Raw genomic sequence first — 72,089 nt, 5'->3', positions numbered from 1 at the left:
TCCAGCAGGGCCAACGCCACAAAGAAATACATTTGCACCAGGCACCCAGTGTGGGAGATGGTGTGGTGCTGTGTCTGGGTGTTCACCAGCACCTTGGGGACAATGGTGCAGGAGACGCAGGTATCAATGAAGGACAGGTTGGCCAGGAAGAAGTACATAGGGGTGTGGAGGTGAAGGTCAGAGCCAATGGCCAGGATGATGAGCAGGTTCCCCACCACGGTGACCAGGTACATGCCCAGAAAGAGCCCAAACAGAAGATGCTGCTGCTCCCAATGTTCAGAGAAGCCCAAGAGCAGGAAGTCAGAGAGGATGGTTTGGTTTCTAATCTCCTTCTAAGGTAGAGAAATTAGAGCAGGTTTATTCTTAAATAAGGATTGGCTCTAAATATTACAGAGTCCAAGGACTTTGGTCTGTTTTTCTTTATTCCTTGAAGAGATCCCTGAGATTCATTAGTAGCTGTAATGTCAAATGAGTACATATATACAAATATGAGGACTGCGGCCTACAATAATTAGGCATCATAATGGGGTTTAGTTTGGTTTCTAGATTCCTGCCCCATATCTGCCTGGATGACTGAACTGGTTTTCACCTGAAATGAATATCTCCAAGTTTTAATTCATTTTTACACTTTAGAACACTTGTTCAATCTTATTGCCTTATTATGGAGTCCTTTGACGTCAGGCATACACTAGGATTTAGTTGGCAATACAAGGTTCTGTGTGTGTGCGTGTTTATTGAGAAAAATGGAAGAATCAGTCTCTAGGTGTGCTAGGAGTCTCTGCCTCATTCTGTTTGAAGACTATTCCAATGAATTAATGTGAATATAAAAACTTTGTTAACTGAAAAGTACTTTGTCAATAAAAGGCATGTTGTTTTCATTATCATCATCAACTTCACCATGAGCAGCATCAGTTTTAAGATCACAGTCTTTGGAGTCTAGAGACTGGTTGGGAATCCTTTCTCTGCCCATTCTCTGGAGTGAGTTCTTAGGCAAGTTACTTAAGCTCCCCAAGTCTCTGTTTTCTATCTTGTACAATGTGTACTTACTTCATAAAGTCTTTGAAGTTGTTACAAAGGTAACAATAATGGAGCGCAGGCTATAATTAGTGGAGTGATTCTTCCTATCATTGTTAGTAGAAGTTGTTGGAATGTGAGCCTGGGACCCACGATGCAGTGTTTAGCATCTGACAACATGCTTTATAGCTCTACTTCTCACATGCGTTTTTTCACTTTTGTAAATGCCCCCTTTGAGTTTGCTTTCTTTGTGTTTAGATGCAGATAATAACACTACCTGATAGGTTTGTTGAGGAGACAAATGCTGGATCAATGGAAGTTTCTTCATGAACCATGATGTGCAATCAAAATGAGAAATTCCAATGTTCCTGTTTGATGATGTGGAGGGATAAATGCAACGGACAGTCAGAGGCAGCATGTGTTAATGTCACAGTTGTTTAGTGTGTGATTAAAAATATAATATCCCCTCTGGAATCTGATTGAATTTCCCCACTTTTTATTCTCTGTGTGACTTTGAGAAAGTCACTTTACCTTTCTGGTCTTCATTTTTCACGTCTGTTTAAATGAGTGATAATAAAGTTTACTGTATAGATGGTCATGGGGATTAAATTAGAAAATGATTATAAAATATTTAGACCAAGGCTGGCACATAGTAAGTAGTCAATAAATATCAGCCATTGTTGTTATTGTTGTTAATATATGAGGGTGCTTCATCCCGTGGTGTTCGTCCCAGTCACTGCCTGAGAGGAGATTGGACTTGTGAATTGTGAGGTGTGAGATGAAGAGCCATCATCATCATCACCATCACTATCCTTGGGTGGTTATGACTCTACTCAGAACTATCAATGACAGAGCATCTGCTTTGGCATCTGAAAACCAAGTGTAAACTTGGTCAAATAACTTAATCACACAAAGTCCAGATGTCATTAACTGTACACTGGGAATAAATAAATCTATTTTAAATAGTTATTCACTGACTCTAATTTAAAAAAAAAGGACATCAACAGGTTTGTTAAATTGTAAATGGTGGTAGTGGAGTATAGTGCCGGTAATGGCCTAGGGTGGCAGCTAAGAGTGATTCTGGGAAGCATGCCTGCCCAAGCGGATGTGGTCTTACAACTGATGCTGTGATGATGAGGTTGATGATGAAAATGAAATGACGTGCCCTTTATTAATAAAGTGCTCTTCTGTTTACAAAGTTCTCATATCCACAGGTTTTGTTATTGCACAGGTGCTATGTCCTGTCACTGATGGGGCTTGAGGAAGGGAATTCTGAGACTCTGTCTCCATAATGACCTCAGCCTGGACCATCAGGAACCTGATGAACACCTCAGTTAGGTATCCCTCATCGACAGCAGAGGAGCTGGGAAATGATTGGCAGAGAGAGAGAGAGAGAGAGAGAGAGAGGTAGAAAACAAAAGAGAAAAAGGAAAAGGGGAGAAGCTCTAATGGACTATGTGTGTGTGTATGTAAGTGTGTGTGCCTGTGTGCACGTACGCCTTTGGTATCCTGTGGTCTCCCTCCCCATCCCTATGCCTTAGCGCTTACCTGGAGATGCCTGCCAACCTCAGTCCCTGCCACTATCACCAAGGAGGTTGGGGTCCCTTCTCCTTTGCCTCCCCAGGAAGACATGATTGGAGCCACAGAGCCCTTCCTTCTCTGCTGCAGCAGCACAGACTGAAGACTCAGGAGGAACTGCTAACTATTCACTCTCTCCTGGGCCCCAATCCCAGACTTGCTAGTTAGAGAGAAGATGAGGCAATTTTTGACTATGGCCCCCTGAGTCCCAGCAGGGGACTGTAATGTCCCTTTCAAGAGACTAGGGCTAGGATCCATGGGGGCACTGCTCTGATATTTTTCCCTTAGGTGAAGTGCAGGCTGGATTTGTCATCTTGTTACCAAATTCACCTCACTCCGGGACTGCAACTCACATTCAGAGGAGCTCTGAGGAGGGGCCCACGAGTGGGCCTCGTACCCACAATCTGTCCCCTCCCTGGAAGGTTCTTTTCTGTTCACAGTGTCGCAGATTTCAAATGAAACCGAAGCTTAGAGTGCAACAGCACAAGCTTTTATTCAATGGCCAAAGAATGGAGAAGTGGGAACTATGTTCAGAAATCAACTTCTCAGCTCTTGGGGCAAGTAAGCAGCTGTTATACAGGGTCCAGGTAATGAAGGGGAGGAAAATTCATAGTTTTCAGAGAATTGGTGAGACTTTTCTGGGGATCAAGTGTGCCACCTCTTTCTTTTCTTATTTAGTCATATCCTGCCATTGCCATGGCAAATGTAAACTGTCAGGGCCCTGGTGGGTGTGTTATGTAGCATAGTAATGCACTACAATGAGCATGTAATGAGCTGCAGGGTCTATGTCAGGTCAAGTCGGACTGCCATGTTGCCTTCAACTGGTCTTAAGTGGTTTTGACTATATGTCTCAGGCATTTCCTCCTTCCTGTCACTGTGGTTTCCTGTAAGCTCAAGAGAACACATCAGGCTTGGTCTGAGCAGGGCTGCAGTTAATGACTTACGGGGTCGGTGGGCCGGGTAAGAATCTTCCACCTATGCCTGTCATGGAGTATACACTTTCTAATTAGAGCCCAGTTGTCGTGGATGAAATATTGTATGTTCTAGAAAAAAGTAAAGAGAAAAAAAAATAGACTGGAGGTCACAATTGTTGCCTTCAAATGTCATGTTGAAGAGGGAACATTTGTGTTCTCTATGGCCCCATGGAGCTGACATATGATCAATATGTAGAATCTATAGTATTCATCTTTTTGTGACTGGCTTATTTCACTTAGTATAGTGTCCTTAAGTTTCATCCATATTGCAGCATGTGACAGGATTTCCTTCCTTTTAAGGCTGAATAATGGTCCATTGTACGTATGTGCCCCATTTTGTTTACCCAGTCATCCGTGATGGACATTGGGTTTGTCCGTGTTTCTTGGTATACTAGTGTACTCTTTTCTGTTGGATATTTACTCATGAGTGGAATTGCTGGGTTCTAGGATGTTCATATCTTCAATTTTAGTTTGTAATGCCAAACTGACTCTGCATGGGTTGTACCCAATTACACTTCTGCCAGCAGTGTATGAAAGTTCCAGTTGCATCACATCCTCTGTGACCTTAGCTCTGTTCATCTTTTTCATTTTAGCAGCTCTGTGGAGGTGTGCAATGCTATCTCCTGATAGTTTGAATTTACGTTTCAGTGATTAATAAGTCTGGGCAGCTTTTATATGCTTTTTAAAAAATTAAGCATTTTTATTTTGAGATAATAGTAGATTTACATGCAGTCGTAAGACATATTACAGAGAGATACTGTATACTTTACTTTAATCCTGCTCCTTTTCCCCCCCCATGATAAGAGCACTTAACATGATGTACACCCACTTAACAAATTTTAAGTGTTAATTTTACACTGTTGTTAAGTATAGGCACCATGTTGCAGAGATCTCTAGAACGTATTCATCTTGCGTAACTGAAACTTTATACCTATTGAATAACAACTCCCTATTTCCTCTTGCCCCCAGCCCCTGGCAACCACCATTCTACTTTCTGTTTCTAAGGATTTGACTACTTTAGATTTCTCATATAAGTGGAATCACGTAGTATTTGTCCTTCTATGACTGGCTTGTTTCACTTAGCATAATGTTCTCCAGGTTCATTCATGTTGTCGCATATGGCAGGGCTTCTTTCCTTCTTAATACTGAATAATATTCCATTGTACATGTATACCACATTTTCTTTAACCATTCATCTGTCGATGGACATTTAGGTTGTTTCCATATCTTGGCTATTGTGAATAATGCTGCAATGAACATGGGAGTGCAGATATCTCTTAGAGATCCTGATTTCAATTATTTTGGATATGTATCCAGACGTATATTTTTTTTAGTTATTTTTTATTTTCTACTTTTGAAAGTGCCTACTTATTTTTTCTAGTTTTCTATTTGCTTATTCTTCTTGATTTAACTCTTCAAATATTCTGTATACAAGTCTCTTGTTGATTATATGATAAAATATTTTTTCCAGACTGTCCTTTTACTCGTTATTTTTCTTTTTTTTCGTGAGGAAGATCAGCCCTGAGCTAACATCCGTGCTAATCCTCCTCTTTTTGCTGAGGAAGACCGGCTCTGAGCTAACATCTATTGCCAATCCTCCTCCTTTTTTTTTTTTTTCCCCCGAAGCCCCAGTGGATAGTTGTATGTCATAGCTGCACATCCCTCTAGTTTCTGTATGTGGGCTGCTGCCTCAGCATGGGCGGAGAAGCGGTGTGTAGGTGAGCGCCCGGATCCCAACCCGGGCCGCCAGTAGCCCAGCGCTCGCACTTAACAGCTAAGCCACGGGGTCGGCCCCCTTTTATTCGTTTTTAAATCGCAGTTTTTGAGTAACGTCTTTCATTTTAATTTGATTGAATTCAGCAATATTTTCCTTTTTGATTAGTGATTATTTTGTTTCTAGTTTAAAAAAGGCTTTCTATCATTGGTCAGGAAGATCTTTGCCAGTATTCTCGCTTGAAAGCTTTCTAATTTTGCCTTTCAGGGCTTTTAATTCAACTGGAAGTGATTTTATGTCATTGCAAAGTAACAGCCCAGTTTCTTTTTCTTTTTTTTTTTTACATCAAGACACCCGATTTTCCTAGCATCCTTTACTGACAAGTCCATTCTTTCTCCATTGCCGTGGAGGGCCAATTCTGTCAATATTGTGCCATATATGTGTGGGTTCTTTTCTGGGCTTTCTCTTCTCCATTTCCCAATTCCACACTGTCTTATAAACTATGGCTTATAAGAATATAAATATATAAATGTACCTTTATATCTGACAGAAAAAAATCTTCCCATTTTGTTCTTCCTCAAAAATTTCTTGGATATTTCTTTTTTCATTTCCTTCTGTATTTTTATTTTATTTATTTATTTATTTTATTTTAAAATATTTATTTATTTATTTATTTTGTGTGTGTGTGTGTGTGTGTGTGTGTGTGTGAGAGGAAGATCAGCCCTGAGCTAACATTCATGCCAATCCTCCTCTTTTGGCTGAGGAAAACTGGCCCTGAGCTAACATCCGTGCCCATCTTCCTCCACTTTATATGGGATGCCACCACAGCATGGCCTGACAAACGGTGTGTCAGTGTGCACCCGGGATCCGGGCCGGGCTGCCAGCAGTGGAGCACGCGCACTTAACCCCTATGCCACAGGGCCAGCCCCTCCTTCTGTATTTTTAAATGTGCATGTCTCTTTCCAAACAAATATACACACAGACAGATACATACACAGACACACACATACACAGACACACACATACACAGACACACATATACTTGTTGAAGTTTTAAATGGAATCGAACAGTTTCAGACAATTCAAATAGATGGCTCTCATAGTTGTAGAGACTTCCACCTCATGACCATTATATATCAATTTATGAAGATCATTAATACATGTCAATAAAGTTTTTTTAACTAGTGATCTTGTACATATTTTGTTGGATTAATTTCTGGGTACTTGATATTTTTAAATGCTATTTTAGGCATGATCTTTATAAATATTTCATTTCTTTTTGTTCTTAGTGCATAGATGTACTTAATTAAGGATTCATTTTGTGTTTAGCAATTTTGCTAGAATTTTTAATAAATTATAATATTTTATTTGTAGATTTTTTGTTTGTTAAGGTGGGCTTGTATCGCTATGAGTTTCCCTCTCAGGACCGCTTTTGCTGCATCCCATATGGTTTGATATGGCATATTATCATTTTCGTTTGTTTCCAGATAGTTTTTGATTTCTCCTTTAATTTCATCAATGATCCATTGGTTGTTCAGTAGCATGTTGTTTAATCTCCACATTTTTGTCACTTTCCCAGTTTTTTTTTCATGGTTCATTTCCAGTTTCATAGCCTTATGGTCTGAAAAGATGCTTGTTATGATTTCAATCTTCTTAAATTTATTGAGGCTTGCTTTGTTTCCCAACATATGGTCTATCCTAGAGAATGTTCCATGAGCGCTTGAGAAGAATGTGTAGTCAGCTGTTTTTGGATGGAGTGCTCTGTATATGTCTACTAGGTCCATCTCTTCCAGTTTTTCATTTAAGTCTACTATTTCTTTATTGACTTTTTGTCTGGATGATCTATCCATTGCTGTAAGTGGGGTGTTAAGATCCCCTACTATTATTGTGTTGTTGTTGATTTCTCCTTTTAGGTTTGTTAATAGTTGCTTTATGTACATTGGTGCTCCTATGTTGGGTGCATATATATTTATAAGTGATATGTCTTCTTGATGGAGTGTCCCTTTTATCATTATATATTTCCCTTCTTTTTCTTTCTTAACCTGTTTTATCTTGAAATCTGCTTTGTCTGATATGAGTATGGCAACACCTGCTTTCTTTTGTTTGCCATTAGCTTGGAGTATTGTCTTCCATCCTTTCACTCTGAGCCTGTGCTTGTCTTTAGTGCTAAGATGTGTTTCCTGAAGGCAGCATATCGTTGGGTCTTGCTTTTTAATCCATCCTGCCACTCTGTATCTTTTGATTGGAGAGTTCAACCCATTTACATTTAGGGTAATTATTGATATATAAGGGCTTAATGTTGCTGTTTTGTCACTTATTTTCTGGTTCTTTTGCATTTCTTTTGTTTCTTGTCCCATTTGTTTTGGACTGCCAATTCAGTTTGGTTGTTCTGTCTTCTGACTCTTCTAGTTTTCTCTTTGTTTATCATATGTGGTTTTGTTTTGATTATTTGTTTAGTGGTTATCTTGAGGTTTGGGCAAAAAATCTTGTGTATGAGATAGTCCATTATATTTGTAGATTTTTTGGAATTTTGATTATACAATCATACCATCTATAAATAAAATGAAATTTTGTTTCTTCCTTTACAATATTTTATGTTTTATTGATTATACTTCCTTTTCTGCACTGGTTGCGATTTTCAGCACAATGTTAAATAGCAGTGCTGAGAGCTGCTCTTCTTATGTTGTTCACAAGAATATTTAAAAAGCAAAAGTTTAAGTATTTCCTTCTATCTCCATTTAGCTAAGAGAGCTCATTTTGATTGAATATTTCATTATATCAAATACTTTTTCTTCCCTCTGTTGAGATAATCAGATGATTTTTGTCCTTTGTTTTATAAATATGGGGAATTACTTTGATTGATTTTTAAAAGCATTTTGATTTTTTTATCAGGCAAAAATGTATTACTATTTTAAAAATTTTGCTTTCTGACTCTGCTTGTACTGCCAACACTTTGTAATGATTTTTTGCTCCTCAGTAAGTACTATGGACCAAATTATGTTCCCCCAAATTCATATGTTGAAGTCCTAACCTCAAATATGACTGTACCTGGAGATAGGGTCTTTAGGAGGTAGTTAAGGTTAAATGAGATTTTAAGGGTGGGTGTCCTAATCCGATAGGACCACAACCTTATAAGAAGAGGAAAGGAGAGACATCTTGCTCTCTCTGCCGTGTGAGAACACAGAAAGAAGGTGGCAAGCCAGGGTGGCAAGTTCTCACCAGAATCTGACCATGCTGGCACCCTGATCTTGGGCTTCCAGCCTCCAGGATTGTGAGAAAATAAATTTCTGTTGTTTAAACCACCTAGTCTGTGGTATCTTGTTATGGCAGCCTGAGCTGACTAAGACAATCAGGATAGCAGGCTTGATCCTGAAACGGACAATTTAGCACATATGGAAACACCATAGATTCTGCTGACACGTTTGTGTGTGTGTGTGTGTGTGTGTGTGTGTGTGTGTGAGATTGTTTTAGACAGCCTTATAAGAACTTTAGGTGTCATAGAACAAACCTCTTAAAATTGGCCTGGCCACATGCCACATGTAGATGTTGCTTATTTCCCAACCTTCTTGCCTATATAAAATAGGCAAACCTATTATCAGGGGTTTGGGACAATCTAGTTTTGTTAGAGGCTCTGCTGTAGGATAACCTATCATGGCACTCCAAATGCTGAACCATTTTGAATACCTCTAGACATAATCTCTGCAAGAGGAAAAAGTCTTTGATTAATTTTTGAAGTTGAACCAATCTTGTATTACTGGGAAAATCCAATGTGGTCATGAAAAGTTATCTTTTCTTATGCATTGCTGGATTTGTTTTGCTAGTATTTCGTTTGGAATTTTTGAGTTTATATTCCTTAATGAAATCTGATTGTTATTGTTCTTTTGTGTAATGACTTTGTTAGCTTTTGATATCAGGGTTTGCTCATCTCGTAAAGGGGTCTCGTGAATGTCTCTTTTATTATCTGGAAGAGTTCTTGTAAGATAGGAATTAATTCTTTCTTGAAAACATTTTTACATATGAATCTCCTGTTTTAGCCAGCTGGGCCCGGAATTTTCTTTGAAGGAAGATTTTGAGTACTGATTTAATTTTCTTTTTAAAAAAAATTATTTATTTATTTATTTATTTTTCCCCCAAAGCCCCAGCAGATAGTTGTATGTCACAGTTGCACATCCCTCCAGTCGCTGTATGTGGGACGTGGCCCCAGCATGGCCGGAGAAGCGGTGCGTCTGTGCGAGCCTGGGATCCGAACCTGGGCCGCCAGCATCGGAGTGCACGCACTTAACTGCCAAGCCACGGGGCCGGCCCTGATTTAATTTTCTTAATGCTTATAGATCTATTCAGATTTTAAATTTCTTCTTATACCAGTTTTAATAAGTTTATATTTTTATAGGAGTTTGTCTATTTTATCAAAAATTTCAAATTTATTGGCATAACATTATTCATAACATCTTCTTATTTTATTTTAATATCTGAAGAGATCTCTTTATTTTTTTCTTATAATTGGTTATTAGTTATTGACCACTTTCATCAGAGGAATATAAATTGTATTGATATTTTCAAAGAATAATCTTTTAGCTTCTTTGACCCTCTCTATTGTATTGTCTTTCTATTTCAGTATTTTTTTCTTTTTCTTTTACTCCCCTTGCACTGATTTTGCTGTTTTTTTTTTGTATTCATAATAGATGCTTACTTTATATTTTGCAGCTTTCCCTCTTTTTTTAACTTTTGTATGTATGGCTATAAATTTCCCCTAAATAATGTTTTATATGCAGCATGTTGGTTTTCATTCACATAAAATATATTTTAATATTCACTATTTTAAAAATTTGACTCCTAGATAATTTCTTTGTGTGTTCCTTAATTCCTAATTATATGGGCAGTTTTGAAGTTATCTTTTATTATTGATGTTTAGCTTAGTTGCCTTGCGGTCTGTATGATTTCAATCCTTTGAAATTTGTTGAGATTTGCTTTATGGCTCAGTATATGGTCAAGTTTTTAACATGTTCTTGTGTGCTTGGAAAGAATGTGTTCTCCACAAGTGTTGGAGGCAAATTTATATATGTGCATTAGGTTAATACTGTTTATTGTGTTTTTCACACCTTTTACATATTTACTGTTTTTTTTGGCCTACTTGTTCTATCAATTACTAAGAGAAGTATATTAAAATCTTCCACTTAGAGTGTGTTTTTCTCTAGTTCTTTTTGTTGTTATATCAATTTAAAATGTCTATTTATGGCAATTCTTTTTTTTTTTTAAGATTTTATTTATTTATTTTTTCCCCCCAAAGCCCCAGTAGATAGTCGTATGTCATAGCTGCACATCCTTCTAGTTGCTGTATGTGGGACACGGCCTCAGCATGGCTGGAGAAGCGGTGTGTCGGTGCGCGCCCGGGATCCGAACCCGGGCCGCCAGCAGCGGAGCTCGCGCACTTAACCGCTAAGCCACGGGGCCGGCCCCTATGGCAATTCTTTTAGTCAAATATTTTAGAACTTATATCTTCCTGAAGAATGAAAGATTTCATGCTTATAACATGAGCCTTTATATCTGTAATAATACTCTTTGTCTTAAAGTCTAGTTGTTTGATAATGATATAGCTATGCCTATATTTTTATAGTATATGGTTTTTCAACTTTCTGTTTTCAATCTTTATGCATTGAAAGTTTTCAAGTAAATGTTTAATCGAGGAATTATTGAGGTATACAGACAAGTACACAACATAATAAATGTATGGGTTTGGTAAATTTTTTCATCTTGAATGCATCTACTTACCCCGCACCCAGGTCATGAAACAGAACATGGACAACAGCCCAGATACCCTCTTTGGGTCTCCTTTAGATTACCAGACTTCTCCCTCCTCCCCAAACAACCCAACTTTTAATTCCATTGATTAGTTTTGCCTGTTTTTGAACTTTACACATATCATATATTCTAGTACACACTTTTTTGTGTGTCAGACTATATCCAATAATATGTGAGATATTTCCATTTAATAGTAGTTTATTTGTTTTTGCTGTTATATAGGATTGCATTGATGAATAACCTAGAATTTATTTGTCAATTTTACTGTTGATGGACATATGAGTTATTTCCCACTTTTGGCTATAACAAATAGCACTGCTGTGAACATTTTTATTCCTGTCTTTTGGATTCCTCTTGGATATATCCTTATGAATGGAGTTTCTGGATCATAGGATAATGCACATATCAGCTTTAGTAGATACTGTGAAATAATTCTACTGTTGTACACATTTATACTCTGACCAACAGTGTCTGAAAGGTACTGCTGCTTTGTATCCTGCCATTACTTCTTATTTTGTCTGTCTTTTTAATTGTAATCATTCTGGCAGGTGTTTGCTGGTATTGCATTGTGGCTTTAGTGTGCATTTCCCAGGTGACTGATAATGGTTGAGAATAGTTTAATGTTTATTGACACTTTATACATTTTTTGGTGACATATCTATTCTAGTCTTTTTCCCATTTCTCTACAAGCTATCCTTATTATGTATGTAGATTTGGAGAGTTGGGAGGCAGCACAGGTAGCAAAATCAGGGTGAGCTTTGAGTTAGAAAGACCTATTTGCAACACTTTGTGTTCAGGTAAGGTTTCTTGTGCCTGGAGTTGTCTGTGAAGTTGGCACCTCGCCTTGGTTGGCTGTGTAGTTACCATCCTTAGAGTGACTGCACTGCTCTTTTTTTGTAATCCCATTTGAAATTAGAGAACTACTCGGAGTGGAGCTCTGAATACATTCCATGATGGATTCTGCATTTCTTTCCAAGGTGCTTCTGCTTCTATATTTGCTGTCCTTAGTGACCAGGAATCAGAATATTCACCAGTGACCTAGCTTTTGCCACAGTATCTGAGATATCTGGATGCTTCAAACTCTGTTATTCAATTCAGGAAGGACTGAACATTGAAATTAATCTATGAAAGAGAGTTCCCAAGTGTTCCTGCCTGCATTTTTTTTCTGTTTGAATAAGTCTCTATAGCTTCAACACACGTTAATAAAGAGAGGCAAATTAAAGGAGAGATCCCTTCTAGCTGATCTCTGTGAGCAGCGGGACTAGATAGAAGCGGTAGACTTATTTCACTTTGCATTATACCTTCAATGTCCATCCATGTTGTCACAAATGGCTGGATTTCATCGTTTCTTATGGCTGAGTAGTATTCCATTGTGTATATATACCACAGCTTCTTTATCCATTCGTCCCTTGAGGTATAATGCAAAGTGAAATAAGTCAGAGGGAGAAGGTCAAATACCATATGATTTCCTTCATTAAGTAGTAGATAATAACAACAATAAACAAACACATAGGGACAGAGATTGGATTGGTGGTTACCAGAGGGGAAGGGGGGAGGGAGGAGGGTGAAAGGGATAATTCGGCACATGTGTGTGGTGATGGGTTGTAATTAGTATTTTGGTGGTGAACATGATGTAATCTATGCAGAAATAGAAGTACAATGATGTACACCTGAAATTTATACAATGTTATAAACCAATGTTACTGCAATAAACAAAAAATTAAAAAAAAAAAAAAGAAGTGGTAGAGGAGGGAGTCTTAGTTGGCCTAGAGAAGGAGAAGTTACCGTGGAGAGGAAAAACTGTGAGTAGAGACTCTGAAGTGGAAAGCAGCTGGTGTATATGAGAGAATGACAGCTCAGAGACACTCTGTATTGCTATCTGTTAATAATTGTTGAAACAAAGCAAAACAAAAAAAAAGAGAAAATTCTTGCAGAAAGTGAGAGGAATGTGTTGGGTAGAACCCCTTGAACAATTTTATTTCCTTCTGAAATAATATGTTTTATTCAAAAGTAATGCACAAAGAGAAAATGAAAAAAAGTTGACTATTCATATGAACTCTGCATACTGAAGATTTTTCTCATTGTCACAAGCAGAAGAGGCCACAAAGAAGGAAGCTTCTTGATATGATAATGTACAAATTGAAAACTTAACATAATAAAAATCACAATGTTACAAGGTGCAGAATTAAGTGGGAATGTCAGAAAAATAAAGTAGACGAGGATATAATATTTTTGATGCACAAAAATCGGATGGGATTCAATGTAAAGCACTATTGACACTGTTTGATTCCTCTAAGAAGCACTTGCTGCTCTCTGTCCCCTGCCCCAGCCATCCTAAGTGCCATCCTTCAGTGAGTGGCACCTTCTCTCCCAGGGAAACCTGCCTGTCTGTGCTCCCTTCTTCTGGGGCTGAGGGCTTTGATGGAGGATGAGGGGCGCATATCCACTTCTGTTCTCCACCCTGCTTTCTCTTCACCATCCACTTATACCACATCTGTTTTTCCTGGTTCTTTACCTTCCTTCCAAAATAAGTTTCCTTTCCTCAGAGTTTTTCTCAGGAAAAGAGCAGTTATGTTGTACAATGTCCCCTCAATATTGTTATACAAAAAGGAAGATATACAGAAGTCAAAGCGAGACAACTCACGCTATAGATTAAGTAAAAAAGTTTATACACAATTGTACTTACAGCATTTTCTCATCAAAGCAAAAACAAGCACATTTAGAAAAAGACAGAAAGGTAATGATATAAAATATTGACAGCGATTATCTTTAAATGGAGGGATGGTGGGTGATTTCTTCCTTTTTCCTAGTTCTTTATGTTTTATATTCTTATTATCATGCACAAAAATTGTTTCACAGTGGAGAGAAACAAAAGAAACTGAAAATTAAAACCAAAGAATCAAGGACTTGTCTCAATAACTAATAATCACTCACTGTCAGAGTCTTAGATCAAATCCCAGTTGAGTGATTTTGGGCCAGGCCTCTGATCTCTCTGTGCTTAGTTTCCTCTCCTGGATTTATTCTTGCTCGCTTAGTCCCAGAAAATAGTATATCTTCTTGGTTAAGCTTTCTTCGTGTGTAGATTAATCCCTATGAATGAATTGCTTCCAAAGCTGAGCTTGGAAATGGTCCCTGAAACTCTGAGCAGTTGACCCTTTCAGGTCTTGTCAGCATTTCTTATAGCTGGGTGGGACCTGTTAGTCATAGTCTGAGCTGCTAACTGCTTCCTCCTAGAACCTGAGTTCTGTCTGATGTCATTCTTTTGGTGGTTCCCACTCTCTGGTTTCAGTCTGCTTGTACACTATACCCATTAATGATGTCATCCTTGACCAAGACTGCCTTAACATTTCCCTTAGCTTGACTCAACTTTCGATAGGCTTCTTACTGTCTTTAGGCCCTTAATGTCTGTTTTCTTAGAACATTTACTTTAGAAAACTTGTAATTATAAATTCTTTCTCTACTTTTTTTGAGACGTAAATCTTTTAAAAACCTTTTTGCCAGTTTTACAACTCAGAAGTGTTCCATTTCAACAGATGGGGGCCATCGATTTGAAGTGTAATGAACAAGGAAGGTAGCCCCCATCTCCCAGTCTTTGTGGCAGGTTAGAAGCCTAACTCTGGTGTATGACGTTTTGTTCCAAGTTGCAAAACTACCTCCTGTCATAAAGATATGAGAAGTTTATTTATTGCTTGGGTAAAGCCAGTTAGCGAATACAGATGGCTTGTCTTTTCCCACTCACCTAGCCCTTCAAAATCTTCTACCTTTTGTTTCAGTGAGTAAACTGAAACTTCAGTTTAGACTGAGTTCTGCTGTCTCCCTTTATTGCAACAGTCTTGGATAAAGTCTTCCTTGCCTGTTTAACTTTGTCTGGTGCAATTTTTTGCTTAGACACTTGGTAGGGATTGCTGGCTACTCCCTCTCTCTAGGCTACAGTGCTGTCTTTGGCCAGCTGGTCCTATTCCAATCCTGCCAAGTCAGGCATCCTTTGTTTGTTAAACCTGCTTGTGATGCTGAGAATCCATCCTGCCTTAAATTGGAGCTTTTCAAATTGTAAGTGAGAAGTCCAGTGAGGAAGGCATTTCCAAGCCTGGTCTTCTACTGTGGGGGAGGACTCTTTACGGGGTGAAATACCTTCCCCAGCCAAGGAGTCTCCACAAAGCCCCTTTCATATCCCTGTTCCTCAGGCTGTAGATAAAGGGATTCAGCATGGGGGTGACCATTGTGTATAACACAGATGCCACCGTTCCAATATCTGCTGAGTAGGAGGATGAGGGCTGGAAATAGACCAGAAAGAGTGTCCCATAGAAGAGAGTGACCACTGTCAGGTGAGAGCCACAGGTAGAGAAGACTTTGTGCTTCCCCCCCACAGAGGGGACCCTGAGGATGGTGTGGATGATGTGGGCATAAGAGATCAGGACACAGGTGAGAGGGACCACACCAGAGACGGCTGCATTAGCAAGCATCATGCTCTGAAAGAGATGGGTGTCTGAACAGGCAAGTTTGAGGAGCGGGAGAAGATCACAGAAGAAGTGTGGAATGGAATGGGAGGCACAGAAGGAGAATTGAGACATCAGGAGAGTGAGTGAGAAGGCCAGGAGGTGAGAGCAGAACCAGGATGTGGCGACCAGCAGCAGGCAGTGTTGGGGACACATGATTGTTGTATAGTGTAGAGGAAGGCAGATAGCCACATAGCTGTCATACGCCATCACAGCCAGCAGGAAGTCATCCAGCAGGGTCAATGCCATAAAGAAGTACATTTGTGGGAGGCAACCAGTGTAGGAGATGGCACGGTGCTGTGTCTGGAAGTTCACCAGCACCTTGGGGACAATGGTGCAGGAGAAGCAGGTATCGATGAAGGATGGGTTGATCACGAAGAAGTACATGGGGGTGTGGAGGTGAGGATCAGAGCCAATGGCCAGGATGATGAGCAGGTTCCCCACCAGGGTGACGAGGTACATGCCCAGAAAGATCCCAAACAGGAGAGGCTGCTGCTGTGGGTGTTCAGAGAAGCCCAGGAACACGAAGTCAGAGATGCTGGTTTGGTTTCTAATTTCCTTCTAAGGCAGAGAAATTAGAGGGGAATCTTGCTTAAATAATGATAGGCTCTAAATATTAGAGTCTAAGGACTTAGTGTGTTTTTCTCTATTCAGGTCACTGAGATTCACAAGTATCTATAACTGCTGGTTTGCAAATATGAACAAATATGAGGACTGTGGACTCTGATAATGAGGCATCAGGGTGGAGATGTAGTTTGGATTCTAGATTCCTGTAACGTGACAAGATTTCTCCATGGATTGTCTGAATGAGACTGAACTGGGATTCACCTGAAAGAATCTCTTCATATTTAATTCCCTTACAAAAAAACCTTTAGAACAACAGTTTTAATTTCATTACCTTCTGGACAATGGATTTTGGGGTCATGTATATACTAGGATTTTGTGGGCAATACAGGGTGCTCTGTGTGTATGTGTGTGAGTCTGTGAGTACATATTGAGGATGGAAGAAGTAATAGTTTCTTCAGAGAGAAGGGAGCTGAGACTTTGGGATCTCTAGGTGTGCTGGAAGTGCTCTTCAGTGAGTTCGTGTGGATATCAACACACTGCAAAGTAAAGAGCACTTTATCATTCAAGGCACATCATTTTCATTTTAATCATCAACCTCACCATCAACATCTTTCGTTTTCACTTCTGGGCTTTGGCATTCTGGAGACGGGATGGGAATCCTTTCTCTCTTCCTTATTTTCAGCCTGACCTTGGTCAATTACTTAACTCTGAATCTCTGTTTCCTAGTTTGTACCATGTGTAAGTACTTCAGAGAGTCATTGGAGTTATTATTGAGATAACATATATGCAGAGCATATTACTAGTAAGGGTAGTGATGTTATTGTCCTTGTTAGTAGTAGCTGATGCAGTGTGAACCTGGGACACGCGATGTAATGGAAAAACATCAAATGACATGCTTAATAGCTTGTTACTCACATGCCTTTTCAACTTGATGAAATGTTTACTCCCTTTAAGTTTTGCTTTTCTCATCCATAAGATATAGATAATAATAACCCTACCTGATAGGTGTGTTGAGAGGACCAAATGCTGGAATCAGCTGAAGTTTCTTTATCAACCATGATGCGCAATCAAGATGAGGAATTCTAATGTTCTTGTTTGATGATGTGGAGAAATAAATGCAATGAACAGTCAGTGGCAGCACATCTTAATGTCAAGTTTGTTTCGTGTCATGATTAAAAATAAAATATACCCTCTGGAGTCTAACAGAATTTTCCCATTCTTTATTCTTGATGTGACTTTGAGAAAGTCACTTAAGTGTTCTTGGTTTCAGTTTCTACATCTGTTTCAACGGGATAATGATAGAGTTTGCTGTATAGAGTGGTTATGAGGATTAAATTAGATAATGATTATATAATGTTTAGATCAAGGCTGGCACAAAATAAGTGCTCAGTAAATATTGTTTATTATTGTTATTGCTGTTTTTAATAAAATGAAGGTGTTTTGTCATTATTGTGTCCTGGTCACTGCCTGTGGGTTGGGCTTCTAAGTTGTGAGATGTCAATACTAAATGTCATCATCATTATCATCACCATTATCATCATTGGCAGGAACACCTTTGAAAGGTTATGACTCTACTCAGAACTGTCAATGGCAAAGTGTTTGTTTTGGCATCTGGAAGCCAAGTGTAAACTTGGTCAAATAACTTAACCATCAGAGCTCCACAAATTATTAATTGCATAGTGTGAATAAGTAAGTCTATCTTAGTTATTCGCTGGCTCATTTTAAGAAAAAGAAAGGATGTGAACGAATCTGGTAAGCTCTAAATGAAAGTGGAGGAGCAAATTACTGGTATTGACCTGGTGTGGTGGCTGAGAGTGATTCTGGGAACCACCCCTGTCTGAGTGGACTGAGAGTGAATTATGTTTTGTTGCTGCATAGATGCTATCTCCTGGTTACTGGTGGGGCTTGGGAAAGGGTATTCTGAGACCAATTCTCCATAATGTCTTCAGTCTGGACCATCAGGGACCTGATGAATACCAGAGCTAAGCACCCCTCATGGTGATCAGAGGAGCCAGAAAATGACTGGCAGTTAGGGATGTAGGAAAGAAAAAGGAGAAAAGCAAACTGGGGAAGGTCTATGGGTTGTGTGTCTGTGTGTGTGTGCGCATGTTCATACTTGGGCCTTAGATAGACTCTGCTCTCTCTCCCCATCCCTATGTCTCAGTTCTTACCTGGAGAGGCTCGCCAGCCTCAGTCACTGACACTTCCACGAAGGAGATTGGGTTCGCTGTCCAGTTGTCTCCCCAAGAAGACATGTCTGGAGTCACAGAGCCCTTCTCTGTCTGTAGGAACAGCGCAGACTGAAGACTCAGGTCTTGAGTGGTAGCTCAGACACAGGAATCAGGAGGAGCTGCTGACTCTTCACAGGCAGTGTCTCCTGGAACCCATTCCCAGACCTCCTAGCTGGAGACAAGATGGGGCAATTGTCCAACCTCCCAGCTGTCCCCTCTGGACTGTGGCCCCCTGAGTCCCTGGAGTGTCAGTGATAATTCCATTCAGAATGACCAGGGCTGGGATCCATGGGAACACTCCTACTTTTTCCATTGGGTGAGGTGCCGCTTAGCTCCATCCTTCAGCCCTAACATTGAACAGAGTCTGTCTCTGTCATGGAGTCCACATTTTCTAATTAGAGCCCAGAGCTCATGGATGAAGCACAGTATGTCCTAGAAAACAAGTAAAAAATAAAGATAAAATAGATCAGAGATCACAATCTTTGCCTTCAAATGTCATGTAGAAGAGAGAACATTCTTATTTTTTATGACTCCAGAGAACAGAGATATGAATAATATGTAGACTCTATTTAAGGTCCAGGGTGTGATCTCTGGATTTATTTGTTTAGGTATTTACGCTGCAAATGTATCTTTCATATGAAAGAGTGTGTAAAACATATATGTGCTCTTTAAAGAATGATAAAATTAGTGCCCATTCTCCCACCACTCATCTTAAATAGCATATGGCTCCATCCTTTAGAAGCCCCTTGTGCTCCTCTTTTCAATCATATTCCTTTCCTCCCCCTTTAAAGGAAACCACCTTCGTGAATATTGTGTATGATTTTCTTATTTTTGTCTGTAGTATTGCCATATATGCATTATTGGGGGAGGTCATTGAGAGGATGTGACTGCCGGTTGACCCGCGAGCTGGACCTGTGCAATCAGAGGCTCCTCGCCCCTCCATTGTCATTGGAATGTACACTCTGCCCACGGTTCCCACAGTGGCAGCCTTGAGAAAGCAATGTGTTGTTGAGACCATCTGTACGCTATACGTGACTGAACTCAGGGACCCTATATAAATTTTTAACATTCTGGTGGGCGGATGTGGAAATCTACTTATCTTGCCGCCGCCCAAGACAAGGCTGGTAAGTAAGGTTCCTTGCTGATTAAACCTGCCACCTACCCATCAGGAGTGGCTTGCCTCTTCCTTTAGTCTCTTCTTGCCTCTATGTAGGAGGGCCAGTTTGCAAACTAACATGCATATATGTCTAAATTATATACAGTATTCTCTGGATTTGCCCGTTTTTGTCCTTTATGTGAAATGAATTATGTTTTTTTATATTCTTCTGTAAATTGCTTATTTTGTTCAACATTATTCATTTTGATTCATGCATGTGGATGCATATAGCTGAAGGGCATTCATGTTCACTATTGTCTTGTACAGGTCACAACCCCTCAGCATAAACTCTTCTTGCCCTCTGAATTTCAGAACTTCTGATTTGGAATTATGTGTACGTTGTCTACCATTCTCTCAGCAGGTTCTGGGGTAGCACTCCATACTCAAATACATAGTATTTCCACAACAGAATGAATGAATGTTCACATGAAGTATAACTAATAAATGCTATAAATAGACCCGTGTAAATTCAGATCATGTTTTGCTGCTAAATGAGTTCACCGAAAACCTAAAAATATCTTTCTCTCTCCAGAGCTTTTTGTGTGATAGAAATATAGATAGATATTCTAGTGGGTATGTAGTAGGATTTCATTGTGTATATTCAAAAAAATTAAAGAGTGAAGTATAACACACAGAGAAAATTGCACAAAACAAAATATACCACCTAAGAAATTATTAGAAACCAATCACCTTGTATCACTTTACAGATTTAGAAGTAGAACATTGGCAGCACATCTGAAGCTCCTTTTGTGTACCTGCTAATCATACTTTTTCTCCTTCTTGAAGTAAAATAATCCCTATTTCCTTTCCAACATTTTATTTTAGTTTTACCTACCTTTGAACTTTATGTAAATGCACTCATACATTATGTACTTTGTTCTTGGCTTCTTTTGTCCAATATTTTACTTTTGTGAGATTCATCTAGATAGTTCTATGTCATGGTACTTTGTTCATTTCCATTGCTGTGAGTCGCTCCATTGTATGATGATACCACATATTACTCCTGCAATCAACTGTTGCAGGAATAGTTGGTTTTTTGGCTGTTAGGAATAATGCTGTGATGATCATTCTTGTGTATGCTTCTTGGTACACACATGCATTCCTTTCTGTTGCATACATACCTAGGAGTGGGATTGCTGGGTTCCAGGATGTCCCTATCTTCAATTTAATATAGATGTCAAACTGACTTCCAAAGAGATTGTACCAAATTGTACCTAACTTTTACTAGCACTATATGAAGGTTCTGGTTGCACCACATCCTTGATAATACTTGGTGGTGTCAGCCTTTTTTATTGTAGTCATTTTGGTGTGTGTGTATTGGGGGGCATCTCTTGATGGTTTGATTTTATATTTCAGTGATTAATAATGAGATTGAGTACTTTTTAAATACTTATTAACATTTTTATTTCCTAATTTTGAAACTGCTTGTTTAAATTTTTGTTCATTTCTCCATTTACCAATCTGTTATATTCCAATTTATTTATAGAACTGTTTAAATATTCTAGATACTAGTCCTTTGTTGATTATATATATTACAAATATTTTCTTTGTCTTTATGGTTTGTCTTTTCACTCTTTTTACATTGCTGTTTGCAAAATAAATATTTTTTATTTTAATTGATTGAATTTTTCCATACTTTCCTTTTTTCTTAGTGCTTTATTTGTGTCTAGTTTAAGAAGTCCTTTCTTCCCTGAGTTTAGGAAGATATTTTCCAGCATTCTCTCCTACAAACTTTATAATTTTGCTTTTCACAATTAGTTCTTTAGTCTACTTGGAATTGATTTTTGTGTATATTGTGAAGTGGGGGGTGGTGGTGTCTATTTTTTATTTTTTAACATCAAGACACTTAATTATTAATTTGAAAGGTTCATCTGTAGACTCTTTTGAATTGCAATTGTATGAAAATGTCATCTGTGAGTAAAATGCAGCTTTGTCTCTTCTTTTATATCCTTTATTTATTTTTCTCACCCTACTGCACTGGATTTGACCTCAAGTACAGCGTGGGATAATTGTGGTGAGAGCTTGTATTTTGTCTTGTTCCTTATTTGGACAGAAAATATTTAAATGTATAATCATTACTTATGTGCTGTACATATGCTGAACGTATATGCTGAAAAAAGATAACTTTTTTCAGATTAAGAGACTTTCTTCTATCCTCATTTTGCTTAAGAGGACTCTTTAATGAGTGGATGTTGAATTAAATTAAATGTTGTTTCTTGCATCTGTTGAGATGTTATCCTTGCATCATATGATTTTTGGTCCTTTGTTCTATAAATATGGTGACTCACTTTGATTGTTTTTTTTTTTTTTTTTTTTTTTGGTGAGGAAGATTTGCCCTGAGCTAACATCTGTTGCCAATCATCCTCTTTTTTTCTTGAGGAAGATTTGCCCTGAGCTAATATCTGTGCCAATCTTCCTCTATTTTGTATGTGGGTCACTGCCTCAGCATAGCTGACAAGTGGTGTAGGTCTGCAACTGGGATCTGAACCCATGAACCCAGGCCACCGAAGAAAATTGCACTGAACTTAACAACTACGCTATGGGTCTGGCACCCTGATTTTTGAAATTGAAGTATAATTGGCATATAACATTGTATTAGTTTCAAGTCTACACTGTAATGATTCACTATTTGTATATATTGTGAAATGATCACCACAATAAGTCTAGTTAACATCCATTACCGTACATAGTTAGAAACTTTTTTTCTTATGATGAGAGCTTTTAAGATTTACTCTCTCAACAACTTTCAAATATGCAATACAATATTATTAACTATAGTCACCAGGCTGTACATTACATCCCCTTGACTTATTTATTTTATAACTGGAATATTTTACCTTTTGACCTCCTTCACCCATTTTGCCAACCTCTCACCTCCCACCTGTGGCAACCACAAATCTGTTCTCTTTATTATGAACTCGTTTTTTTTTTTTTTGGTTTCACATATAAGTGAGATCATACGATATTTGTCTTTCTCCGTCTGACTGATCTTAATTGCTAACTTAGCATAGTGCCCGCAAAGTCCAACCATGTTGTTGCAAATGGCAAAATGTCATTCTTTTTTATGGCTGAATAATATTCCATTGTATGTACACACCACTTATCCTTTCATCCATCAGTGGACACTTAGTTTGTTTCCATATCTTGGCTATTGCAATTAATGCTGCAAAGAACATGAAGCATTATCTTTTCTATTTAGTGTTTTCATTTTCTTAGAATAAATACCCAGAAGTGGAATTGCTGGATCATGTAGTAGTTCTATTTTTAATTTCTTTTATTTTATTTTTATTACTTTTTTATTTTATTAAGGTCATACTAGTTTATAACATTGTGAAATTTCAGTTGTACATCATCATCAGTCACCATATATATGTGCCCCTTTACCCCTTATACCCACACCCCTAACCGCCTTCCCCTTTGGTAACCACTAATCTGTTCTCTTTGTCCATGTATTTGTTTATCTTCCACATATGAGTGAAATCATATGATGTTGTCCTTCTCTGTCTGGCTTATCTTGCTTAACATAATATCCCCAAGTTATATGCATGTTGTTGCAAATGGGACAATTTTGTCTTTTGTTTTTTTTGTAGGGAAGATTGGCCCTGAGCTAACATCCAATGACAATCCTTTTCTTTTTGCTGAGGAAGATTGGCCCTGAGCTAACATCCAATGCCAATCCTTTTCTTTTTGCTGAGGAAGATTGGCCCTGAGTTAACATCCATGCCCATCTTCCTCTACTTTATATGGGACGCTGCCACAGCATGGCTTGACAAGCGGTGCATCGGTCCACACCTGGGATCCAAAACTGCGAACCCTGGGCAAAAGAAGCAGAGTGTGTGAACTTAACCACTATGCCACTGGGCCGGCCTGATTTTGTCTTTTTTTGTGGCTTTTTTTTGGTAACATTGAACAAGTTTGCTCAGTCTTTCTGGACTCAGTTTCTGCATCTGCTTGAAGAGAATAATGCCTAGCTCATAATGTTGTCATGAGGATTAACTTAGATAAGGATTGTATAGAACTAGATCAATGACTGGCTTATATCAAATGCTCATCAAATATTAGCTTTTCCTGATATTATTGTTTTTTCTTGTTGGAATTAACAAAAGAAGGGTGCTTTCTGGAGTGACCAACTAGTCCTTTGTGTTTGCCCAGGACTTTCCTGCTTTCAAAACTGAATGCCCTACTTCCAGGAAACTCCCTCTGTCCTGGGCAAACTGGACTTTTTCTTGGTCACCGTCTGTGGGAAGTTGGGCTTTGAAAACTGTAAAGTTTCATATATAGAGCTGTAAGTGTCATTGTCATCAATATTATCATCCTGACCCTGAGTGCCAATGGCTGTGACTAGCAGTACCCTGACAAAGCATCCACTTTGACATATGACATGTGCAGACCCAAGTTTGAGTCCCAGCTGTACCATCTTGGTCAAGTCATTTACCTTCTCAGAACCTCAAATGTAAAATGAGCCTAAATAAAATTACCTCAAATAATTCTGAGACTCAAGTTAAAAAATGAAGTAGGACTTGCTGAGCTATCAATTGTTGTGGAGATTGTTAGTCTTTTTGGGTGGTGGCATAGAATGATTCTGAAAGCCACTCATGATCAAGTGGGCTGAGAGTGAATTGTTCACATAGAGTACAGGTGCCCTGAGCACTGCACAGTTACAGTGTCCTGGCCACTGGCTGCAGCTTAAGGACTGCTGATCAGCGTTGACCCATGCTGGACTCTCAGGGAGTTCATGAATATTAAATTAAGGCCCTCCTCATGATAGTTAAGAGAGCCAGGTTGTATTTGGCTGAGAGTGAGGAAGGGGCAGAAAAGGAGGAAGGAATAGGGGAGGAGATGTGTGCGTGTGTGTGCGTGTGTGTGTGTGTGTGACCAATAGCTCCCATCTCTACCCCTCAGGTCTTACCTGGAAATTCTGACCATCCTCAGATCCCGATACCATCATCAGGTATTGGGTCTGCCTCCTCTATTTGGTTTGCCTTCCCTACTGCTCCACGAGAGGATTTGCTGGAACCTCAGTTTTCTTCGTTCCCTGTAACCGCAGCGCAGACTAAAGACTCAGGGCTGGAGCAAGCTGTCCTCAGGAACAGGAGCCAGGAGGAGCCCTGGGCTTTACACATGGAGTGTCTCCTGGGACCCAATCCCAGATGTCCTAGTTAGAGACAAGATGGAGCAATGTCCAACCCCAGCTGTCCCCTTGGGGCCCTGGAGTCCTGAGTCCCAGCAGTGTCAAGAACACCTTAGTTTCAGAGTGACCAGGTCGGGAATCCTGAGAGCACTGCTCATGGTATCCCTCCCCTGGGCATGGGAGTGGGAAGGCTCCATCTCCCCTACCCTAACCTGCCATGGATTCTACACATTGTAATCAAATTCATAAAGAAAACCTATCATTTCCCAGAAAATAAATAATAATAAATGAGTTGAACAGATTTGATGTAGGGTGGGCCACACAATCATTGTTTTCAAATTTCTATAGTTTTGTACATAGAAAAAGTGAACAGCCTTGTTCCCTGTGAATCCAGAGACTAGAGATATGGCTCATCTGTAAAATCTGCCAAAGTAATAGGGGCTTCTGTATGCAAGTTTACTTTAAATTTTTTAAATTGTAAAATACATCATACTATACAAAAAAGAGTGTGTAAAACGTGTACACGCAGTTTTCTTATGGTTTTACCAGCTATGCATATAAGCATAAATCATGTATCGTTTATATTTGCCTATTTTCGTCTTTTACAGGAATGGAATCATTTAGCTTCTTTCACTCAATATTATGTTTTGACGTTCATTCATTTTGATACTTGTAGCTACAGGTCATTCTTTTTCACACTGTATAGTAAAGGTTCACACTGTCCTACCTAATATCTTTAGGGGTTTTCATTTTGGAATTCAGAATGTTTCCAATTTTAGAAAAGACTACTGTGCATGTATCATAATTTATGTGATACCACCCATAGATTCTAATACTAAACATTAAAATCAAATACAGTAATATTTTAGCAAGAAAATGTATGAATATTCATACCAAGTGAGATAAACACATATTTTTAAATAGCCACATATCAATCCAGGTCGAATTTTTCTACAAAATGAGTTTGCAGAAACTCTATAAATTACCTTTCATTCATTTTTGGATTTTAGGATTGCAGCTAAGGGATTGTGGACTTACATTCCATTGTGGGATTGTACCATGGTGTATTTGTCCATTCCAGTGTTGATGGACATTTGAGTTTGTTGCCAGGTTTTTGCCATTTTTTCCCCAAAATTATTTATCATCTCAAGTGTAACTCCTCCTATTCTCATTAAAAAATGAAAAAATGACATTTGAATAAATGTAACCTGGCCTTCTCCATTGTTCATTTCTTCTTTAAAAAATTTTTCTGCATGAATATTGGAGGAACATTTTAGACCACCATCCTCTAAAGAGAACGCCTCCACAATAACAATCATTTATCATTTCTTTGTTCTATTGTTAATATTTTAGTGAAAGCCCAAGCTTTATTATTTCAGCAGAAATGGCTAGATAGGGCCAGCCCGGTGGTATAGTGGTTGGGTTTGTGCTTTCCACTTTGGTGGCCTGGGGTTCACTGGTTTGGATCCCAGGCATGGACCTACACACTACTCATCAAGCCTTGCTGTGGTGGTGTCCCACATACAAAATAGAGGAAGACTGGCACAGATGTTGGCTCAAGGACAGTCTTCCTCAAGCAAAATGTGGAAGATTGGCAACAGATGTTAGCTCAGGGCCAACCTTCCTCACCAAAAAAAAAAAAAAAAAAAAAAAAAGGCTAGAGAACTGGGATTTTGTTTCCTATCTCTTTTATACCAAGTTAAGTTAGATTATTTTCATAAGTGAGAGAATAAATGAATCCAGAACATCATTTTATTCTGTTTTGAACTGCCGCACTTATGACCATTCTTACACAGTCTTCTGGTGTACCTGTTCAAGTTTCTCTAGGGTACGTACCAAGGAGTAGAATTGTTTCCAAGGTCATTGGTGAATGCCTTAGTTCGGGTCTCCTGAGAAGCAGATGCCAAGATGGCATTTGAGAGATTTATTTTTAACAGATTTATTGAGGAGGGAGCAGGAGAAATCAGGGAGAATGTTCAAACTCTAATGCAGGTCTGAGACCTGGGGAAGAAAGGAGGGAAGGAAGGAGGAATGGGGTAGAAAGAGTCTCTTACTACAGCAAAGTACGAAGAAAGTTTGACCAGGCCAGTGGGGAAGGGGTGTCCTAGAAACAAAGCTGTCCATCAGAAGAGTCCTGTTTTTCTCTAAAAATAGTACCCTTGTCATGCTTAATCATTGGCGAGGAGCAGCCTGTATAAGCATGGTCTTTGTACAAACCTGGTGGTGCATCGGGAGTGGCAGTAGCTAGGGCCATTGGTCAGTTATGCTCCCACCACAGGAGATCTGGGTGATGCATTTTCATGACTGCCACAGTGTAAGCTTTGCTGTGTCACACAGATCCAGTTCTCCACACATGTATGGCGAGCACGTCCTGAATGGATTCCATAGGCCTTTTTCCTCAGGGAATCTTAGAAGAGGGAGGTGAGTGGGATCAACCTCCTTTGCTATAGTTGGTCTTGAAGTTGCAACCAGTACTCATCCTCACCCTCCTACACTATCCATTCTAATGTCCTCTTGCCCTCAGCTGTCACATCTGGGTTCTATATGTACTCCTCCCTGTCCCCATTACATGAAAGCGCCCTTAACCTGAGAGTTGACTTAGGTCTTAGAAAATTGATTCCTAGAATTGATGACCAAATATCTCTACTGGTTGATCCTCTCCCATTTGCCCTTATTTCTTCCAAAAACTCAGTTTATCTGCCTCAAGATATAAAGTTCCAAATACTATCACAATCATATTAACTAACCTCTATCAAGCACTTACAATGGGCCAGGTAATCTACTACTTGCTTTACACAGATAGTCAACTCATTTAATTTTCACCAAAGTCCAGAGACCGGCTACTATGTAGTCCATTTTATAGACGAGAAAAGCGAGGTTTGGTAAAAATAAGTAGCAGAGCCAAGAATTGAATCCAAAGCCATTGTTCTCCTTGGCTACTTCTCTACACCATGTCATAGCTGTCACTGGCTCTCCTAATATACCTTGTGAGCTCACTAGGTAATAATTTTTTGCCTACTGGTGACTTTTTTTAGCCTATTTGCACCTTGCTTCAGGACGGACTCTTGGGAAAACTTCTAATATTTTTTTCTTCAACAATATGGAGGTATAATTGACAAATAAAACTGTACATATTTAAAGTGTACAACATGATGATTTGATATGCATAGGCTTTGTGAAATGATGACCACAATCAGGTCAATTAACACATTTATCATCTCCCATAGTTATTATTTTGTTTTGTGATGAGAATGCTTGAGATTTATTCTCTTAGCAAATTTCAAGTGTACAATACAGTATTATTAACTATAGTCACCATGTTGTCCTTTAGATCCCCAGAACTTATTCATGTTATAATTGAAAGCTTGTATCCCTTAGAAGGTTCATTGTAGCGTAAGCCCTGACAGTTGGCTTTGCTTTTTGTAACGCTACTGACTTAAAGCTTTGATTGCAGAGGCATCCACTTCAAAGAGGCATCCACTTCAGAGATGGGTATCTGGAATAAACACATTTGAGCCACAGGACTAGACAAAGAGGAGGCAGCCTCCCGCCCCTGGGGCTCATTTGTTTTAGAGATCGTGGTTGATTTCAATAACCGATAGCTTGGACCTCTTGTTTTTTTCTCTTCCTGCGCTTTAAATTCCACTCTTATGTTTTAAATTCACCTGCAAAACTCTAGACCCCCGCCCTCTACGCCAATAAAAGCAGAAACCCAGGTCTTCACACTCTCTTTCTCTCTCTACCCACAACTTTGCTGTGTGGCCCCAGGTATGCCATGTACACTCCAGGACCTCTGAGTAATAAACCCTTTTTTCCCAAAGTTTCCTGATGATTATTGCCGAGGTCATCTTGCAATCATAATAAGAACCACAAGGGCCAGTCCAGTCATAACACTGGTTATCAATAGGCTGAGGTGGCACACAACATTCATTTTATCATCTGCTACATCTTCTCTTAAAGAAAGTTGCAACATTTTTCATCCAATCCTCTTAGTTCATCCTGGGTAAAGTTATATTTTTCTCCCCCAACTTTTCTTCATTTTTCTCTTTCACATCCCATAGCCATAGTTTATATTCAGGAATTTAAAGTGCTGGATATCATTCCTCATGGAGATCTGTTTGATAGTGAAATTATTTCAAAGTTAGTGGAAATGGAGGTGGGATGGAGGGAGGAGGCTCCATGGCATTTTGTTATTTTGGACATTGGGGAGGCCTTCTCTGTACCCCCTGGAATTCCTAAGAAAAATGATGACACAGTGATAAGGTCCTAAAGACAGAATAATTTATAGTGAATTTCAAGAAACACTTGGATTGAACTCAGCAGGAGGATGCATGACAGTATGACTATCTCCCACCCCATTACAAAATTTGGAATGTTATTTAAGAGGTGACCACATAATTCATTTGGTCCACATTTTCATATAATTTTGTTGTATTGGCTGAAACTTATTGAGGGCTTGCTATGTGCAAGACATGGCTCCAAATACTTAAAACACATAAGTCTTAGAACACTTATTATATCATTCAATCCTCATAACAATCCACTTTTCATATGAAAAACTGAGGTACAGACAGGTTAATGTCCTTGCCCAAGATCACAGAGTTGGTAAATGGTGGATCTGGGCTTCCAGTCCAAGCAGTATAATTTCAGAGCTAGGGAACTGAAGCTCAGAGAGGTTAGGTAGATAATTCTGAGTCACTAAATGGTAGATTTGGAGTTTTTCCATTTGACACCCACAACCACATGGTGAGATTATTTATTGTATCTATTACGTAGACAAGAAAAGAGAGGCTTAGAGTGATTTAGTGACTTGATCGTGGTCACACAATTTGTAAGACTGAGTTGTAAGTTAAGTTTTTTCTCAGAATCTTGGGATCTTATTACTATGCTGGTGCAGCTGCCTTCTCTGATAAATGTGTAAACAGCTTTGGAGAAGTTACGAGCTGTTCTAAAGGTAACAAGAAAATCTACTAGCCAGACTCAAGGGGTCTATGCATAAGATTAATAACTCATAGGTTGAGAATATTGACTTATTGAGGCTTTATGTGGGCTGACCCACATAACTAACAGTTCAAAAACCATTACAACTGAAGTTTTTTCTTGCTTTTCATCAGGAGACCAATTGCACAACACTGGTCATGTATGTGACACACATGAGCCAGAGATTGCAAAAGAAAAAGAAGGAAACTACGTGTATGGTACAGTAAGATGTCAATATTCACATCTCATTTTATTTATTTTTACCAACAAGTACAATAACCTTCTATTGTTGTTGTCTCATCTCTCTTTCTGAAATGTAATTAATTTTGAAGACAAGAGCTATGATTGAGATATCTTTCCAATATTTTCATAGTTAAGTATAGTTCCTGAGGTGGTTCATGAGTTCTTATTGAATGAATGAATGCTGAGAAGTACTATACATGGTTTACGCTATTCTGCCTTCCTCATCAGCTTTTTCAAGGCCAGCTTCATGTCCTTGTTCCTAAGGCTATAGATAAAAGGGTTCAGCATGGGGGTAATTACTGTATAGATGACAGTGACCACACGATTCTTTGTTGCTGAGTAGGTGGATGAGGGGCGAATGTACACAGACATTATGGTCCCATAGAATAGTGCCACAACTGTGAGGTGGGATCCACAGGTGGAGAAGACTTTGTACCTGCCTCCCCCTGAAGGGACCCTCAGAACAGCGCGGGTGATGTAGACATAAGAGACAATGATGAGGATAAAGGGAGTCATGATCACAAAGGAGCCCTCAGTGAAGGCCAAGAGCTCATTGACAGAGGTGTCAGAGCAGGAGAGGGTTAGCAGCGGCTGGACATCACAAAAGAAGTGGTGGATGACGTTGGGCCCACAGAAGGAGAGGCAGGCCATGAGAATCATGTGGGTGAGCGAGTGGAGGTGAGACAGCACCCAGGATGCTATCACCAGTAGGAGACAGCGCCTGGGGCTCATGGTCGTGGTGTAACGCAGTGGGTTACAGATGGCCATGTAGCGGTCAATGGCCATGGCAGCCAAGAGGAAGCTATCAGTGATCCCGAAGGCTACAAAGAAATACATCTGCGTGAGGCAATGGGCAAAGAGGACGGTCTTTCTCTGAGTCAGCACATTCACTAACATTTGTGGAACAATAACAGTTGTAAAGCAGATGTCCACCAGAGACAGGTTGGAGAGGAAAAAGTACATGGGAGTATGGAGACGGGCATCTCCCAAGATGGCTGCAATGATGACTGAGTTTCCAGCCACATTGATCAGGTACATGGCCAGGAAGCTGGCAAAGAGCCACATCTGCTGTTTGGGGTCACTGGTCAGTCCCAGAAGGAGGAATTCAGTTACATGGCTCTTGTTTCCCCTCAGCATTGATTTCCTGAGAGTAAAAAATATGAACTGTTAGGTGTGTGTCCTAGCTTGGAGTCTTCAATGGGTAGAGAGGATATCTCATAACTTATTCCAGCTCATGACTGCATAAAGGGAGTCATTCATGTAGACCACCATATGTTCTATGATGTAACTTCATAGGATTGGTGTCAACACACTTTGATTTCAATTCCAACATTGTATCTGACTAATTTAGTGAACTTGAACAAGACACTTCATCTCTTGTTCCTTATCCAAAGACAAAACTTGTAATACCCATGCTGTTATGCTATTCTGAGGATACGTGGTAAAAATCTGAGGAAAAGGCTGCAAAAGTAATAATTTTGCTCCATTTTCCAAATTGTATCTAAGGTATATCCTTTTGCTCTGTCTGGCCTCAGTTACTGATCAGCCTGCTAACCTCCAGTTGTTTCCATCTGATGCTTCTGGCCAGGATTTCTTCTTTTTTCCTCTTCTTTTTTCTTTTTTTTAAATATTGAATTAGTTTAATATAACCATAATGTAGAGAGAAAGAGGATTGACTCTTTCAGCAAAGGATTTTCAAAACTGTAACCCTTTCCATAGTCCTGGTTTTTTCATTTTGTTTTGTTTTGTTTTTTAAAAATTATTTTATTGAGGCTCTGGCGCCGTGGCCTAGTGGTTACGTTTGGTGTGCTCCGCTTCAGCGGCCCCAGTTTGGTTCCCAGGCATGGACCTATGCCGTACATCTGTGGCCATGCTGTGGTGGCGACCCACATTCAAAATAGAGGAAGATTGGCACAGATGTTAGCTCAGGGTGACTCTTCCTCAGCAAAAAAAAAAAAAAAAAAATTATTGCGGTCATAATAGTTTATAACATTGTGTAATTTCAAGTGTACATTACTATTTATCAGTTTCTGTATAGACTGTATTGTATTCACACCCATAGTCTAACTTTTATCCATCACCATACATATGTGCCCCTTTACCCCTTTTGGCCACCCCCCAGTCCCCTTCCCCTCTGGTAACCACTAATATGTTCTCATTATCCATGTTTTTGTCTATCTTCCACATATGGGTGAAATCATGTAGTATTTGTCTTTCTCTGTCTGGCTTATTTTGCTTAACATAATATCCTTGGAGGCCGGCCCACGGCTTGGCGGTTAAGTGCGTGCGCTCCGCTACTGGCGGCCCAGGTTCGGATCCCAGGCGCGCACCAACGCACCGTTTGTCCGGCCATGCTGAGGCAGTGTCCCACATACAGCAACTAGAAGGATGTGCAACTATGACGCACAACTATTTACTGGGGCTTTGGGGAGAAGAAGGGAAAAAAAGGAGGAGGATTGGCAACAGATGTTATCTCAGGGCTGATCTTCCTCACACACACAAAAAAACAAACAAACATAATATCCTCAAGGTCCATCCATGTTGTTGCAAATGGGACAATTTTGTCTTTTTTTAATGGCTAAGTATTATGCGATTGTATACATATACCAAATCTTCTTTATCCATTCACCAGTTGATGGACACTTGGGTAGCTTCCACAATTTTCCTGTTGTGAATAATGCTGCAACGAACATAGGGGGGCATGAATCTCTTTGAATTGTTGATTTCATGTTCTTTTGATAAATACCCAGTAGTGGGATAGCTGGATTGTACGGTATTTCTATTTTTAATTTTTTTGAGAAATTTCCGTACTGTTTTCTGTAGTGGCTGGACCAGTTTGCATTCCCACCAGCAGTGTATGAGGGTTCTCTTTTCTCCACATCCTCTCCAACGATTGTTATTTTTTGTCTTGTTAATTATAGCCATTCTGATAGGTGTAAGCTGATATCTCATTGTAGCTTTGATTTGCAATTCCCTAATAATTAGTGATGTTTCTTTTCATGTGCCTATTGGCCATCTGTATATCTTCTTTGGAAATGTCTGTTTATATCCTTTGCCCATTTTTTGATCACGTTGTTTGTTCTTTTGCTGTTGAGCTGTATGAGTTCTTTACATATTTTGGATATTAAACTCGTATTGGATATATGATTTGCAAATATTTTCTCCCAGTTGGTGGGTTGTCTTTTCATTTTTTTGATGGTTTACTTTGCCTTACAGAAGGTTTTTCTCTGATATAGTCCCCTTTGTTTATTTTTTCTTTTGTTTCCCTTGCCAGAGTAGATATGTTACTCGAAAAGATGCTGCTAAGATTGATGTCAAAGAGTGTACTGTCTATATTTTCATCTAGGAGTTTTATAGTTTCAGGTCTTACAGTCAAGTCTTTCATCCATTTTGAGTTAATTTTTGTGTGTGGTGTAAAAAAGTGGTCTACTTTCATTCTTTTGCATGAGGCTGTCCAGTTTTCCCAACATTTATTGAAGAGAATTTCCTTTCTCCACTGTATGTTCTTGGCTCTTTTGTCAAGGATTAACTGTCCATAGATGTGTGGTTCTTTTTCTGGGCTTTCAATTCTGTTCCATTGATCTGTGTGTCTGTTTTTGTGCCAGTACATGCTGTTGTGGTTACTATAGCTTTGTAGTATATTTTGAAGTCAGGGATTGTGATACCTCCAGCTTTGTTTTTTTTTTTCTCAGGATTGCTTTGGCTATTTGGGGTCTTTTGTTGTTCCCTACAAATTTTAGGATTCTTTGTTCTATTTCCATGAAAAATATTGTTGGGATTCTCATTGGGATTGCATTGAATCTGTAGATCCCTTTAGGTAATATAGACATTTTAACTATGTTTATTCTTCCAATCCATGAGCACAGCATATCTTTCCATTTCTTTTTGCCTTCTTCTATTTCTTTCAATAATGTCTTATGGTTTTCAGTGTATAGGTCTTTCACCTCCTTGGTTAACTTTATTCCTAGATATTTTATTCTTTTTGTTGTGATTGTAAATGGGATTGTATTCTTGACTTCTCCTTCTGCTAGTTCGTTATTAGTGTATAGAAATGCAACTAATCTTTGTGGGTTGATTTTGTACCCTGTAACTTTGCTGTAGTTGTTGATTATTTCTAATATTTTTCTGGTGGATTCTTTAGGGCTTTCTCTATATAGAATCATGTTGTCTGTAAACAGTGAGAGTATCACTTCTTCTTTTCCAATTTGGATACCTTTTATTTCTTTTTCTTGCCTAACAGCTTCTGGCCATAACCTCCAGTACTATGTTGAACAGGAGTGGTGAGAGTGGGCACCCTTGTCTTGTTCCTGTTCTCAGAGGGAGAACAGTTTTTACCTGTTAAGTATGATGTTGGCTGTGGGTTTTTCATATATGGCCTTTATCATTTTGAGGTACCTTCCTTCTATGCCCATTTTATTGAGGATTTTTATCATAAATGGATGTTGGATCTTGTCAAATGCTTTCTCTGCATCTATTGAGATGATCATGTGATTTTTTTCCCTAATTTTGTTAATGTGGTGTATCACATTGATTGATTTGCAGATGTTGAACCTTCCCCGCATCCCTGGTATAAATCCCACTTGGTCATGGTGTATGATCCTTTTAATGTATTGCTGTATTTGATTTGCCAATATTTTGTTGAGGATTTTTACATCTACGTTCATTAGCAATATTGGCCTGTAATTTTCCTTCTTTGTGTTGCCCTTGTCTGGTTTTGGTATCAGAGTAATGTTGGCCTCATAGAACGAGTTAGGAAGCGTTCTGTCTTCTTCAAATTTTCGTAATTGTTTGAGAAGGAGAGTTATTATCTGTTCTTTGAATGTTTGGTAGAATTCTCCAAAGGAGCCATCTGGCCATGGACTTTTGTTTTTTGGCAGGTTTTTATTGCTATGTCAATCCCTTTACTTGTGATTGGTCTATTCAGATTCTCTATTTCTTCTTGATTCAGTTTTGGGAGATTGTATTATTCTAAGAATTTATCCATTTCTTCTAGGTTATCCAACTTGTTGGTGTATAGTTTCATAGTATTCTCTTATACTCCTTTGTATTTCTGTGGTATCTGTTGTAATTTCTCCTCTTTCATTTTTAATTATATTTATTTGTGCCTTCTCTCATATTTTCTTAGTGAGTCTGGCTAAGGGTTTGTCAATTTTATCTCTCTTCTCAAAGAACCAGCTCTTAGCTTCAGTGATCCTTTCTATTGTTTTTTTACTCTCTATTTCATTTATTTCTGCTCTAATTTTTGTTATTTCCCTCCTTCTGCTGACTTTGGGTTTTGTTTTTCTTCTTTTTCTAGTTCTTTTAGGTCTAGTTTAAGATTTTTACTTGAGATTTTCTTGCTTGTGAGGTAGGCCTGTATTGTTATAAATTTCCCTCTTAGTACCGCTTTTGCTGCATCCCATAGGAGTTGGTATGTTGTGGCTGGGAAGATGGTGGCATAGGATGACTCTTAACTCACCTGTTCCCATGGACACAACAAATTTACAACTACCCTTGGAACAATTACCCCTAAGAAAGAACCGTCAACTGGATTAAAAAACCCCTACAACGAGGGACAGTGCTGACTGAGGTGGAAGAAGCATAAATTCCTTCCTGGAGAGGAAAAAGCCACAGCACTTCATGACTGGGAGCACACTTAGGTAAGAAGCTTTCCTGGGAGGAATGGGGGTTCTGAGCTGGAGAGCTCTGCCACAATAAGCAGCTTTTGAACTCAGCACAATCAAAATGAGTGTCATAATATCTGGCTTTGCTGGCTATTAAATATAATGGGAAATACCCCCAGAAAGGCTATTGAAGATAAGAGAAAGAAAAGCTTGCTCTTAAAGGGCCCATGCAGAAATTCACCCAATTTGGAAAGCAGCCTATAATCATAAGGAAAAACGATGCACAGTCATTTGGCAAAAAGAGACTCATTTGATAGGCTCTGGGTGCATCTTGGTGAGGCAGGAGGTGGCTGCGACCACCTCCCCAGGGACAGACATTGGTGGCAGCCATTATTGTGACCTAGTACAGGCGTGCTGACACAGATGCTGGCAGATGCCATTGGAGTTCTTTCCCTGACCTGTTAGTGTGAGGGTCTGCCTCATCCACTAGAGCACCAATTTAATCCAGCTCAGCAAGGGCAGGCAGCCCACCCTAGGGACTGGCTACACCTGTCAGAAAGACTTCAGGCAAATTGTGGGCCTGTAGGCTGGGGGTGTGTGACCTCTGCAGTCGGGCAAGTGGGTCCACGTCTGTGTTGCAGGGCACGTGTGAGGGGCAAGCCTGCATTGGCAGAGTATGTGGGTCCTCTGCAGCATGGGTCTGCTTCCACGGGGTGGGGCATGTGCATGGGGCAGGACTTCATTGACAGGATGTGTGGGCCTGCAGGCAATGGGGCTTGTCAGCTGCAGCAGACTTGTCCTTATCAAGCAGTCACATAGGGGATAAGACCCACCTCCCAATGCCTGAAACAGTTTGTGCTGCCACACCTGGGGCTGGCCCCACCCAGCTGTACTACTGAGGGAGCTGACAATAGCCTTGCAGGCCAGAGTCCTATGGCAATTGTAAGTCCGTGAGCCTGGCAACCATCCATGCTGGGGTCCTACTCACTTAACAGAAGAACTCCAGCTGGAATGTGCTATTAGACCTTGCAGCCAACTGTGCTGGGCTCCCCCTCCCTGATAAAGTGACTGAAAGGACCATAGCAGCCACACACATCTGAGCATTTCAGTCAGCTGACCAAGGCAACAGCCTAGTCTCCTTGAGCACCTGAAGCAAGAGAAACCCCACCACAACAGAAGGACACGTGTAACCCACATTCAGGAAACTCCTGGAACATTTGGAACTGGTGACAAGAGGGAAGATCACTGCTGGGCCTCATAAGGCATCACTTACATAAGGCCATTTCTCCAAGATAGGGAAATGTAGCTGGTCTACCTAATACATAGATACAAGCACCGAGAAAGAGGCAAAATGAAGAGACAAAGGAATATGTTCCAAATAAGGGAACAAGACAAATTCTCAGAAAAAGAACTAAATGAAAGCAAGATAAGCAATCTTCCTGATAAAGAGTACAAACTAATAGTCATAAGTATGCTCACTGATCTTGGGAGAAGAATGGATGAATACAGTGAGAACTTCAACAGAATTGGAAAATATAAAAAAGAGCCAATCAAAACTGAAGAATACAATAATGGAAATGAAAAATTCACTAGAGGGAAACAATAGTAGAGTAGAAGATATGGAAGAACGGTTCAGCAAGCTGGATGAAAGATTAGAGGAAGTCATCCAAGCTGAACAGAAAAAAGAAAAAAGAATTAAAAAGGATGAGGACAGTTTATGGGACCTCTGGGGCAACATCAAGCGCGCTAACATCCATGTTATACGTGTCGCAGAAGGAGAAGAGAGAGACAAAGAGGCAGAGAATCTATTTGAAGAAATAATAGCTGAAAACCTTCCTAACCTAAGGAAGGAAACAGACATCCAGGTACAGGAATCACAGAGAGGACCAAATAAGGTAAATACAAAAAGTCCCACACCAAGACACATTTTAATTAAAATGTCCAGAATTAAAGATAAAGAGAGAATCCTAAAAGCTGCAAGAGAAATGCAACAAGTTACATACAAAAGAAACGCCATAAGGCTGTCAGCTGACTTCTCAGCAGAAATCTGACAGGCTAGAAGGGAGTGGCATGATATATTTAAAGTGCTAAAAGGAAAAAAACCTATAACCAAGAATACTCTGTTCAGAAGGTTATCATTCAGAGTGGAAGGAGAGATAAAGAGTTTTCCAGAGAAGCAAAAGTTAAAGGAGTTTATCACCAAGAAACCAGTCTTACAAGAAATGCTAAGGGGACTTATTTAAGTGGAAAAGAGAAGACCACAAATAGCAATAAGAAAAATGTAAAAAAATAAAATAAAATCATTGGTAAAGGAAAATATACAGTAAAGGTAGCAGATCAAACTATGACGCTAATATGAAGGTCAAAAACAAAAGTGTGAAAATTACCTTTTTCCATGATAAGAGGGTAATGGATACATGCACACAAAAAAGAGAGCAAATATGATGTAAAAAACATAAAACATGGGAGGAGGAGAGTCAAAGAGTAGAGCTTTTAGCAAGAGGTCAAACTAAAGAGACCATCAACTTAATACAGATTGCTATATATGTAGGTTATTATATATGAACCTCATGGTAATCATAAACCAGAAACCTATAATAAATACACAAAAAATTAAGAGAAAGGAAGCCAAACATAATACTAAAGAAAGCCACCAAACCACAAGAGAAGAGAGCAAGAGAAGAAGAAAGGAACAGGGAAGGACTAATAAAGCATCCAGAAAAAAATAACAAAATGGCAATAAGTACATTCTTATCAGTAGTTACTTTAAATGTCAATGGACTAAATGCTACAATCAAAAGACATAGGGTGGCTAATTGGATAAAAATCAAGATCCATATATACTCTGCATACAAGAGACACACTTCAGATCTAAAGACACTCACAAACAATGTGAAGAAGTGGAAAAAGATACTCCATGCTTATGGCAATGAAAAGAAAGCTGGGGTAGCAATACTTATATCAGACAAAATAGGCTTAAAACAGAAACTGTAATAAGAGACAAGAGCACTACATAATGATAAAGGGAACAATCCAACAAGAGGATATAACACTTGTAAATATCTATGCAACCAACATAGGAGCACCTATATATATATAGCAATTATTAACAGACATAAAAGGAGAAATAGTAATACTATTATAGTAGGGGACTTGAACACTCCACTTACATCAATGGATAGATCATTCAAACAGAAGATCAGTAAGGAAACATTGGCCTTAAATGACACACTAGACCCGATGGACTTAGACATATACAGAACATTCCATCCAAAAATTGTAGAATACACATTCTTTTCAAATGCACATGGAACATTCTCCAGAATAGATCACATATTAGGCCACAAGACAAGTCTCAATAAATTTAAGAAGACTGAAATAATACCAAGCATCTTTTCTGACCACAAGAATATGAAACTAGAAATCAATTACAGGAAGATAACTGGAAAAGCAACAAATATGTGGAGATGAAACAGAATGCTACTGAACAACTATCAGGTCACTAAGAAATCAAAGGAGAAATCAAAAAATACCTGAGACAAATGAAAATGAAAATATGAAATGCCAAAATTTATGGGATACAGCAAAAGCAATTCTAAGAGGGAAGTTTATAGCAATACAGCCTCACCTCAACAAACAAGAAAAATCACAAATAAACAATCTAACAGTGCACCTAAAGGAACTGGAAAAAGAAGGATAAACAAGCCCAAAATCATTAGAAGGAGGTAAATAATAAAAATCAGAGCAGAAATAAATGAAATAGATACAAAAGAACAATAGAAAAATCAATGAAACTAAGGCCTGCTTCTTTGAAAAGATAAAAAAAATTGACAAACCTTTAGCTAGACTCACCAAGAAAAAAGTGGAAGTCTCAAATAAATAAAATCAGAAATGAAAGAGGAGAAATTACGATGGACACCTCATAAATACAAAAGACTACAAGAGAATACTAAGAAAAGCTATATGCCAAGAAATTGGAAAATCTGGAAGAAATGGATAAATTCTTAGAATTATATAACCTTCCAAAACTAAATCAAGAAGAAAAAGAGAATTTGAATAGACCAATCACCAGTAAGGAGATAGAAACAGTAATAAAAAAGCTCTCCCAAAATAAAAGTCCAGGATCAGATGGCTTCCCTGGTGAATTCTACCAAACATTCAAAGAAGACTTAATAACTAGTCTTCTCAAACTCTTCCAGAAAGTTGAAGAGGAAGGGAAGCTTCCTAACTCATTGTATGAGACCAACATTACCGTGATACCAAAACCAGACAAGGACAGCACAAAAAAAGAAAATTACAGGCCAATATCACTTATGAACATCGATGCAAAAATCCTTAAGAAAATACTAGCAAATCGAATACAATAATACATTAAAAAGATCATACACCATGATCAAGTTGGATTTATTCCAGGGGTTCATGAATGTTTCAACATTCACAAATCAATCAACGTGATACACCAGAGTAACAAAATGAAGAATAAAAATCACATGATCATCTCAATAGATGCAGAGAAAGCATTTGACAAGATACAGCATCCATTTGTGATAAAAACTCTGAATAAAATGGGGATAGAAGGAAAGTACCTCTATACAATAAAGGGCATGTATGACAAACCCACAGCTAATTTCATGCTCAACAGAGAAAAACTGAAAACTTTCCCTCTAAGAACAGGAACCAGACAAGGATGCCCACTGTTGCCACTCTTATTTAACCTAGTATTGGAAATCCTAGCCAGAGCAATCAGGCAAGAAAGAGAAACAAAAAGGATCCAAACTGGTAAGGAAGAAGTGAAACTGTCACTATCTGTAGATGACATTCTTTTATATATAGAACACCCTACAGAATCTATGAAAAAATTTTAGAAATAATAATGAATACAGTCAAGTTACAGGGTACAAAATCAACATACAAAAATCAGTTGCCTTTCTGTATACTAATAATGAAGTAGCAGAAAGAGATATAAAGAACACAGTCCCATTTGCAATTGCAACAAAAAGAATAAAATAACTAGGAATAAATTTAACCAAAGAGGTCAAAGACCTGCACACTGAAAATGATAAAACGTTATTTAATGAAATTGAAGGAGACACAAAGAAATGCAAAGATATTCCGTGCTCTTGGATTGGATGAGTTAACATAGTTAAAACATCCATACATCCTAAAACAATCGACAGATTCAATGAGATCTCTATCAAAGCTACAACAACATTTATCACAGAAATAGAAAAAAGAATCCTAAAACTTTTATGGAACAACAGAAGACCCCCAAGTAGCCAAAGCAATCCTGAGAAAAAAGAACAAAGCTGGAGGTATCACACTCCCTGATTTCAAAATATACTACAAAGATATAGTAATCAAAACACCATGATGCTGGCACCAAAACAGAACACAGATCAATGAGCAGAATTGAAAGCCCAGAAATAAACCCAACATCTATGGATAGCTAATCTTTGATGAAGGAGCTGAGAACACACAATGGAGAAAGGAAAGTCTTTTCAATAAATGGTATTGGGAAAACTGGACAGCCACATGCAAAGGAATGAAAGTAGACCATTATCTTACACCCTGCACAGAGATAAACTCAAAATGGATGAAAGATTTGAATGTAAAACCTGAAACCATAAAAATTCTAGAAGAAAACATAGGCAGTATGCTCTTTGACATCAGTCTTGGCAACATATTTTCAAAAACTATGTCTGACCAGGCAAGAGAAACAATAGAAAGAATAAACAAATGGGACTACATCAAACTAAAAAGCTTCTGCACAGCAAAGGAAACCATCAACCAAACAAAAAGACAACCTAACAATTGGGAAAAGATACTTGCAAACCACATATCTGATAAGGGGTTAATATGTAAAGTATGCAAAGAATGCATACATCTCAACAACAAAAAAACAAACAACCCAATTAAAAAATGACCAAAAGGTCTGAATAGACATTTTTCCATAGAAGATACACACATGGCCAACACGCACATGAAAAGATGTTCAACATCACTAATTGTTAGGGAAATGCAAATCAAAATTACAATATCACCTCATGCCCCTCAGAATGGCTATAATTAACAAGACAAGAAATAACAAATGTTGGAGAGGATGTGGAAAAAAAGGGAACCCTCATACACTGCTGGTGGGAATGCAGACTGGTGTAGCCACTGTGGAAAACAGTATGGAGATTCCTCAAAAAATTAAGAATAGAACTGCCATACAATCCCACTATTCCACTGCTTGGCATTTACTCAAAGAAAATGAAAACACGCATGCGTAAGGGTATGTGCAACCCTATGTTCATTGTGGCATTATTCACAATAGCCAAGACTTGGAAACAACCTAGGTGCCTATCAAGGGATGAATGGATAAAGAAGACGTGGTATATATACACAATAGAATACTATGCAGCTGTAAAAAAGTTGAAATCTTGCGATTTGTGACAACATAGATGGACCTTGAGGGTATTAAGCTAAGTGAAATATGTCAGAAGAATAAAGTCAAATACTGTATAATCTCACTCATAAATAGAAGATAACAAAAACAACAACAACAAACAAACACATAGATACAGAGATTGGATTCATGGTTACTAGAGGGGAAGGGGGAGGGGGGAGGGTGAAAGGGGTGACTGGGCCTATGTGTATGGTGATAGATGGTAATTAGTATTTGGGTGATGAACATGATGTAATCTACACTGAAATTGAAATATAACGATGTACACCGAAATTTATATAATGTTATAAATCAGCGTTGCCTCAAAAAATTTTTTTAAATAAAAACAACACCAGATTAATAGTACACAGCCTACACATCTGGAACCTTCCACTAGGAAAGGGGCCACTAGGCATGGACAACATCTGGAGACATCCATGATGAAAGTGCTACCAAGGCGGCATCCAAGTCTGTTTTGCTCCCCATTGTTTTCTAGTGAATTACATAGTACTTGATTCATATAGCTGCATAATAAACACTGGCTGACAGATTGAACCGGATATATCACCCCTTGCAAGACTGTGGGTTTTACATTAGTATCTGGGAGACTAGTCTCCTAGGATCAGGAGAGTCAATGGGAAAAGTTCATGATTTGGGAAGTAGTTCTGGTTCAGAGACTTACTAGCTGTTTCTCCTTGGGAACTTTTCTATGTTTCTATTTTTTTCTTATCTGAAAAATGGGGAAAATAAAATGTCATCTCTAGAAGTTTATTGTTAAGTTCAAATAAGGTAACATATTTGAAAAGTGTTTGAGATCTACAATGTTCAATGCAAATGTTATTTATACTACTATATATTTCTTATTAGTATTCTGTACCTAATTCTGTACAGCTGAAAAATAGCAGATTCAATCTAGAGTAAGCCAGGCAGAGGGTAAGAGGGCTAGTGTGTTTGGGGAGGAGACTGAAGTTGTCACTGGAAGGAGTGTAAGTACTAAGCTGGAGGGGATGAAAGAGCAACAGGGTGAATACAGGACAAATTGGCCTTTCCTGAGAAGAGAAGGAAAATCAAGGATTTACTGCTCTTTAGGATAATTCATATTGGAGTGTGTATTAGCTTTCTATGGCTGCTGTAATTAATTGCCATAAACTTAGTGTCTTAAGACAATACAAATTTTTATCTTACAGTTCTGTATGTCAGAAGTTGGAAAAATCAAGGTGTTGACAAGGTGTCAACAGAAGGATCCACAGAAGAATCCAGTTTCTTGCCTTTTCCAGCTTCTAAAGACTGCTCACATTCCTTGGCTAGTGGCCATATTCAAAGTAAGCAACAATGGGTAAGTCCTTCTCATGCTGCCATCTCTCTGGCTCTCCTTTTTTGCCTCCCTCTTCCACATTTAAGGACCCTGTGATTACACTGGGCCCATTTGGATTATCCAGGATAGTCTCTTTATTTTAAGGTTTTAGACTTCTGGCTTCCAGAACTGTGAGAGAATAAATTTCTGTTGTTTTAAGCCGCCAATTTTATGGTAATTTGTTACAGCAGCCATAAGAAACTAATACACAGGTCCTATGAAATGAAATAGACCTTTGGTAAGACTAATCAGAAAATAAAGAATGCATAGAAAATAATCAAAAAAAGGGAAATTATTTCAGAAAAACAGAGATTTAATGTCTTCTGAACTAAATTAGAAAATTTAGATGAAATGGATAAATTCCTAGAAACATACAAAATGTACAGGAATTACTTGAATAAACTAATCAATTGTAAACAAAATTAGAAACAAAAGTCAAAAACCTCCCCTCTCAAAAAACCTTGGACCCAAATAGTTTTAAGGTGAATTATACCAAACTTTCAAAATAGCTGATTCTATTTTATGCAAGTTGCTCCAGAAACTAGAAAACAGAGGGAAGACGGGGGCCTTACCAGCTAATTTTACAAGATGAGTTTAAGGCTGACTCCAAAACCAGAAAAAGAAAAGAAAAGAAAAGAAAATTATGGACCACTTTGTTTATGTATGTAGATGCAAAGTCTTAAATATAGTAATAGTTAAGTGAATCCAACATAGCACTAAAAATAATACATCATGAACAAGCGGGATTTGTCCCAGTAATGCAAGGATGGTTCAACGTCAGAGAACTTCATCGATATGCTTCACCACAATAATAAAATAAATGAGAAAAAAATTACGTGATAATTTTAATTGAAACAGAACAATCACTTTACAAAGTTCAGTGCCTGTCTATAGTTAGCTGTTAGCAAACTAGGAATAGAAGGGAATATTCTTAATTTAGTAAAAGCTATGTATACTAAAACCCTACCACATATATTATGCTAAACGGCTAAACTTTGATACCTTCCTTTTAAGATGAGAAAAAGATTAGGACATCCATTATCACCACAAATGTTTAACATAGTATTGGAAATCCTGACTAACACTTTAAGAAAAGAAAAATGAAGTGAAGGGAATGTAAGGAAATTTCATTATTTAAAGAAGATAGAATAATCTCCTTGGAAAAAATAACAGAATCAATTGACAAATTTTAACAAATAAGTGAATTCAGCAAGGTAGCTGGATACGTGATCAACTTAAAAAAATCAACAGCATGTCTCTAAATTAGAAATAACCAATCAGGATACATAATAATAAATAAGTTGCTATTCATTGTTGCAGCAAAAACTCTAAAGCTCCAGGAATTAATTTATCTAAGAAACACAAAACTACTATGTGGAAGCATTTTTAAGTCTAACAAAGGGCATATAGATGAATAAAATAAATGGAGAGAAATTCCATCTTCTTGGATGGAATGAATAATATTACAGAGATGTAATTTCCCATATTAATCTATAAATTTAATTAAATCTCAATCAAAATATCTGTTGGATTTTTTTGAAGTCCTTGATAAATTTGTTCTCAAATTTACATGTAACAATAAAGATCAGAAAATAGCTAAGTCAAATTTGAAAATGGAGAGTAAAAAGAGAACACCTGTCTTATTAGAGATTAATAATAAAAAAAAAGTCCGTAATAATAAAACATTGTAGTTTAGGTGCAGGGACAGATGAAAGACCAATGGAAAATACTAGATACCTTGGAACGAGACCTACATTTATATTACAACTTAATACAGGAAAATAGTGGCGCTAAAAACCAATAGGGGAAAGGATGGAATGTTGAGAAGTGTTGGGAAAACCGGCTCATTATACTGAGGATAATCAAAGAGAATTGCTATCTAATATCATATATAAAGGAGGAATCAGATAGATTATGGACTTATCTGTGGTGACACATGAATCTATAAAGTCAATGGAAAAAAACTATAGGAGAATATCTATGAGCTAGAAGGCAAAGACTTTCTTAAACAAGACACCCAACATCATAAAACAAAAAAGGCAAGAACAAATTGATTATATCATGATTATGAACAAAGCTAACCGACATATGAAAGACTGGGACATGATATTTGTAATGTTTAACAGCTGAGGTACTAATATCTAGAATATGCAACAATCACTTTCACATTAGCAAGAGGAATATGAGAATCCCAGTAGAAAAATATGCAAGAAAGCCAAAAGGCTAACAAGCATCTGAAAATGTGCCCAAATCCATTGGTTATCAGAGAAATGAAAAAATAAACAATGAGATTTCACTTTACATTTGTTACCTTGGCAAACATTAGAAAGGAGAATAAGGAAAAATCTTGTTAGGGATGTGGCAATATAGGGATGCTTGGGCACTGCTGGTTGGGATGTAAACTGGTGCATTATCTGAAGAAAAAACTGGCATGATTTAGTCAAGTTAATGAATATTCCACAACCCAACAATTCTGATCCAAGATGGATATCCCAGGGAGATTCCAACACAGGCAAATAAAAGCTTATGGATGAGAGTGTTTCTACACTGTCATTTGCTGTGATGGGGAGTTTATGGCAATTTGGATGTCTGTCATTAGGCTGGTAAATGTGACAGAAGCACACCATAGGGTACAATGCATCTGTTTAGAAACAACTGACTAGAGTTACTTGCAGCAACATTGATAGATTTTGAAAACATAATCTGAGTGAAAAAGTAAGAAAATGAGTGAGATCCATAGCACAAGATGATTTATATAAATTAAAAATGCAGCAAAATGCTAACCATTTCATGATATATATATATATCAAAACATCGCATTGTATGCCTTAAAAAATAATTAAAAAATGCAACAAAACAGCAAGTAAATCCATACACAAAGTCAAACATTAAGCATGTTAGAATGGAGCAGGGCAATGGGAGTGAGGAGTGGGTATAAAAGTTCATCAGTGAGTGAGGAAGCAAATAAACAAAAGAAAAAGGGGTTCATATGCCATGTTGGCAATATGCCATGAACTGAGATGTGTGGTTAATTCAATGCTTTGCATCTGAAGTCTATGAATAATAAGAAGAATCTCAGGTCTTAAATAGAACTCAGGAGATTTCTCTTCTCTTCTACTCCCCAGAACACGAAACCACCAGGAACACAGATGCCAGGTTATTCAGCTGAAATATTGCGGGTAAATGGAGTCCACTGCCTCCCAAATTGTGCCCCTTGTCCCTTTGTAATCAAAATTGGATAAATCTGTATATCTTGGATTGAAATGCAAAAGCCAAGCATTCTACTAAGCCCAGCGTTATCAGCATCCTGTTAGCTGATTTTCTCTTTGCTAGTGATGTTATATATGTTTTTCTTTCACATTTTGATTGATTGATGTATAATTCACTCAACAAATTTTCACTGAGAGCCAGGAGACAGCCTAGGCACTGGTGACACAGAAGAATCAGATGCCATGATAGCTGCTCCAATGTTTGACAACAGGGACCATGTCCCCAAGCTTCTTCTTTGAGTGAAATTTCCCCAGTTCTTTCCAATCCTTACCTAATAGGACTTAGTATTAAGTCATCTCAACATCTACAGTCACCTTTTTAAACTACTGGCTGGGGTGGCTAACGCTCCCTGTGTAATGGTCAAGTATTTCCTTTTAGAATGTAAATTCGTGGGAGACAGAATGACATTTGTAAAATCCTAGGTTGTTGGAGATGGAAGTGACCTTAGAATTTATCCATTTCATAAGTTTCCAAACTGTGCTTCCCTAGGAGACTTAGGGTCACCCCAGGAGGGATTGGAAAGCTGAGGGGAATGACGAATGGGAGAGACTCCAGGTCTCTTCCTCTTTAATCAGAGCAATTCTGCTACCCTTGTGTTTTACAGATTGAATTACTGCATTAGAAATATTATGAAGTTGTAGTGGAAAACAACATACTCACTTTATGTAGGGAAAACTTGAAGCTCAGAGAGAGAATGATTTACCCAATACCACAATCTCCCCTTACCATTGTCATGTGAAAGTGATACCACAATCTCATAGCCCATGTTGTTCTGAAGATGTTCAGAGGTTGAGTGAGACCATAGAATCCAGAGCCTTCCTCAGCAGGCCTGGCTTTAGGACCACCAGAGGTCAGGCTGGGCCAAAAGAAGCTGGGTTCTACCTGACAGCATCACAGCAGCTGTATCTGTCCCTTCCCCAGTGCAGAACCTCTTGCCTTAGGGTCTTACCTACCAATAACAAATTCTCTCGGTGTTATGTAAATGGAGAAGGAGAAACAGAGGAGTGTGGAGACTATGGGAGTGGAAATTTAGGCAGATGACCTGGTTTGTAGTATCAGCTATGCTGAGTCTCAGATTTCATCCTTGTAAAAAGAAGACATCATACAAAATGATTTCTCAGTTTCTAATACTCCAGGATTTGTAGGACTTGGGTATAATGATAGGGTGGAAGATAACACGTACTTACTCAGAAAAAGGATGTTGATCTCCAGGGTGGCCATTCCAGAGTCCAGGCAGCTTTTCGTCAGCCTCATTGGCTTGGTGATTAGCGGGGAATGGGAGTTGGGGAGACAGGCAGAGCTATCCTATCAGGCAAGGAAGGAAAAGACCCAGACTTGGTGTGGGAGCTGACAGGACTCTCTACATCCTGAGAGCTGTGTGTGTGATTGTCATCTCAGACACTTCTTTCTCTTCCTTTAGAGAAGTAGTCTTTCAATGTAGCCTCAGGCATCAGGAAGAAGAGGCTTTCTCCCATCCCCAGCTACTATCACTGGCCTCTGCAGATTTACTGGAATGATGAGGAAGCTTGGGGACCTGGAAGGAGGTGATTGCTTTGCACATAATCTTAGCCCAAGGAGACAGGCAGTCTTTCCATCCACCACCCCCAGGGAGTTCATTAAGAAGGAAGGCTTGGGAGAAGAGTAGAGACTGAGGAATTACAGGGTGATGAGTTTCTTTGAATCTCAGATAATTAGTGTCCTCTTATCATTGCGATTTTGAAGGAGATTGAGGGAAGTAGATAGAGATGGCTTGGGCCTGGGACCATCCCTGGGATGTTGGGGCAGTGATGTGTGGTGCCATGGAAAGGATCTTGAGAGTAAAGATTCCTGGGCTCTAGTCAGCCTATGAGTAGCTGTGATTTTGGGCACACTCTTAGCTTCTCTGAATTTTAGGTTTCTCATCTGTAACATGGGTTTTTTAGTACCTGTATGCCAGAGAGTGTTGCCTGTAGAGTTAAATAACATCAAGAGTGAGAATATGTTCACTTAACAATGACTATTTATTGAATGCTCATGTGGCATTTTGTATGCCGCTCTTCAAGTGCACTGTCCTTATTTTTACAAATGAAGGAAATGAGGCTCAGTCTTATTAAATATTTTGCCCCACACCACATAGCTAGCAAATGCTGGAGCTAAGTTCAAATCCAGGGTTGTCTTGCTCCTAAATTCCACACTTTTCCTACTTTATTATGCAAAGTCTACACCAAGGAATATCTTTCACGGCTCCTTCTCATTTTCTGCTCCAAGGTGCTAGACCATCCTTAGATGTTCTACAAACTTAGCTACTCCTTTTCCCTATTCTGGTAATGCTGACCAATCTGTTTTGCCATTGGTCAAGTGGCTTACTGAGGATAGGGTCATGACTTCTTTTTAGTTTACTGATGCATGCCCCAACATCTAGCAGAGAGTCTGCCCATAGTGGGCATTCAAAACCATTTGTTAAGTTAATAAATAATATACAAGTCACAGTATTTCATTTTAAAATTTTTTGTAAAGAATTTAAAAAGGAATTCCAAACGGGAATAAGTTTTTGTTGCTGTGCTACCAAGACAATAATTGTATTTATAAGGTGTTTTAAGACTTAAAGGAATACATTATGTTCAGAAATAGCAAACAGAGAAACTTAAAGATAATTCTACCATATCTAATATAATGCAGCCATCATATCAATAAGCTTCTTAGAATAAGAAAGCCAGAAAATACCCTTAAAGAGCATTTTGCCTTCAATCATATTGTTCCTTTGATTAAAACCTTCAGTTCTTCACTCATGTGATAATATGTTAGGTGCTAGAAATAAAGAAATCCAGCACACTGACTACGTCCTTATTCTTACAATCTAGTGTGGATAGAGACACGTAATCATGTTTTTACAATATGGAGTGATGGGTCATGTAAAATAAGAATGTGTAAGCAGTCTTGGGAGTACAGAAAAATGAGCATTGAATTCATGCTTGGGTGGGGCTAAGGTGTTAGGGATGGGTTGAGAAAAGCATCTAGAGGAGAAATGACACTTGAGCTGATTCTTGATAAGTAAAATGTGGCCAGAGAGTCATGGGGGAAGAATACTTAAGGCAGAGGGACCTTCTTACTGGCAGGCATCCTATGTCTGGGGATCCGTAAAGAGTCACATGTGACTCAAGCTTAGAGTGAATATGTTGGAGTGACCAGAGATAAGGCTGCAATATTAGGGTTTGCTATATTTATTTAAAATCATTCAAACTCCTTAACTTGCCATTCATAGCTTTCCATGAGCTAGTCCTTTTCCTGTTTTCCAACACCTATTTGTACTCCTGAGGCCATAGCCATCCTTGGCTTCTTGCCATTCTTAGCATCTGATTGCCATGTGGATTTGCATGTGCCACTGCCTTAGCATCATTATCTGCATAGCCTCTCCATCATTGCTTGCCTGAAAAACTTCTTCCAAGTCTAGCCTTCCTCTTCTATGAAAGTTTACCATATTTGCTCACCTTTGAATCTGATTCATTTGTCACTTCATTTGATTCATTTTGGACTGGCTCTTCTACAGTCACATGGAGACTCCCTTTCTACCTGGTATGCTTATTTTTGTGATCTCACTTCATCTCCTCTGATAGATTACCAACTCTTTGAAGGCAAGGCTCATCAGAGTGGGATGAGGCAGGCATTGTTGGCTGGTTTACCCAATACTCAATTCAATCCCTCTTTTCCTCACCTGCTTTTAAAATACAGGCCGTGAAAGTTATTCATTGGATTTTCAGCCACCATTTCGCCTGGAAGAGACCATGTAACAAAGTCTCAGTCAATGAGAAGATGTAAATATAAGTCATCCATTGCTATCCTTTCCCTGTCTTCCCCATTTTTACTACCTTTAACTATTTTGGCTGAAACTGAAGTAGCCATTATATGAAAAGAAGAGTCAAGAGATTGAGACATATGTCATCCCTGACATCACTGAGGCGTGGGCCTAATGCAAGCAACCATCACCTCTGATCTCTTGGGTCATGGGATGTAAAGAACCCCTCCCCCAATTGATTAAGCCATTGTAGTAAGGTTTTCCATTTCTTTCAGTCAAATGTGAATTCAAATTATACAGAGACCTTTTGGGAAACCAAGAGATCAATGGAGAGATGGATCTAGACATAGGAGATACACACTTGAAATAGAGGCCATGTTTGCGGTGGACACAGCTGGGTGTGATATTGAAAATCCATAAAGGCAGATAAAATATTTGGAGGTGACAGGTAATGGGTGACAAATCAGGCATGATGTAGTCTCAGGAAGGTCTATTAACAGGGAGACTGTGAACAGCCATATATATTATGGCTCTTTTTTCCCTTTAGTGAATCTTGTCATATTCAACCTTTGTTCTAGTCCAGAATAGTCAAACATTCATATGGGACAGGATCTTAAGTATCACTAGTCCCACTCTTGAGATAACATTTAATCTTCTCCCATATCATCTATCATTTGCTGTGGTGGAAAGCTCACCTCTGTCCAGACCACCCTATCCATCTTTAGGCAGCACTGGGACTTGTTCAAGTGTCTGGGATTGTTCTCATCTTATTGTATTCTTTGTACCCCGTGATGGTGGGGACTGAGTTCCTCATCCATTGCAAACGTTCTTCTTCTGCTGGCTTTGCAGAATCAGCTGCTCTAGTTTTCCTTTGACCTTTCACTCATCCAGCTCACAACTCACTTGCTGAGCAAGGTGATAGACACATCTCAAGTCTAACGAATACTTAGGCATTTTTTAGCTAAAGTTTTTAATCCTTTCTCAAGTATTCTAATTTACCTTGACTCAGAAGAATGACTTTGAATGATTCTTTTTTTTTCAGCTTTATTTAGGTATAATTGACAAATAAAAATAGTATATACTTAATGCATACTACTTGATATTTTGATACATGTATACATTGTGAAATGATCATCATAATTAAACTAACATATCCATCACTTCACACACTTACCCTTTTTTTTGAAGTGAGAACCCTTAAGATCCACCGTCTTAGCAAATTTCAAGCACACAATACAGTGTTGTTAACTATAGTCACCACGCTCTACATTAGATCTCAAGAATTTATTCATTTGGTATAACCAAAACTTTATATCCTTTGACCAACTTTACACAGTTCTTACAATCGTGACATTACCAACCAAGGCACATTTCATGCTTATCAGGCACATGTAATTTTTCTCACAGTTTCATGCACTCCTTTCACGATCATTTATAACACGCATTGAGTGCATTCTAAGGTTCTATGCTGGTTGCTTTACATCGCATTCAGTCTTTACAATAGCCCACAGACGTGTGTACTATTATTATGCCTGTTTATTTTTGGCTTACACAATAAAAGTTTATTTCTTGCTGAAACAGAGTCCAATATGAATATGATTTCCATGTGGTCTTTCAGGGCACAAGGATCCCTCCTTCTTGTGGCTCTACCCTCCTTTAGTTCATCAGAGACCACCCTATTCAGCCAGTGGTTGGGTTAAGAGAAAGGGTTGCAGGTAGGTGACTTCAATGGGCCAGGCAGAAAAATGAAGAGCATTCTTTTCACCCACCTTCCTTTGGCTAGAACTCAGTTGCATGGCCATACTCAACGCTAAGAAAGGCTGGGAAATACAGGCTAGCTGTGTTCCCAAGAGGAAAAAGCCATGGAATTTAAGTGTCATTTGAATAAAGCTTGAATATGGAGAGAGAGCAGAAGTGGAGATATGTGTGAGTATCTGAGGGAAAAGCATTTCAGACAGTGAAAATGGGAATTCAAAGGCCCTGAGGCAGGAGAAATCCGTGTTTACTTAAGGAACACCAGAGACATCTCTCTGACATCTCTCACAGCCATATAGAGAATCTATATGCCATCTCTCACGATCTATAGAGAATATGCACTGCTGAGACTTTCAAGGATGAATGGTTTCCTCACCAATATGTTTCTCAAAGCCTTGGTAAAGGAAGTATCTTCTAGACCCCTCAGTATGATATATAGTTAAGGGGAGGTGACACATAAAAGTATACTCCAACATTCCTATGTCTCCATACTTTCTCTACAGTATACAGTATATACGGTATACTATACTGTATATAACTTCCCTATTGATACAGGGAAGTTCTCAACTTTACTTAAAGTAGCCAAGGTTTCAGTTAACCATCTGAGAAATCTGCTAGAGCCACTTTCAGCTACTTGAGCTAACACAATGAATCCAGAATTTCTGGTTTGTACACCCACATCAATAAATCCAGCCCAATCCAAAATCATTTTCCTTCTTCCCTTGTCTAATACCTTTAGACCCATTCCCCTAAATATTATCCATTTTCCTGCTAACATAATAGGTAATATCTTGTTCTTTCACTGTGTATGGCATCTGTCAGGGCAGACATGGTAATTCTCTTTTTGGAGGTTCTGCCTTGATTTAAGTTTAATTATGGATCTGAAGACAATGAGGGGTGGTGGAAGTTGGTCTTGAGGGGATTCAGCACTCCCTTCAATATGACTGCCTCAGGAAAAGGTATTATAACCTGTTAGGCAGAGGGCAAATAACTTCCTCATAGAGAGAAGAAAGGACTGTGGATACTGGCAAAGGAGGCTCAATGACATTTGGAGATTCCATGTAGTCAGATTGCAATGAATCTTAAAATTTTCCCATTCCAATTCTCAGGAAATCACTCTTTCTCAAGCAATACCCTAACTTTAATGTAAATGGCTGTAAATTCAATTCGCATTGTAATGCAGCCACTTACAGGATGAGACTCTGGGTTTAGTTTTTAGAAATCTTGATCCTGTGAAAGAAGGAAGAAGGGATTTTTTTCCCGCAGGGAAATCATAAAAGCTTTTAGTTTTTAACTTATGTATCGAGCTTGGAATTTAAAATGCTGAGCTTGCCATATTCTTCTTCTTCTTTTTTTTTTTAAAGAATAATATAGTAGGTATTATTTAATATGTCTTTTTTTTCCAGTAACTTTATTGAGATCATAATGGTTTATAACATTGTGTAATTTGGGGTGTACATAATTGTTTATCAATTTCTGAGTAGACTTCATCATGGTCACCCCAAGTAGTCTAGTTACTGTCCATCACAGTACACGTGTCCCTTTACCCCTTTCACTCACCCCAATCCCCCTTCCCCTCTGGTAACCACCAATCTGTTCTCTTTATCCATATATTCATTATCTTCCACATATGAGTGAAATCATGCGGTATTTGTCTTTCTCTGTCTGGCTTATTTCACTTAACATCATAACCTCAACGTCCATCCATGTTGTTGCAAATGGGACAATTTTGTCTTTTTTTATAGCTGAGTTGTATTCCATCGTAAACATATACCACATCTTCTTTATCCAATCGTCAGTTGATGGGCACTTGGGTTGCTTCCATGTTTTGGCTATTGTGAATAACACTGCAATGAACACAGGGGTGCATAAATCTCTTTGGATCATTGATTTCAAGTTCTTTGGATAAATGGCCAGTAGTGGGATAGCTGGATCAAATGGTATTTCTATTTTTAACTTTTTGAGAAATCTCCATACTGTTTTGCATAGTGGCTGCACCAGTTTGCATTCCCACCAGCAGGGCATGAGGGTTCCCTTTTCTCCATATTGTCCCCAACATTTGTTGTTTTTTGTCTTGGTAATTACAGCCATTCTTACCCGTGTAAGGTGATATCTCATGATTGTTTTGATTTGCATTTCCCTAATACATAGTGATGTTGAACATCATTTCACGTGTCTGTTGGCCATCTGTATGTCTTCTTTGGAAAAATGCCTATTCATATTCTCTGCCCATTTTTTGATTGGGTTGTTTGTTTTTTGGTTGTTAAGTTGTATGTGTTCTTTATACATTTTGGAGATCAACCCCTTGTTGGATAAGTGATTTGCGAATATTTTCTCCCAGTTGGTGGGTTGTCTTTTCGTTTTGTTCATGGTTTCCTTTGCTTTGCAGAAGGTTTTCAGTCTGATATAGTCCCATTTGTTAACTTTTTCTTTTGTTTCCCTTGCCCAGTCAGACACAGTATTTGAAAAGATGCAACTAACATCAATGTCAAATAGTGTACTGCCTATATTTTCTTCTAGGAGTTTTATGGTTTCAGGTCTTACATTCAAGTCTTTAATCCATTTTGAGTTAATTTTTGTGCATGGTGCAAAATTATGGTCTACTTTCATTCTTTTCACATGGCTGTCCAGTTTTCCCAGCACCATTTATTGAAGAGATTTTCCTTTCTCCATTGGATGTTCTTGGCTCCTTTGTCAAGGATTAACTGTCCATAGGTTTTATTTCTGGGCTTTCAATTCTTTTCCATTGATCTGTGTGTCTGTTTTTGTGCTAGAACCATGCTATTTTGATTACTATAGCTTTGTAGTATATTTTGAAGTCAGGGATTGTGATGCCTCCAGCTTTGTTCTTTTTTCTCAGGATAGCTTTGGCTATTCTGGGTCTTTTGTTATTACATATAAACATTAACATTCTTTGTTCAATTTCCGTGAAGATTGTCATTGGGGTTCTAATTGGGATTGCATTGAATCTGTAGATTGCTTTAGGTAGTATGGACATTTTAACTATGTTGCTTCTTCTGACCCACGAGCGTGGAATATCTTTCCATTTCTTTGTGTCTTCTTCACTTTCTTTCAATAACGCCTAAGAGTTTTCAGTGTATAGGTCTTTCACCTCTTTGGTTAAGTTTATTCCTAGACACTTTACTCTTTTTGTTGATTGTAAATCGGATTATACTCTTGATTTCTCTTTCTGGTAGTTCATTTTTAGTGTATAGAAAGGCAACTGATTTTTGTAGGTTGATGTTGTATCCTGCAAATTTGTTGTAGTTGCTGATTGTTTCTAATAGTTTTCTGATGAATTTTTTAGGGTTTTCTATATACAGAATCACGTCATCTGTAAACAGTGAGAGTTTCACTTCTTTCTTTCCAATTTGGATTCCTTTTATTTCTTTTTCTTGCCTAATTGCTCTGGCCACAACCTCCAGTATTATGTTGAATAGGAGTGGTGAGAGTGGACGCCTTTATCTTGTTCCTGTTCTCAGAGGGATGGCTTTCAGTTTTTCACCATTAAGTATGATGTTGGCTGTGGGTTTGTCATATATGACCTTTATTGTATCGAGGTACTTTCCTTCAATATCCATTTTATTGAGAGTTTTTATCATAAATTGATGTTGGACCTTGTCAAATGCTTTCTCTGCATCTATTGAGATAATAATGTGGTTCTTATTTCTCATTTTGTTAATGTGGCGCATCACATTGATTGATTTGCGGATATTGAACCATCCTTGTGCCCCTAGAATAAATCCCACTTGATCATGGGTATGATCCTTTTAATGAATTGCTGTATTCAATTTGCCAATATTTTGTTGAGGATTTTTGCATCTATGTTCATCAGCAATATTGGCCTGTAATTTTCCTTCTTTGTGTTATTCTTGTCTGGTTTTAGTATTAGAGTAATGTTGACCTCATAGAATGCGGTAGGAAGCATTCTGTCTTCTTCAATTTTTGGAATAGTTTGAGAAGGATAGGTATTAAATCTTCTTTGAATGTTTGGTAAAATTCTCCAGAGAAGCCATCTGGTCCTGGACTCTTGTTTTTGGGGAGGTTTTTGATTACTGTTTCAATCTCTTTACTTGTGATTGGTCTATTCAGATTGTCTGTTTCTTCTTGATTCAGTTTTGGGAGGTTGCATGAATCTAAGAATTTATCCATTTCTTCCTGATTATCCAATGTTGGCATATACTTTTTCATAGTTTTCTCTTATAATCCTTTGTATTTCTGCAGAATCTGTTGTACTTTCTCCTCTTTCATTCCTAATTTTATGTATTTGAGCTTTCTCTCTTTTTTTCTTGGTGAGTCTGGCAGAGTTTGTCAATTTTGTTTATCTTCTCAAAGAACCAGCTCTTAGTTTCATTAATCCTTTCTACTGTTTTTTAGTCTCTATTTCATTTATTGCTGCTCTGATTTTTATTATTTCCCTCCTTCTGCTGCCTTTGGGCTTTGTTTGTTATTCTTTTTGTAGTTCTGTTAAGTGCAGTTTAAGGTTACTTATTTGAGATTTTTTTTGTTTGTTTAGGTGGGTCTGTATTGCCCTGAATTTCCCTTTTATGACCACTTTTGCTGCATCCCATAGGAGTTGGTATGTTGTATTTTCATTTTCATTTGTCTCCAGGTATTTTTTATTTTCTCCTTTGATTTCTTCATTGATCCAATGGTTGTTCAGTAGCATGTTGTTTAGTCTCCACATATGTTTGATTCTCCCATTTTTTTTCTTGTATTTGATTTCTAATTTCATAGCACTGTGGTCAGAAAAGATGTTTGGAATTATTTCAATCTTCTTAAATTTATTGAGGCTTGCCTTGTTTCCCAACATATGGTCTATCTTTGAGAGCGATCTGTATGCACTTGAGAAGAATGTGTATTCTGCTGTTTTTGGATGGAATGCTCTGTATATATGTATAAGTCCATCTGATCAAGTGATTCATTTAAAACTACTCTTTCTTTGTTGACTTTTTGTATGGATGATCTGTCCATTGATGTAACTGGGTGCTTAGGTCCTGTGCTATTATTGTGTTGTTGTTAATTTCTCCATTTAGATCTGTTAATAGTTGTTTTATGTACTTTGGCGCCCCTGTGTTAGGTGTGTATATATTAATAAGTGTTATGTCCTCTTGGTGCAATGTCCCTTTTATCATTAAATACTGTCCCTCTTTGTCTCTCATTGTCTTTTTTAACTTGAAGTCTGCTTTGTCTGATATAAGTATGGCAACACCTGCTTTCCTTTGTTTGCCATTAGCTTGGAGTGTTGTCTTCCATCCCTTCACTCTGAGCCTATGTTTGTCTTTAGAGCTGAGATGTGTTTCCTGGAGGCATCATATTGTTGGGTCTTGTTTTTTAACCCATCCAGCTACTCTGTGTCTTTTTATTGGAGAATTCAATCTATTTACATTCGAGTTATTATTGATATATGAGGGCTTAATACTGCCATTGTTTTCCCGTTGATTTGTGTTTCCATTGTTTCTCTTCTTTTGTAATTCTTACTGCCATTTCATTTTGGTGGTTTTCCGAGGAGGTTTTCTCTTTTTGTGAATTGTGGCTCTGCTCTGATTTTTTGTTTAGTGGTTACCGTGAGGTTTGTATAAAAGATCTCATAGGTGAAATAGTCCATTTTCTCATAGCCTCTTATCTCCATTAACCTAAGCAGGTTCCATCCGTTTCCTCTTCCTCTTCTGAGTTATTGTTGATACCAATTATTCTGTTTTTAATGCTGCAAGTTTGTGACTAAGCTCAAGTGTTTGTAGTTACTTTTGATGCTTTCATTCACTTTATCTTTAGGTTATAACTGAGTATTTACTTCCCTGTTCTGATAGAGCTGCCGTTTTCTGATTTTTCTGTCTAATTATCTCCTTGCTCAACAGTTTGTAGGCCTTTGCCTTTTTGTTTGTTGTGTGAGTGCATCTTTAGTTCTTTCTTGTAGGAGAGGTCTAGCAGTGATGAACTCCTTCAGCTTTTGTTTATCTGGGAATGTGTTTATTTCTCCATTGTATCTGAAGGAAAGTTTCTCTGGGTAGAGTATTCTTGACTGAAAGTTTTTGCCTTTCAGCATTCTGAATATATTGTTCCCTTCTCTCCTAGCCTGTAGGGCTTCTGCTGAGAAATTTGCTGAAAGCCTGATAGGGGTTCCTTTGTATGTTATTTTCTTTTGTCTTGCTGCCCTTAATTTTTTTCTTGGTCATTGACTTTTGCTAGTTTTACTATTATATGCCTTGGAGAAAGTCTTTTAGCATTGATGTAATTAGGCGTTCTATTAGCTTTGTGTATTTGTAAATCTGGTTCCTTCCCCAGGTTTGGGAAGTTATCAGCTATTATTTCTTTGAACAAGCTCTCTACTCCTTTCTCTCTCACTTCTCCCTCTGGAATAGCTATAATCCTTATGCTACTTTTCCTAATTGAGTCATATATTTCTCTAAGAATTCCTTCATTTAAAAAAAATCTTATTTCTGTCTCCTCCTCCACCTGTAGCATTTCTATATTTTTATCCTCTAAATCACAAATTCTTTCCTCCATAACATCATCTCTATTCTTTAAGGATTCTAGATTATTTTTTATTTCACTGATTATGTATTTCATATCCAGAATTTCCACTTGATTTTTTTTTATAGTTTCAACCTCTTGGGTGAAGAGGTTCATTCTATTCCTGAGCTCACTGAACTGTTTTTCTGTGTCCTCTTGTAACTTGTTGAGCTTCTTTCTGACAGCTATTTTGAATTCTCCATCATTTAGATTGTAAATTTCTGTGCCTTCAGGGTTGGTTTCTGGAGAATTGTGATTTTCCTGCTGGTCTGAATTTTTGTCGTGGTTTCTTATGGTGTTTGATGAACTAATCTTTTGTTGGGGCATTTGTGGCAGTATTAGGTTGCAGATTCCACCTGCTACCACTTGGGGGAGCAGAGCAGAGTTTCTGGTCCCACCCTGTCTGCTGGAAGTAGTGTGGGTACTGTGGGTGCTTTCACCAGCCTGGAGAGCGTTCAGGCACTTGTGTGTACTGTGCTTGGTGGGCAGGGTTTCCTCATGGGGACCAAGCTAAGGCCACTCCTTGGGCCCACAGGGGCACAGTGGGCTCCCCACTCCCCACCAGGAAAGTGATCATGAGTGGGTTAAGGGCAGCTGCTGCCTATACCTGCAGTCCCCTGGGGGTGCACTCCCTCTTTTGGGGCTCAGTGACACTATGTGCACTCATGGGGGCCTGGATAATGCCTGCCCTGGTGTGCTTATTTCTGCTGCAGACTCTGCTTGCAGACCCACAGGCTGCTGTGCTTGGTGGGTGGGGCTTCTTGTGAGGACCTGATCAGGGCACCTTCTTGGGGCCTCAGGGGCACAGTGGGCTCCCCCCTCACTAGGAAAGCAATCATCAGTGGGCTAAGGGCTGCACTGCCTCTTCCTACAGTTGCCTCAGGGCACATCCCCACTTTTGGGGCACTCGCACCAGGCTGGAAAGTGATCCTGTGTGTGCACAGGGCTGTTGGGGGAGAGTAGGGAGCACTTACCTATCTCCACCACTTCCCAGAGGGTCAGTCAATCCACCTCAGATGAATAGATGCATGTGTCTCTCAGGCATCTTGTTGTGCTGTGTAGGCTTCCTCTGTTGGTCAATGAATGTCCATTTAGTTATAGTTCAAAATGGGGAGAGACAAAGGGAACAGCTCACTCTGCTATGTTGCTTACGTCACCTCCATATTCTTTCTCAAAGTTCTCTACTATACTCTGAAGCAGCCAGTCCACTCCACTCTCCTTATCCTCTTTATTTCCATTGTAACATCCTATTGCTAAGGCTATTTGGTCTCCCAAGTGATTGTAACTATGTTGCCAGTTGAGTCAATGGGTTAACAGTGTCTTATTTCTCACTAGTAATTGAAGTCATGACTACCTTCAGATCTAAGTATATTGTATAGCAAATTCCAGATTCTCATATTTAAATTTCTATTTCCTTGGAATCATTTTTGGTACTAAAAATTGCATCAACCAGTTAGAAAAACATTCCTGATTAGAAAAACATTATATTCCTAATATAATGAGTTTAATATAGAATTTGGGGCTTACAAAATTTTTGAAAGAATGAGAGGAGCAAAGTTCAGAGAAGCTTCTGCTAGAGGTAAGAGATTGATACTGAAGATCTTTGCCAGAAGCACCAAAGCAGATGGTTCTCAAAGGCTTGTCTGGATGATGCTGCAAGTCTTGAGAATCTCTGAGAAGTTTCCACCAAGTGTCTTGGTCTGCAGTGGCAAAGCAGGTGGTTTCATGAGTTTTCGCTGAAGGCCTGGATAGAACAAAAAGGCTGAGTAGGAAAGAATTTGCTCCCTCTGCCTGAATATCTTCAAGCTGGGACGTTGGTCTTCTTCTGTCTTTGGACTCGGACGCAGACTGGAACTATATCATCAGCTATCCTGAGTCTCCAGCTTGCCAACTGCAGATCTTGGGACTTCTCAGCCTCCATAATCACATGAGACAATTCTTTACTTTATATCTATACATCTACATATTTATATCGTTTTGGTTTTGTTTCTCTAAAACAGAGACTAATACAGAGTTCAAGCAGAGTGAAGATGGCATCTATACACAGGGACAGCCAGATGTAGGTTCTCAGAACCTGAACAGGGGAGGAGGATGTCCAAGATGAGGACAGCCTCCCATGAGATGTTGGAGTCCGTGTGAGGGGAGGAAGAGGGCTTCCACGGAAAGAGGAAACCCAATGTGGGGAGTTAAAACCGAAACAGGATGAGACAGGTTTCACTGTGAAGAGGCAACCCAGTATGTGGAATCAGAGATCCAACATGGTAAGAAGGTTGTCCATGCTTGAGGGCAACACAGCATTAGGTGTTGGGGCCCACATAGGGTGAGAAGGACATCTGTGTAAGGTACATCCTAGAGAACGGAGTCAGATCCAAAAGTGGATGAAGACTAACTTGACATATATCAGAGTCTGAGTAGGGTGAAGAGGGCATCAAGGTTGGGAATCCTGGCTTTTTGGAGAAATGGCTGATTCCAGGACTGGAGCAGAGAAAGTACAAGATGAGACTGGAACATCTTGATGTGATAGAAAGCAAGATAGTGCTCAAAGAATGACGGGAACATATCAAAAGGACACAGAAATAATAAATTATACATCACTGAATAAAGTAAGAAAACATAAGTCTATAGCAATTTAGGTAAATGAATAGATGGGGAAAAGTTTGATGAGGAACAGGATATTTACATAAGTTCAAACTACCTCTCCATAAAATATGTGTTACTTATTGTAGTCTTTTCTTCTAGTGAGCTTTCTCAACGCTTGTTTCATGTCCTTGTTCCTAAGGCTATAGATAAAAGGGTTCAGCATGGGGATTACCACAGTATAAATGACAGTGACCACACGGTCCTTTGTCACTGAGTAGGTGGATGAGGGGCGAATGTACACTGAGATGGCAGTCCCATAGTATAGTGCCACGACTGTGAGGTGGGATCCACAAGTGGAGAAGACCTTGTACCTGCCTCTCCCATAAGGGACCTTCAGAACAGCACGGGTGATGTAGACATAAGAGACAAGGATGAGGACAAGGGGTGTCATGATCACAAAGGAGCCCTCTGTGAAGGCCAAAAGCTCATTGACAGAGGTGTCAGAGCAGGAGAGGATTAGCAGTGGCTGGACATCACAAAAGAAATGGTGGATGACATTGGGCCCACAGAAAGAGAGGCGGGCCATGAGAATCGTGTGGGTGAGCGAGTGGAGGTGGGACACCACCAGGATGCTATCACCAGCAGGAGACAGTGCCTGGGGCTCATGGTCGTGGTGTAATGCAGTGGGATACAGATGGCCATGTAGCGGTCAATGGCCATGGCAGCCAAGAGGAAGCTGTCAGTGATCGCGCAGGTCACAAAGAAATACATCTGGGTGAGGCAGTGGGCAAAGGGGACCTTCTTGCTCTTGCTCAGCATGTTTGCCAGCATTCTTGGCACAATAACATTTGTAAAGCAGATGTCCACGAAAGACAGGTTGGAGAGGAAGAAGTACATGGGGGTGTGGAGGCGAGCATCCCTCCGGATGGCTGCAATGATGACTGAGTTTCCAGCCACATTGACCAAGTACATGGCCAGGAAGCTGGCAAAGAGCCACACCTGCCGTTTGGGGTCACTGGTCAGTCCCAGAAGGAGGAATTCAGTGATGTGACTCTGGTTTTCCCTTGGCATCGCTGTCCTGCAAGTAGAAAATATAAAGGGATGTTAGATGTGTGTCCTGGCTTGGAGTATCCAGTTCCTATAACTTCCTATGAGTGGCTGGTATAGTTGACAGGAGTATGGATTTTGGGGTCACACAGGTCTGGCTTTCCATTCTGGCTCTGTCACTAATTTACACTGAGCATGAAGTCACCTCCTGAATTTTAATTTCCTTCATCTATAAAGACAGAAATTATGAAATTTATCTCCTCAAACTATTCTGTCTCTTTTTTGGTTTCCTAAAAACTGATATTAGACTATCTCAACTTCTCCCTGAAGAAAACACATACATATCCTAGAGATGGTGTTCGTAGCTCAATCTCTTTGAGAAAAGCTTGTGGAATGGGTTTAGGAATTTTAGTAACAATCAAGTCAGGAGTGCCATGAAACTGGAAAGTCTACAATCCCCCAGGAGGTGAAACTGTATGACATGGGGGCAGAACCACTTTTTGGAACTTTGGGGCATAGAGGCAGACCACTTTCTGGTAGTGAGAGGGCATCCATCTGGTTTGGTTAAACTTTTTATTTCATGTAGGTGGGTGGTATTAAGAAAGTCATAACAGAAGTAATAGGTGAATGCCTTGACAGTAGATGGGAATTGAATTGAGTTATAGGTGGTTTTCTGAGCATGAGAACTATATAAAAGATGCAGATATGCTGGCAGATAACACTGAGAGGACTAGATAGCAAAGTTCTGGGGCTCAGGAACTGAATTCTTGTCCTAGAGATGGGCATTAAGGAGCAAGATCTAGAGAGAAGAAAGTAGGATCCCAGTCTGGAATGAATTATGACTCCGCTCAGCAATTTATAAAGACAGAAACTCAGTTGCAATGGAACATGATCAGAAATTAATTACCTGCCCCTACACTCAGGATCAGATCCTGGCTATCAGCCAGAATTACTTGATGCTGAGTCAGTCACTGTGTTCCCAGACTTGGGCTAATGTTCACTTTGCCTAGGGTCAGGATTAGTTCCAGAGCAGAATGCGGGGAGTTATCTGCAGATGTCTTTCAGTGAGCCCAGATAAAGGGTGACAAAGGTGAGTGAGAAGAAGTCTACACCCAAGGTTGCTGGGTGCCAATTATTATTCTTTTTTTGATGTTCCAAGTACTTAAATGAAATTCTTTGTGTTGTTGGAAAGAATCCATATTGTCTGCATCTCTCTGGGCACTTTGCTAAGATGTAGGAGCATAGGTTCCTGAAGCATCTGTTTTCTCCCCAAAGTGCTTGGAACTTTGAACAAAGTGATTTCTCCTACTAGGAAGGGCACAATAAGACGTGATTGACATAGGAGAGGTCCAGGATACTGCTTCTGTAAGAAGAGGGACCTGTCTGGCTATTCAATACTGTATCCTCAGTTCACTACTGTATCCTTGTAGCAGGTGCCTAATAAAAATACTGAACACGTAGAGAGTATTTACCATGTGCTAGGCACTGTATGACGATTTAATCCACATAAGAACTCTGGCAGTGTACACATGAGGAAACTGAATTACAGACTTATTGTAGTAATCAGTAACTTGCTCAAGATAGTATAACTAGTAAGTGGCTATAATTCCAACACAAGCAGTTTGGCTTCAGGGTCCCATTCTTAGCCATTATACAATATCACCTCTCTGCCTATTAAATATTTGCTGACAGAATAAACTCAGAGTGGACAACTTTGACAGCATCTTGAATGACTGAGGCATGTTGTGTAAATGACTAGAATCAGATTCTTTGGATCAAGAGAATTAGTGGAAATAGTCTAGGATTTGGGTTCTAGTTCTGGTTTAGTTATTTACCAGCTTTCCCCTTGGAAAGTCTTTGTGACTCACTTATTTTTCTCATGGAAAAGTGGGAGAAGTACCATACCGTTTTCATCAGAAGGTCGTGGGCACCAAATGAATGAACATGTCTGAAAAGTGCTTTGTAAATGAGCAGGTGCTATGTAAGTCCTAATCGTATCAATAATATATAAGTAATATAAAATAAGGGAAAATAATAATTCTCATATTTAATATATAGTACCCGATTTAGCTGGGTCAAGGAAAAAGAAAGTGAGAGAGAGAGAGAGAAATAGTCGAGGTTATCACTGAAAGGAGAGTAATGTCAGGATGGGGAGAAGCAGAGCAGAAGGTGTTAGAGTTTCCTGGTCAGAGAAGGTGAAGGAACAGAGATTCCAGTGGATTTCTTGCTTTATAGAGTCTTTCCTGCAGTAGTGACAGATAAATTAAGGGGCCTGATGCTGACAGCTTGCACACAACCAGGTCCCTGAGAGTGATTTCAGAGAGCTCATGAAAGCCAGATGACCTTTTCACCCAGTATGTTCCACCCTCTCAAAAATCGCTTGATGTGGGCCAAGAGACTGGTTTGCTATCAGCTCCCTTGTTCCTATGATTATTTCTATGCATCCTCTTTGGTTCCAAGGTAGATTGTTTCTAAGCTGAGACTGTGGGAGAAATGGAGAAGAGGACAGCATGAGGCAAGGGGACATGATGATTGTGTATGTCTGTGTGAGGGGGTCAGGAAGTCTCAAGAGCCTTGCCCAAGAAGTTTTAAAATAAGAAAGTAAAATGATGAAACTCCTACAACTCAATAGAAAAAACCCTAATAAGCCAATTAAAAAATGGGCTAAGGACTTGAATAGATATTTCTCCAAAGAAGATATATAAATGGCCAACAGATCGAAGAAAAAATGCTCAACATCACTAATCATCAGGGAAATGCAAATCAAAACCACAATGAGATCTCACCTCACACCTGTTATGATGGCTATTATCAAAATAACAAAAGACAACGTGTTGGTGAGGATGTGGAGTAAAGGGAATACTTGCACACTGTTGGTGGGAATGTAAATTGGTACAGCCATTATGGAAAACAGTATGAGTTCCTCAAGAAATTAAAAATAGAATTACCATATGATCCAGCAATTCCACTTCGAGGTATATGTCTGATGGAAATGAAATCACTATCTTGAAGAGATATTAGCACTCTTATGTTTATTGCAACATTATTCACAATAGCCAAGATGTGGAAACAACTTAAGTGTCCCTTGACAGACGAATGGATAAAGAAAATGTGGTACATACCTACAGTGGAATACCATTCAGCCTTAAAAAAGAAGGAAATTCTGCCATATGTGACAACATATGAATCTTAAGGACATTATGTTAAGTGAAATAAACCAGCCAAAGAAAGACAAATATGTCATGATTCCACTTATATGAGGTATCTAAAATAGTAAAATTCGTAGAATCAGAGTAGAATGGTGGTTTCCAGAAGCTGAGGGGAGGAGGAAATGAGGAATTAGTAATCAATGGGCATAAAGTTTCAGTTAAATAAGATGAATAAGCTCTCGAGAGTTCCTGTGAAGCATTGTACCTATAGTCAAGTATAATGTATTGCACATTTAAAAATTTGTTTTCCCAGGCCAAGACTTCCCCCACCAGCACCAACAGGAACAATGTTAAGGCATTATAATGAAATACAATGGGAAATATGATATCCTGCAGGTGGCAGTGCAAACTGTTACAATTATTTTGTACAACAGTCGCTTACTTAGTAAAGTCGATGATGCACAGACCCTCTGAGCTAGTATTTCCACTTTTAGAATTATATGCTAGGAGACATGGATAAGAATGTTCCTGGCAGCGTCATTTGTAATAGCAGACAAACAAACAAAAAATCATGGAATTACCTTGTATAGATAAATAAATTATGGTTTCTACATACATATATTTTTATATATGCATATATAATAATACATATGCAATGCAATATTAAAGTTATATAGCAACAAAGATGGATGAACTATAGCCACTCAAATTAACATTGTTGAATCTAATAAAAGTAAAGTTAAACAAAAAGAAGCAAATTACAGAGGAATATAGTACAATGTGATACATTTTTAAATAAATGACAAAAAATATAAAATTAAACAATTTGTATTTATATAAGATTTATATAATTTAAAAACACATTTATATATACAAGTATATATATTTAAAGCTATAAAGACATGTAAATAATTTAGAAATAGGGTAGTTGTTACCTTTGGTGGGGTCGGAGATTAATTTGATCAAGAAGAGGCCCTCAGGGCTTCAAAGATATTAATATTCTATTTCTTACAATACAGTATTTTCATATGTTCTTTTCTGGGAAAAATTGAAGCTTCCCTTTATGAAATTGTTTAAATCATGCCTATTGATTAAATACCATAGAGATAGTATTGGAGAAATTCCTACACTGAAAAAAAATGTTTTTTGTGAACTTCAATGTGATCTTGATTTCTATGGGATTAGCTACGTATAGAAATGATCATAATTGAGTTTTCCCTACTTTGCAACTTCAATGAATTGAAATTTTATTTTTGGGGAAGCCATTCAAATGACTTCACCTTTTTTCTTTGTATATTTCACCTGCCTAAAGTGGAAAACATATATTTTGACCAGAGATTATATACAAAGACACCACTCACATATACACATACACAAATAATAATGTGATGCACATTTGAAAATTTATTAAGAGCATGTATCTCATGTTAAGTGTTCTTACCACAATAAAATAAAATTTAAAAAAAGAAGCAAAATGCTGACAGCAGAGAGGGGATTGAGAAGAGGATTACAGGAACTCTGAACCTCAGGGCTTAAGCTGGTTGTGACTGGGTTGAGTTCAATTGCATGTTGTAATCACAAATGCCACTGAGTCCAGCCTAGTGCCTAGGACCGAGGCCTCTGAGATCAGACAGTCCTGGGTTCAAGTCCTAGCCTCACCAATTTTTGGCAGAGTGACTTGGGCAAGCTGCTTAACCTTTACACCTTAGTTTTCTTATTTACAAAACAAGAATTATAATATTATCTGCCTCTAGGCAGTTATGAGGATTCTCATAATATGCATATAAATCAGCTAGAAATTTAGGTAGCACAGAATAAACTCCTGATAAATGTCAGCTGTAGTTATCTCTGCTCTTTATCAACATTATTTAATGGATTTTTCTATATAAGCATTGTAATCTATGCAGAAATAGAAGTATAATGATGTACACCTGAAGTTTATACAATGTTATAAACCAATGTTACTGCAATAAACAAAAAATTAAAAAAAAATAAACCATTTGAAAGTCAAAAAAAAAAAAAGAACTAGCACATAATAGATGTTCAATAAGTGCCTGAAGAAATATATATAGACCTAAATAATCTCAGAGCCAGAAGAAAACTCAGAGATCATCCCTTCCAAACTACCACCCAGAGTAAGAAACCTATAGTAGCCCTGACGGTGGTCATCCAGCTTGAATACATCTAGTGATAGGGAACTCACTGCCTTATAATTTTTACCCATGGGATCATAATGAGTTACATGTACATTTTTGGTATTAAAGCCAAGACTCAAGAATTCTAAACCTCACATTTCCGATATTGTTTCTTAACTAATTTCAGTTATAATGAGTGACCACAATTTTGCTTTTCTTTTACTTGTGGAATTATTGATTTATTAAGCATTCAACAAGTGTTTCCTGCATGCCAGCAGTCATGCTAGGTACTCAAGACACAGAGGTAAGGAGATACCAAGCCAACCTACAGATGTTTGAAGACAGTTTGAAGACAGCGACAATGTCTCCCTGAGTCTTCACTTTCCATGTCAACTATCTCCCACCTCCTCTGGCCCTCCCCTAGGACACAGCTTCAGATTGTCTCACATCTCCAGTCTTCCTCTTCCTCTGTCCCATGGCTGACACTCCTGTGTGACAGACATGTCATGGGTGAGGTAGAGTGTGAATGGAGAGACTCAGCAGTCTCAGGACTCTTCCTCTTTACCCAGAAAAATTGTGCTTTCACATATTTTACAGATAAAAAAAGGATAATTTTGAAGGTCTTATGAATTTTCTCCTCCTTCCCTTTTCTCATGTTTCAGCCTTCCCACAGCCTATGTCCCATGCTGCTCTGAAAGTTAGGATGAGGCTACTGAAGTGGATTCACTTAAGTGCAGGACTGGCTTTGGGGACACTCTGAAGTCAGGCTGGGATGATGGAAGCTGGAATTTTACCCATCAGCATGAGTACAGCTACACCATTCCTCTGAAAGGGTCCATCTCTTTGCTTGGAGTCTCACCCATTCATAGCAAATCCTTCCTCTTTTTTGTGAATGGAGAAGGAAAACAGAGAATGGAGGAGTTGGAGGCACTCAAACAAAGAAATAAGGGAGGTAGGGTGGTAAGGATCAGATGACCTGACTTGTAGTCCCATCTATGGCATTAACTTACTGTATGTAATTAGGCAACTCATTTTCCTTCTCTGTAAAAATGAATGTATTAGATAGGAAGGTTTCTAAGTTTCTGACACTCGGGTTAGAAACGCTCTAGGTTGAGGATACCAGCTACTTACTCAGGTTAAGGATGGTGACCTCCAGGATGGTCTTTGGAGGATCCAAGCACCTTCTCCTCAGCCTCGAGGCTCTTATGTTGCGAGGAGGAATGGAAGGCGTGGGGCATAGAAGGAATGTTCGTATCAGGCCAAGAAAAAGAAAAGGCCCCAGATTCTGGTGAGAGGTGTCGAAACCTGCAATGTTGGGTGTGAGAGGTGTGTGTGATTGTTGCCTCAGCCTAGAGATAAGGTTATCAGCTCCTGAGGTGGCAACTTTTCTTCTGCCTCCTGAGAGGTGACCCCTCAGTGTAGCCCCAGGCACTGGAATCATGAGCCTTTCTTCCATTCCCAACTATCCACTACCTGACCCCTTCAGGTTCTATCAGATGTTAAGGGATAAGGTGGGGGCTTGGAAGTATCTGACTGTCTTGCACTGTGACTTCATCCCAAGGAGGTAGGCAGCCTCCCCAGGCACCAACCCCAGGGGGCTCATTAAACACTGTGTCTGGAAGAGGAGTAGAGACCTCTCAGTAGAGACCAAGGAAATGTAAGCTACCATAGCTGTCTTTTTCTTAGAGCCCCAGATAATTAGTCACTTGTTATTCTAGTAATTTCTAAGGAGACAAAGGCAAATGCATACAGAAAGTCTGGGCCTTCTCCCAAGATGTGGGGTAGAATATTAGAGTCAAGGGAAGAGTCCAGGTCTTCATATAAAATCTCTTTGTTGGTTAATTGGTGCTAATACAGCCACACCTGTGGATCCATCCATTAAAAAACCAAACTTTTCTTCTTATGGTAAAATATACATAACATAAGATTTACCATTTTAACCATTTTTAAATGTGCGGTTCAGTGGCAATTAGTACGGTCACATTGTTGTGCAACCATCACCACTATACATCTCCAGAACTTTTCCATCATCCCAGGCTGAAACTTTGTACCAATTAAGCAATAACTTCCCATTCCCCTCTCCCCTCAGCCCCTGGTAGCCTCTATTCTGCTTTCTGTCTCTATGAATTTGACTATTCTGGGTACCTCATACAGTGTTTGTCCTTTTGTATCTGGCTTATTTCACTCAGTATAATGTCTTCAAGGCTCATCCATGTTGTAGCATATTCAATTCATCCATTTTTAAGGCAAAAGTGCAATTCTGCAGTCCAGCTATTAACTCAGTCTTAATGTTTGCAGCAAAATATTTAATTCAATGAGTGACCGAATCAGAAAATGACAGTGCCATGACTCATTTTACTAACTTTTCATCCAGCAAGCATTCAGCCAAGTCAACTGAAACAGGCGATATTTGTCTCTTGGCTATTGTGTGCCCCTCTCCAGACACTGCAGTGTGATTAGTTAGCTTGTAAGATGCCTTAACGGCTTTCTCATTTCCAGTTTGAAGGAGAGGTAAAAATAATTTTTGGCTTTCTTTACTGCAGTAAAATATACATAACACGATTTTTGACTTTTATAAGTCATGCTCATATAAACATGCTCATAATGTCCATGTTTAAAATATTCACTTCCTTTTTCTTTAAACACCAAACAATTGGACTCAAAGTGATGTTACAACTTAACTAGCATCAGTATACTATTTGAAAATACTCTATTTCATATGGCACAATAAACTTTTCATATGGCACTAACTTTTATAAAGCCAAGGAAAAGATAGTTTTGTCATTTTTTCATTTCTTATTTACAGGTTTGCCCAATTTCTTTGAAGTAGAGTTCTCTCTTTCATGATTCAGAGAACTTTCTAATATGCCAGTTTCATTTGTTTTAGAAATTTTAAATGTAGATAGTGCAGCTGTGGGTTGAGAAAATGAATCTTTCTATCTTTTTCTCTTAGGTCAACAATCCATTGTTAAGTATTAGAAAAATATATTATAAGCAAATTTTAATATTTTAGAATATTATAATTTAAAATATTTAAAAATTTAAATTATTAAATTATAAAATTTTAAGACATTTAGATAAAATTTAAGAATTTAGAGAAGTTTTGAAAAATTAAAAAATATTAATATTATTGTAAAACAGGATGACAGAGTATATTTTCTTCTTCCTGAGTTTCCATGTAGGTGCAAGAAAAATACCGGATTTCAAAAAAAACAATTTATTAGATAATAATGAGGTTACAGAGAGATATAGTTGATATAAACAAATAAAGTTAATAAGATCACAGTAGAAGTACTGAAAACAAACTAAGTTGATCTCTGTAAATGCACATATCTATATCTTAAACCCATTACCTTAGGACATTCTAAAAACCACAAGAATACACATTACACATTCTATTAACCATCAGAATGCTGATGTCATCACATGTTATGTGGCCTCTGAAAAATTCCACTGTACACTCATAGGGGAATGAGAGTGAAAAAGTCAAATAACATCTTAGTATTACTATGAAATTAATTTTGAAGTCATGAATCCCCTGACAGGGTCTTTGGGATTCTCAGGGTCATGTGGACCACAGTTTGAGAACCATTGGTTTAGAGAAATCTTCCCCTTTACCACTGATGCCTTGTCAGATCTGCTTAGTCTGAAATGACTTCTTATCTTAATTTATGTGATACCACATTTTCCATATTCATATGGCACATCCCTGTACGCACTTGGATGAAAGGTAGATATAGGTGTAACAGTTTACTTGGAGAGATGCTGGGAATTAGGGAAACATTTATAAAAGGTTTCCTTTCCAAATAATTTGTAAAAATACCTGGATTATTTGCAAAATCAACTGTACAGGTAATGTTTCAAACATACTATTCTTGTGTATCTTGATGCATATTCAATATGATCTCTTAGCACTGTGTGGAACAGTGTATGCTGTTACCCCCATTAGGGTGTAACTTAGAAAGCTGAGCCTATTTTGCTTCTATCTCCTCATCCTCTATTGTTCCTAGAAGAGTGTATCTTAGCATATTTTGAATAATATGACTATGTTCTCAGCTCTGCCCTAGGCTCAGTGGAAAAGAAAATCAAATGAGAAATGTTCTACTTAAGTTCCTGGTATGTGGACAGTGTTTAGAAACTGACCCTCCAGGGCTCTCCCTGTTTTCTATGCCTATATAATGAAAAACAATATCACATAGTGATCACAAGCAAAACTAGAGTCAGACACCTCTGGGTCTCAATCCAAGCTCTTCCACTTGTTGTCTTGGGAAAGATTCTCTACTTCGCTGATACTCAGTTTCATCTGAGGAGCAATGTGTTTGTGTGTCAGTGAGTTTAAAATATCTTGATATGGCAGAATCATATGGATAAGATTCTACAAAACTATTCCTGTATGGTGGAGTGAATTAGAAACTCCCCAAAAGGGGCCAAAGGTGAAAACTATATCCATAAAAGGACTATGTCTTCATTGAAACCAAGATATTTTATCATCCTGGCTTCCAAAATCCCCAACATCTCTCTTTATATCTACCTTTCATTCAAGATGCATTTTTTCCTGTGTGAAACTTGCCTCGATTACCCGTGGGACAGGCTGTTGCTCA

At 38.6% G+C, this 72,089-nt stretch overlaps 3 protein-coding genes, 1 long non-coding RNA gene and 1 pseudogene across 4 annotated transcripts in view; 1 reads left to right on the top strand and 4 right to left on the bottom strand.

The window, feature by feature from the left end:
• The window catches only part of LOC131393612 (olfactory receptor 1G1-like), a 1,580-nt gene extending 610 nt beyond the window's left edge, over positions 1–970 (bottom strand). Inside the window, exons 1-2 of the mRNA XM_058524677.1 lie at positions 851–970; positions 1–332 (exon numbers count right to left, since the gene is read on the bottom strand). The exon at positions 1–332 is cut by the window's left edge and continues 610 nt beyond it. Coding sequence (XP_058380660.1) covers positions 1–332; positions 851–970 — 452 coding nt within the window. The remainder of the gene's footprint in view (positions 333–850) is intronic.
• A 14,224-nt stretch (positions 971–15,194) lies between these two features.
• Positions 15,195–17,200, bottom strand: LOC131393611 (olfactory receptor 1G1-like). The gene is made up of 2 exons (XM_058524676.1): positions 17,141–17,200; positions 15,195–16,136 (listed from the first exon to the last, which is right to left on the bottom strand). The coding sequence occupies exons 1-2, from the start codon at positions 17,198–17,200 to the stop codon at positions 15,195–15,197; spliced, it is 1,002 nt and encodes a 333-aa protein (XP_058380659.1).
• Positions 17,201–30,090: 12,890 nt separating this feature from the next.
• LOC131393738 (olfactory receptor 1L6-like) lies at positions 30,091–31,020 on the bottom strand. Its single transcript, XM_058524778.1, has one exon. The coding sequence runs from the start codon at positions 31,018–31,020 to the stop codon at positions 30,091–30,093; it is 930 nt and encodes a 309-aa protein (XP_058380761.1).
• Positions 31,021–35,278: 4,258 nt separating this feature from the next.
• Positions 35,279–46,455, top strand: LOC131393737 (uncharacterized). Its single transcript, XR_009215960.1, has 3 exons — positions 35,279–35,522; positions 43,101–43,235; positions 46,393–46,455. It is a non-coding gene; the product is annotated as an uncharacterized LOC131393737 (long non-coding RNA).
• Positions 46,456–61,290: 14,835 nt separating this feature from the next.
• Positions 61,291–62,228, bottom strand: LOC131393609 (olfactory receptor 1L6-like; annotated as a pseudogene).
• Positions 62,229–72,089: the final 9,861 nt, after the last annotated feature.

This window comes from Diceros bicornis, chromosome 28, assembly GCF_020826845.1.
Source record: "Diceros bicornis minor isolate mBicDic1 chromosome 28, mDicBic1.mat.cur, whole genome shotgun sequence".
Taxonomy (NCBI): Eukaryota; Metazoa; Chordata; class Mammalia; order Perissodactyla; family Rhinocerotidae; genus Diceros; species Diceros bicornis.
The sequence above is the reverse complement of the archived record's forward strand: the minus strand, read 5'-3'. Positions and strand labels throughout refer to the sequence as shown.

Coding starts and splice junctions, on each gene's coding strand:
- LOC131393611 (XM_058524676.1), bottom strand. CDS start 17,200: ATGGTTGATAAAGAAACTTCAGCTGATTCCAGCATTTGGTCCTCTCAA. Junction 16,137..17,140: donor CCTCTCAACACACCTATCAG/GTAGGGTTATTA, acceptor TCTCTGCCTTAG/AAGGAAATTAGAAACCAAAC.
- LOC131393738 (XM_058524778.1), bottom strand. CDS start 31,020: ATGCTGAGGGGAAACAAGAGCCATGTAACTGAATTCCTCCTTCTGGGA.